The following is a 72,089-nucleotide window of genomic DNA, read 5'->3' on the forward strand; positions in this document are numbered from 1 at the left end:
TGCCAAAGGAGCTTCACCAAAGTATTGAGCAAAGACTGAATACTTATGTACATTTGATTTTATATTTACAAAGATTTAATCATTATGGGGGATTGTTTGTAGAATTTTGAGGAAAATAAAGAATTGAATCCATTCTCTACAGTTTATTATCCTGACAAGAGCGTACCCACAGTGTGGAAACCAAACTTTCTTTTCCAATCAGCCATAACATGAGCACTCAATGAATAGGAAGCAGGTCCGCTCAGCCCTGACCCGTCTCATCATGGACTCCACGAATCCTCTGAAGGTATGCTGTGATATCTGCCACCAAGCTGTCTCCAGCAGATCCTGGAAGTCAGCGCTCCCCAACCTTTTTGGCACCGGCTGCGTGGAGGAAAATTGTGCCAAGGCCCACGGGGGGGGGGGGGGGATTTATCAGGGCAATTAATCAGGGCAATAGCTGGTGTTCTGGTGTTGGTGCTTCAATCATCACAACACCATAGTTGTTGTGGTGTCAGAATGATTGAAGCACAATATTTCTATTATTACATTGTAATAGAAATGAAATAGTTCAATCAATTCACCATAATGGAGATCAGCGGGAGCTCCAAATGTGTCCCTTGTCACCAGATGAGGATTGTCACTGCATTGGTGGCACTGGTCCATTGAGCACAGAGGCCTCAGTGCAGTGCTCATTCTTGTGATGATAGGTGGGCGGAGAGAGATGATGTCATCTCCGCTCGCCTGCCCACTTCTCTCACCTGCCCGTCTGCCTGCCTTGCAATGTTATGCCACCCACCGTGGCCCGGATGAAAACGCTACGGGACGCTACGACCCGGGGATTGGAGACCCCTGCTGTAAGTTCATTTGGATTGAGATCTGGAGAATTTGAAGGCCAAGTCAACTCCACAAACTGGTTGTTGTGTACCTCAAACCATTCTTGCAGTGTGGCAGGGCACATTATCCTGCTGAAAGAAGCCGCTGCCGTCAGGGAATACGACTTCCATAAAGGGGTGGACTTGGTCACTAACAATGTTTAGGTGGGTGGTACCTGACTCTCAGGGGAGGGTCACACAGGAAGTTGGTGATCAGAGGAGAGGGGCGGGGACACACTGCCACCTTCTACAATAACACAACCAGAAGTAATGGGAGGGGGCAGAGACAAGAAGGGAGTGGGAGGGACCCTCTCCGTTCCCAAGACTTCCCTTCCCTCCCCAACCAATCCCAGAGAGACTTGGGAGCAGCCAGACTCCTCCCAGGAGAAGGATTAGAGGCGGTGGAAGTGGGTGGTGGCTGCAGCTTGGAGTGGGCGGGACCTGGGGCAACAGCGTGCGTCCCAACTTCTCACCAACCAATCCCGGAGTGGAAAGACCAAAAGACAGGGGGGTGGGCGGTGACTGGTTTAAGGGATGGGCTGGGACTAGAACGATAAAGAGCATTCCGATTTGTCACCGACAGGGGAGGGTTCACCAGTTTTATACATACATACATCAGGGATGAAATCCCTCCTTTATTAACCGACCAATCCTGGAGGTGAGAAACGCAGCTCTATACCCCAACAGGTCATGTTTTCAGGATTTCCCTGAGATGAAACGGCAGTTTAACTGATTAAATCACCTATGCAAAATAATGGAAATCCTGAAAACATGACCTGTTGGAGTATAGAGCCGTGTTTCTCATCTCCATTCCCTAATGGAAATCCTGAAAACATGGCCTGTTAACATGGCCTAGAGGAGTGGAGATGAAAAACACGGCTCTATACCCTAACAGGTCATGTTTTCAGGATTTCCATTATTGTGCACAGGTAATTTAATCAGTTAAACTGCTGTTTCATCTCAGGGAAATCCAGAAAACATGACCTATTGGGGTATAGAGCCGTGTTTTTCATCTCCACTCATCTAGGCCATGTTAACAAGCCATGTTTTCAGGATTTCCAATAAGGACTGGAGATGAGAAACACAGCTCTATACCCCAACAGGTCATGTTTTCTGGATTTCCCTGAGATAAAATGTAATTTTAACTCATCAAATCAGCTGTGCAAAATAATGGAAATCCTGAAAACATGGCCTGTTGGGGAATAGAGCCGTGTTTCTCATTCTAGTCCTTAATGGAAGTCCTGAAAACATGACCTGTTAACATTGCCTTGAGGAGATGAGAAACACATCTCTTTACCCCAACAGGTCATGTTTTCAGGATTTGCCTGAGATGAAATGGCATTTTAACTCATCAAATCACCTGTGCAAAATAATGGAAATCCTGAAAAAGTTGCCTGTTAACATGGCCTAGAGGACTGAATATGAGAAACACAGCTCTATACCCCAACAGGTCATGTTTTCAGGATTTCCCTGAGATGAAACGGCAGTTTAACTGATTAAATCACCTATACAAAATAATGGAAATCCAGAAAACATGACCTGTTGGGGTATAGAGCCGTGTTTCTCATCTCCCGTCCTCTAGTCCATGTTAATAGGTCATGTCTTCATGATTTCCATTAAGGACAGGAAATGAGAAACGTGGCTCTGTTCCCCGACAGGCCATGTTTTCAGGATTTCCATTATTTTGCACAGCTGATTTGATGAGTTAAAATTACATTTTATCTCAGGGAAATCCAGAAAACATGACCTGTTGGGGTATAGAGCCGTGTTTCTTATCTCCCGTCCTCTAGTCCATGTTAATAGGTCATGTCTTCATGATTTCCATTAAGGACAGGAAATGAGAAACGTGGCTCTGTTCCCCGACAGGCCATGTTTTCAGGATTTCCATTATTTTGCACAGGTGATATAATCAGTTAAACTGCCCTTTCATCTCAGGGAAATCCAGAAAACATGACCTGTCGGGGTATAAAGCCATGTTTCTCATTCTAGTCCTTAATGGAAATCCTGAAAATATGGCCTGTTAACATGGCCTAGAGGACTGGAGATGAGAAACATGGCTCTGTACCCCAACAGGTCATGTTTTCAGGATTTCCATTATTTTGCACAGGTGATTTAATCAGTTAAAATGCCGTTTCATCTCAGGGAAATCTAGAAAACATGACCTGTCGGGTATAGAGACGTGTTTCTCATCTCCAGTCCTTAATGGAAATCCTGAAAACATGGCCTGTTAACATGGCCTAGAGGACTGGAGATGAGAAACACGGCTTTATATCCTAACAGGTCATGTTTTCAGAATTTCCATTATTCTGCACAGGTGATTTAATCAGTTAAACTGCTGTTTCATCTCAGGGAAATACTGAAAACGTGGCCTGTTAACTTGGCCTGGAGATGAGAAACACAGCTCTATACCCCAACAGGTCAAGTTTTGCAGGATTTCCATTAAGGACTGGAAATGAGGAACACGGCTCTATACCCCAACAGGTCAAGTTTTCAGGATTTCCATTAAGGACTGGAAATGAGGAACACAGCTCTATACCCCAACAGGTCATGTTTTCAGGATTTCCATGACATGAAATGGCAGTTTAACTGATTAAATCACCTGTGAAAAATAATGGAAATATTGAAAACAAGACCTGTTGGGGTATAGAGACGTGTTTATCATCTCCAGTCCTCAAGGCAATGTTAACGGGTCATGTTTAGGATTTCCATTAAGGACTGGAGACGAGAAACATGGCTCTATACCCCAACAGGTCATGTTTTCAGGATTTCCATTATTTTGCATAGGTGATTTAATCAGTTAAACTGCCATTTAATCTCAGGCAAATCCTGAAAACATGACCTGTCTGGGTATAGAGCCGTGTTTCTCATATCCAGTCCTCTGGGCCATGTTAACAGCTGTGAGAGCAGAGGCAGCAATGGTTGCTAGGTGACAGTGGCCCAGATATTGATGACAGTCCGGACTTCGCCACCCCTCCGACCCTCCCAGGAGGGTGGAATGATGTGATCTCCACCACCTGTATCCCTGATCATCAGTTATGACCAAGCTGAGCCAAGACTCGTAATCAGCTCTATGATTGGGAAAAGGGGGCTTGGTGCCTTACCAGCAGCTGATAGAGCATTTCCAGTCCTGGCTAACCAAGCTGCCCATAACACAGCCCTTCAGGTCTGGGGGGAAGGTTAGACCAGAGTCCAGCATCGAGGAGGAGATCCCAGCTGAGCCAGGCACCATGGGGTCTGGTGGGGTCCAAATCATTTGGTGGAGGGAGGTTATGGTGTGAGGTTGTCTTTTAGGGTTGGGCTTGGCCCCTTAGTTCCAGTGAAGGAAAGGATGTAGTGTGTGTGTATGTATATATATATATATATATATATATATATATATATATATATATATATATATATATATATATATATATATATATATATATATATATATATATATATATACACATATACATACACACAGTATCTCACAAAAGTGAGTACACCCCTCACATTGCTGCTAGGCAAGAGTGCTACCCACTACACCACTGTGCTGTCTGTCACCCCCCTCATTTAAAGTCCCAAACCCTTTCTCCTATTTGTATAGTGACGTTGAAGGCCACCTTCCCTATTGGCTTGAATGACACGGTTAGCTATCATCCCTTCTTATGCCCTGTACACACGGTCGGATTTTCCGCCGGAAAAAGTGCGATCGGATTGTGTTGTGGGAAATTCCTATCGTGTGTGGGCTCCATCAGACTTTTTCCGTCGGAATTTCCGACACACAAAGTTTGAGAGCAGGATAAAAACTTTTCCGACAACAAAATCCGATCGGTTAAATTCCGATCGTGTGTGCACAAATCCGACGCACAAAGTGCCACGCATGCTCAGAGTAAATTAAGAGACGAAAGCTCTTGGCTATTGCCCCGTTTATAGTCCCGACGTACGTGCTTTACGTCACGCGTTCAGAGTGATCGGATTTTCCGACAACCTTGTGCGACCGCGTGTATGCAAAACAAGTTTGAGCCAACATCCGTCGGAAAAAATCCATGGATTTTGTTGTTGGAATGTCCGATCAATGTCCGACCGTGTGTACGGGGCATTAGAAGGGTTTTCATCAGGGGGCTGTATAAAATAAAAAATTATAACTAGTAAAAAATAAAAAATACAATAATCCTCCTTTGGGGATATGTATGCCATACACAATATTACTCAACCATCACATAGAGCATTTTTTATTTCTCAGAAATATGTTTATTTATTTTATTCCTTACTCTCAGTAGTTTAGTGGCATGAAATTTATCATTTTAAAATTATTATAGAAAAAGGATTAGAACTGCGCTATAACCAAGTGAGCAATAAATAATCAAAGAGCTGCACTCACAACAATAAACATCAATTGTAGAAAGAAATATATAAAAAAAAGGGAGTTGCGCTAGTGCATGTGTAATCATAAATATGTAACCAAAAATAAACAGAGTATAATAATACGTGCAGGCACAGGTGAAAACAAATATCAATTGAATGTGATCCACCAAAATGTCCCATCCAAAAATAAAAGTTCAATGTAAATGGTAATGACTCCAGATAGCCCACAGATAGTGTAGAAAAAGTCCAGGTGCTAATTGGTACTTATTCCGTGACTACAAAGGAGGATCCACCACCGAAAAATGGAAGGGGTTAATGCTTACCAAATGGCCATGACCCCCCACCACAGAGGGTCACAGCTAGCAGAAAAGCTTTAAACAGACCATGGGAGTTCCTATCGACATCCACTAGAGGTCGTCACAGCGCCAGCCACACCAGCAGAACTCTTAGCGGGGATATACCATAAATACAAAAGGGGAGCTCACATAGTGTAAAACTGTAAGGTTTATTTTAAAATAAAGTACATAAATGAACACTTACAAACATGCGGAAATGAATAGCCTAAAGTCCGGTTCCTTGGCCACAGGGGCACGGACAAACCCGTCCTATTAGGAAGCAACACTGTTTGGGGGTGACGTCAGCGCGTCGTCTGGCTCCGCCCTACGCGTTTCGTGACATCATCACGTCTTCCAGGGGCACAGGCGGCGCACTACGTCACCTCCTTAAATAATCACAAAGCAAAACCACGCCTCGCTCTTGAAATTCCTACATGCCGATAGTCACCCAGGATACGTCAGAAACTTTCGGCGAATGGTTACACTTCTCAGCACGGGCAATCCGCAAAGGCTATATGGTTATAAAATCTAAACATCAATATATATGTGCAAAAATGATATACAGATATATATCACATCCAATACAGATGTAAGACCAGAGATAAAACATAAATGAAACGGGATAAAACTATTTGACAAAAAAAAGCGATCAGGAACCTATAATAAGTGACTAAAAGTCTGGAGATACTAGTTACACTTCTCACATCTAGGGAGTTGCAAGGCCTATTTATACGCAACACGCACAATCCAGGGGGGAAATTCTAAGTATAAAAGCCCACAATCCCCCATCAATCTACACCAGAGATTTGAAAAAAACGGAAATTGAACATTTAGTGGGTTGTAGTCTCTGTCACCAAACTCCCACATAGGTTCAGCGGCGCCATCTGGTGGGCATTTTGGTGGATCACATTCAATTGATATTTGTTTTCACCTGTGCCTGCACGTATTATTATACTCTGTTTATTTTTGGTTACATATTTATGATTACACATGCACTAGCGCAACTCCCTTTTTTTTATATATTTTTATATATTTTAAAATTATTGTTTTGGGTTTGGCATGCATGAGAACGGAAACGCTTCCCCTCCCTTTAACCACTTGCTTACCGGGCACTTAAACCCTTAAACCCCCCTCCTATCCAGACCAATTTTCAGCTTTCAGCGCTGACGCACTTTGAATGACAATTGCGCGGTCATACAACACTGTACCCAAAATGAAATTTTTATCATTTTTTCACCACAAATAGAGCTTTCTTTTGGTGGTATTTGATCACCTCTGCAGTTTTTACTTTTTGTTAAAAAAATGTAAAAAACTGAATTTAAAAAAAAAAAAATTGCTATTTTTTTGTATTTTGTTATAAAAAAATTTAAATGGGTAATTTTTCTCCCTTATTGATGTACGCTGATAAGGCGGCAGTGATGGGCACTGATAGGCGGCAGTGATGGGCACTGATGGGTGGCAGTGATGGGCAGCACTGCCGGGTGGCACTGATTGGCACTACAGGTGGGCATTGATAGGTGGAACTTGTGGGCATTGCTAGGTGGCACTTGTTGGCACTGTTAGGTGGCACTGTGGGCACTGTTAGGTGGCACTGTGGGCAGTGTTAGGTGTTACTTTTAGGTGGCACTGATGAGGCAGATGTGCCTCTTCCACTTGAGGACCAATGTCCCTCACATCCTAGCCGGTGATGAAAAAAAAAACCGATTACCGATCTTTTGTTTACATCATGTGATCAGCTGTCATTGGCTGACAGCTGATCACATAGTAAGGGGCCGGGACCGGCCCCTTACTCGGATTGGTGATCAGCCGAGTCTCAGTGACTCGGTGATCACAGCGCGCCCGGCAGGGAGCGTGCACAGGGGAGGCCGTCATATGACAGCCTCCCGGGAATTAAGGTCCGCGCTGTGGCCGTCATTTGGCCATAGCGCGGATGCCAGGTGGTTAAGTTCAATGGTATATTGCACCATAATTCACTGTCAGACAGGAATCCAGAATATGCTGTGTAAGAAACATTGAATATAGAAAGCTTTGTCACAATGGATTTGAGGTGGTCATATCAGCATCATTTTGTATTTCCAGAGTTCCCTGGCAGAACAAGAGATTGTGGGGCTGAGTAGAGGATGGGCTTTCAAAGATGTGAGGGAGGAAGAATGTGAGGGAAGCACCAGGGTAGGCAGCTCAGAAGAAAGCTAGTTGTGGATTGTTCCAGAGGGACCCAATCTTTCAGGTCTCCGTGTTTGTGCCAGTCCAATAGTCATGTAAGGCGTGCTGCAGCTTGGTATTTGTAGATGTCAGGGAACACCAGGCCTCCATACTTTTTGAGGAGGGCCATGACTAGGGTGGGTACAAGCTCACCTGCTACTATACCACCTCTGTAATACCCACTTTCCCCCATTAATTAACATTAATGACCACGCAAGACATAAGTGGAGTTAAAATGGCCGAACACGGCCTATTTAACGAATTAAACATATACTTTCTTATTAACATAACCTAACCATAAGTGACTTATCTAGCTATCAAGATTGGAGGTCCCTGACGGTGCCACCTTGCCAAATTTATTTTGTGTCTGAGGCACCAGATAGCTGGGCTGCGACCCCAGCCGCAAATATCGTCTCGGAACCTAAACCAGCTGACCTCAGACACCCACCGGTCTTAATACTCATATGCGTTGTACCGTACCCACTCGAGGACTCCATACCTCAGATGGATCCCCACCGTTTTTCCAATAACCATAAATAGACCTCCGTCAAGGACCCCAACCACCAAAGTAATAAAACAATACCACATTCAATACTAATACTAAGAAGGGTGGGTGGGATGCTCTTTTGAAGATTATCCCACAACAAGTGTTTCCCGGGACTTTCCCCTCCAGGCAACTGGTTACTGGCCCCACCCCGCCACACCCTACTCTGAGCCAATGAGGTAATTGCCAATCCTAACATGTTACTTAAATATGTTAACCCCTTCATGACCGGTTCCCCTTCTCACCCTGTCATGTATGCACTACGCCTATTCCGTTCCTCCTCTGCTCCATGCATGTCTGAGTGCTTGATTTAGGTCTGGGGAGTTTCTGGGCCCACATAAATTTAAAAAAAAAAAAAAGGGAGTTCACTGATTTAAGGAAGGAGGGAGGGATGTGGATCAGGAGGGTCATAAGTAAGTGACTTATGAATGAGTCTCTGAGGAAATTTGTGAGGATTGTCATTTTAAGAATATTGCAGGGACCAAACCAGGAAAAGAGGCCGGTGTTTCATTTTTGTAGAAGTTGACGGGTCCTGATTTAAGAGAAGGCCAGTAGTTTTTCTAGGCATGTTTTGGAACTATTTTTGCTATAACGGAAGATGATTTCACATATGATTGCAAATATATGCAACCAATACCTCCGTTTTTTTATTAATTTGTTGAACTAGTTTAGCCTCTCAATGAATTTCTTGCTATGTATGTCTCCATTTGGAAACATGTAATGCCCTGTACACACGGTCGGACATTCCGACAACAAAATCCTAGGATTTTTTCCAACGGATGTTGGCTCAAACTTGTCTTGCATACACACGGTCGCACAAAGTTGTCGGAAAATCCGATCATTCTGAACGCGGTGACGTAAAACATGTACGTCGGGACTATAAACAGGGCAGTGGCCAATAGCTTTCATCTCTTTGTTTATTCTGAGCATGCGTGGCACTTTGTGCGTCCGATTTGTGTACACACGATCGGAATTTAAAGGATCAGATTTTGTTGTCGGAAAATTTTATAGCCTGGTCTCAAACTTTGTGTGTCGGAAATTCTGATGGAAAAAGTCAGATGGAGCCCACACATGGTCGGAATTTCCGGCAATAAGCTCCGATCGCACACATTCCGTCGGAAAGTCCGACCGTGTGTACGGGGCATTAGAGTAGAGTTAGGGACCGCACTTTGCAGAGGAGCCTTGACGTGGCAGTGCGGCTTCACATATATTTGCAAATGTATCTAACATAAACACAAACTGTTCAATGTTAACTTTTTTATTTTGCTGACTGGCTGGTAAGTATTTCTGGTGGATTCTGTGTATTGTATTGTTCTGTGAACTGCCATGCTTAAGCACTAAATCACACTTTTGAGCATTGTTGCAATACATGTTATCACATGTTACATGCTTAGTGTGTTGCAGTGCCATTCATTGTCAATGGTACCTCAGCACATTGACCCAGCGCACTTCCAACACATAAAGTGCCTTGAAAAAGTATTCATACCCCTTGAAATGTTCCATATTTTGTCATGTTGCAACCAAAAAATGTAAAATGTATTTTATTGGGATTTTATGTGATAGAACAACACAAAGTGGCACATAATTGTGAAGTGGAAGGAAAATGATAAATGGTTTTCAATTTTTTTTTACAAATAAATATGTGAAAAGTGTGGGGTACATTTGTATTCAGCCCCCCCTGAGCCAATACTTTGTAGAACCCCCTTTCACTGTAATTACAGCTGCAAGTCTTTTTGGGGATGTCTCTACCAGCTTTGCACATCTATAGAGTGACATTTTTGCCCATTTACTTTGCAAAATAGCTCAAGCTCTGTCAGATTGGATGGAGAACGTCTGTGAACAGCAATTTTCAAGTCTTACCACAGATTCTCAATTGGATTTAGGTCTGGACTTTGACTGGGCCATTCTAACACATGAATATGCTTTGATCTAAACCATTCCATTGTAGCTCTGGCTGTATGTTTAGGGTCGTTGTCCTGCTGGAAGGTGAACCTCCACCCCAGTCTCAAGTCTTTTGTAGACTCTAACAGGTTTTCTTTTAAGATTGCCCTGTATTTGGCTCCATCCATCTTCCTCAACTCTGACCAGCTTCCTTGTCCCTGCTGAAGAAAAGCATCCCCACAACAGGATGCTGCCACCACCATGTTTCACGGTGGGGAGGGTGTGTTCAGGGTGATGTGCAGTGTTAGTTTTCCACCACATGTAGAGTTTTGCTTTTAGGCCAAAACAATCAATTTTAGTCTCATCTGACCAGAGCACCTTCTTCCACATGTTTGCTGTGTCCCCCACATGGCTTCTCACAAACTGCAAACGGCACTTCTTATGGCTTTCTTTCAACAATGGCTTCCTTCTTGCCACTCTTCCATAAAGACCAGATTTGTGGAGTACATGACTAATAGTTGTCCTGTGGACAGATTCTCCCACGTGAGCTGTGGATCTCTGCAGTTCCTCCAGAGTTACCATGGGCCTCCTGGCTGCTTCTCTGATTAATGCTCTCCTTGCCCGTCCTGTCAGTTTAGGTGGACGGCCATGTCTTGGTAGGTTTTCAGTTGTGCCATACTCTTTCCATTTTTGGATGATGGATTGAACAGTGCTCCGGGAGATGTTCAAAGCGTGGGATATTTTTTTATAACCTAACCCTGCTTTAAACTTCTCCACAACTTTATCCCTGACCTGTCTGGTGTGTTCCTTGGCCTTCATGATGCTGTTTGTTCAGTAAGTTTCTCTAACAAACATCTGAGGGCTTCACAAAACAGCTGTATTTATACTGAGATTAAATGACACACGGGTGGACGCTATTTACTGTTTACTTTATTTTTGATTGTAACATGACAAAATATGGAAAGTATGAATACTTTTTCAAGGCACTGTACAGTGCATCTGGAAAATATTCACAGTGCTTCACTTTTTCCACATTTTGTTATGTAACAGCCTTACTCCAAAATGGATTAAATTCATTATTTTTCCCAAAATTCTACAAACTCTACATGTTTAAACGGAATTTACCACAGGTGGACTCCAATCACGTTGTAGAAACATCTTGAGGACGATCAGTAGAAACAGGATGCATCTGAGCTCAATTTTGAGTGTCATGACAAAGGCTGTGAATACTTTTTTCTTTTTTTAATAAATTTGCAAAGATTTCAAACAAACTTCTTTTACGTTGTCATTATGGGGTATTGTTTGTTGAATTTTGAGGAAAATCATGAATTTAATCCATTTTGGAATAAGGCTGTAACATAACAAATGTGGAAAAAGTGAAGTGCTGTCAATACTTTCCGGATGCACTGTACTGTATGCATTGCAGTGCACCACAATGCACATCAACTCACAGACCTTGTGCTGGTCAGATTTTTTGTGTCTGTTCTGAACACAACAAAATGGACAGTTGTAGCATTACACACTATTCTTATATGGTTTCTGTTTAACGATCGATCACTACAACACGACTGAGTAAATCTGTTAGCTTCTGACAAATGTAACTGCTCTCTTTAGGCACACCACAGGCTCACTTTAACCCCTGACCGAAAGCCAAACCAAACTTTTATTTTCAATCAGCTCAGTACAAACCAGAGGCATAATCCCTGATCTCTGTAAAGAGTCAATTACACAGGTCTTTAACCATGTGACTGGCTGTGTCCAATCACAGCGGGTCACATGTAAATGAGGAAGTGCCATTAAGCAGCTCTCCTCGCTCCACATTGACAGAGTGTGTGGTGAGGAGTGCCGATCAGCGGTATTCCCTCGCAGAAGAGACCAGGGCAGGTAGTGACCTGTTTACAGGAAAGCCCTAGCAGTGCCCATAAGTGATGCCTTTCAGTGCCTGCTCATCAGTGCTGCCCATCAATGCCAATCAGTGACTCCCATCAGTGCTGCCTATCAGTCCTGCCTATCAGTGTCCACCACTGACACCTATTAGTGCCCACCAGTGCCACATATCAGTGCTCATCAGTGCGGTATATTCGTGCCTCCTCATCAGTGCTGCCTCATCAGTACCCATAAGTGCAGCCTATCAGTGCCCATCAGTGAAGGAGAAAAATTACTTATTTACAAAAGTTACTGAGAGAAACTAAGAAAAACTTTGTTTTTTTCAAAATTTATAGTCTTTTTTATTTTTTTTGTAAAAAAAAAAAAAAAAAAAAAACCCAGCAGTGATTAACCTCTTCAATACTGGGCATGTTCGCCCCTTCCTGCCCAGGACAATTTTCAGCTTGAATGACAATTGCGCGGTCATTTAACACTGTACCCAAACTACATTTTTATCATTATCTTCCCACAAATAGAGCTTTCTTTTGGTGGTATTTGATCACCTCTGGGATTTCTATTTTTTTGCTAAACAAACTAAAAAAGACCGACATTTAAAAGAAAAAGTTTTTCTTTGTTTCGGTTATAAAATTTAGTTTTCTCCTTCACTGATGGGCACTGATGAGGCGGCACAGATGAGGAGGCACTGATATGTAGAGCTGATGAGCACTGGTAAGGCAGCACTGATATGCAGCACTGATGGACACCAATAGACGGCACTAATGTTCAGCACTGATGGGCACTGATAGGTAGCACTGATGGGCACTGACAGGCGGCTGTGATGGGCACTGACATGTGGCACTGATGATGAGGTACTGAAAGGTGTTACTGCTGGGCAGTGATTGGCACTGTGGTGGGTAGTGATTGGCATTGTGGTGGGCACTGATTGGCACTTTCATTGGCATTGACAGCCATTATTGATGAGGCACTGATTGGCAGCTGATGGGCACTGATTGGAAGCTGGGAGTACTGTGCTGATAATCAATGTGCTGATTATCAACACAGACCCCCCCCTCTGACAGGGAGAGCCGCCATTCAGCTCTCCCAGTCAGTGTGAACCGAGGAATGCCGTTTACCGGCACTTCCTGGTTCATGCGATGATCAGCTGAGCTTGGAGGCCCGCAGACTTTTTCTTTTCAGCAGGCATGTATTAGACTGGCTGTGAGTGAGGGGAGGTTGGAGGCTGGTAGACTTTTTCTTTTCGGCAACCATGTATTAGACTGGCTGTGAGGGGAGGTTGGAGGCTGGTAGACTTTTTCTTTTCTGCAGGCGTAGCATGAATGAATCCATGGCTGCCGCGGCTACCCCATATTCAGGCGTTCGGCCCTATTTAGGACGCCGGGCGACTCAATTACAGCGCCGGTGGTGTTTTTTTTAAGCACCTGATTAGAGCCATAGGCACTAATAGGCTTCAAAATAGGGTGGACTTGGAGCACAGAGCATTGCGCTACAAGCCCACCCAGGTGTGTTAGAAAAGCAAATTAATATTCGCTTTTCTAACACTGAACCGCCAATCAGGAAGCGCGGATCTGATACTTGTCACCTGATTGGCTGAAAGGACAGACGCTCCTATTTGACACCTAGCAGTAGGAAAAGCATGGAGAAAGCACGGAGGACACAGGAGCCACCGCCTGACCCACTGGCTGTCCCACAGCTCGCTGGCATCACCTGCTGCCTGACCCGCCACCAAGATGGGGTAAGAACCTGTCAGACAGCGAGCAGGCGGGGGGGGGGGGTTGCTGAGGTCACAGTGGCTGCATTTGATGGGCACAGCGGCTTCAATTGATGGCACAGAAGCTGCATTTAACGGGCACAGTGGCTGCATTTGACGGGCACAGTGGCTGCGATTGATGGCGCAGTGGCTGCAATTGATGGCACAGTGGCTGCATTTGATGGGCACAGTGGCTGCATTTGAGGGGCACGGTGAGGCTGCAATTGGAAGCATGGAGGACACAGGAGCCACCGCCTGACCCGCTGCCTATCCCACAGCTCGCCACCATCATCACACGCTGCCTGACCCGCCACCTAGTTGGGGTAAGTGCTGGTCAAACAGTGAGCAGGGGGGGTTGCTGGGGCCACAGTGGCTGCATTTGATGGGCACAGTGGCTGCATTTGACGGGCGCAGTGGCTGCATTTGACGGGCGCAGTGGCTGCATTTGATGGGTGCAGTGGCTGCATTTGACAGGCGCAGTGGCTCCAATTGATGGCACAGTGGCTCCAATTGATGGCACAGTGGCTGCATTTGAGGGGCACAGTGGCTGCATTTGAGGGGCACAGTGCCTGCATTAGATAGCACAGTGGCTGCATTTTTTTTAGTAGTTTTCAGTTTGTTTGCGCGCCTCCAAAAAATTTGGAGCACTGAAAACAACATTGCCAAAAGAAAGTCTATTTCCCCCAAACAAACAATGTATTTTTTTACAATGTACTTTGTTATCTTGAATAATGACTAATTCCCCACATCCAATTCGCCATAGCAGGAGATTTTGGCCAGCTCTCTATGGAGCCAGTTTACATTTATCTCTGCATCAGGTCCGGTGCGTTTTGCAGAAAAACGCTGTGCGTCTTTTGGTCCGTTTCAGGTGCAAATTCATCCCAAAATTCAGGCTGAAATCGGACCTGAAATGGTGAACCAGCACGCACCGGACCCCTGCTGTGAGCCGCATGTGGCTCATATGTGAACCGAGCCTTATGCCCCGTACACATGGTCGGATTTTCCGATGGAAAATGTCCGATCGGAGCGTGTTGTCGGAAATTCCGACCGTGTGTAGGCTCCATTGGACATTTTCCATCAGATTTTCCGACACACAAAGTTGGAGAGCAGGAGATAAAATTTTCCGACAACAAAATCCGTTGTTGGAAATTCCGATCGTGTGTACACAAATCCGACGGACAAAGTGCCACGCATGCTCAGAATAAATAAAGAGATGAAACCTATTGGCCACTGCCCCGTTTATAGTCCCGATGTACGTGTTTTACGTCACCGCGTTCAGAACGATCGGATTTTCTGACAACTTTGTGCGACCGTGTGTAGACAAAACAAGTTTGAGCCAACATCCGTCGGAAAAAATCCTAGGATTTTGTTGTTGGAATGTCCGAATAAAGTCCGACCGTGTGTACGCCCTATTAGTCTTTGCCAAAAAAAAAAAAAAAACAGGCCCATAATGGATATGTAAAAATTGTTGTGGTCCATAAGGAGTATATTGGTATGAGAGCTAGAGTGGTTCAGTTTGTTCAGAGATGGGAATGAGGGAAAAAAAAAAAGCAAATGTTTGTGCTTACTTAAAACTTAAACTCACTTACGAAATTGTTTTAAAGTGCATTATGTCAAGCCAAAACTTTTTCATGAGAAATTCTGCATTTGGGGCATACGTCCCATCGTGTATTACAGCCTGTCATTGATTGTGATTGCGGGCTGTACCCTCCACCTGTGCCTCGCGGTAGCCCAGTTTCCTACGTTATACAAAATCCCCCCCATAGTTCACGTGCCCTAAAGTCAAAACCTTTTTGTTATTTTGGATAGAAAATTGAATTAGGGTTAGGGTTTGTTTATTTATTATCAGTTATTTTTGTATTGATTTAGATATACTATCTATTATTGATTTACTTATATTTAATTATTATTTATTTTTATTTAATTATTGCATTTGAGCAGAAAAATGCTCAAAAAACGAGAGACAAAATGCGCTAAAATGCTCAAATCAAGCGTTTCTATGGGGAAAAACACTTAAATAAAATTCACCAGAATGCCCAAAAAAAAAAAAAGCATTTGCATTCTGATGCTCTCTGACGCTCTCCTGTATCATGTCTGCAGTCTCTGACGCTCTCCTGTAGTATGTCTGCAGTCTCGGACGTCTCTCCTGTGGAATATCTGCATTCTGATGCTCTCCTGTACTATGTCCGCAGTCTCTGACCATATCCTGTATATATATATCTGCAGTCTCTGACGCTCTGCTATAGGATATCTGCAGTCTCTGAAGCTCTCCTGTAAAATGTTTGCAGTCTCTGACGCTCTCCTGTAGGATATCTGCATTCTGACTCTCTCCTGTACTATGTCTGCCATCTCTAATGCTCTCCTGTACTATGTCTGCAGTCTCTGACGCTCTCCTGTACTATGTCTTCAGTCTCTGACGCTCTCCTGTACTATGTCTGCAGTCTCTGACGCTCTCCTGTACTATGTCTTCAGTCTCTGACGCTCTCCTGTACTATGTCTGCAGTCTCTGACGCTCTCCTGTACTATGTCTGCAGTCTCTGACGCTCTCCTGTACTATGTCTGCAGTCTCTGACGCTCTCCTGTACTATGTCTGCAGTCTCTGACCATCTCCTGTACTATGTCTGCAGTCTCTGACCATCTCCTGTACTATGTCTGCAGTCTCTAACCATCTCCTGTACTATGTCTGCAGTCTCTAACCATCTCCTGTAGTATGTCTGCAGTCTCTGACGCTCTCCTGTACTATGTCTGCAGTCTCTGACCATCTCCTGTACTATGTCTGCAGTCTCTGACCATCTCCTGTATTATGTCTGCAGTCTCTGACCATCTCCTGTATTATGTCTGCAGTCTCTGGTCATCTCTTGTACTATGTCTGCAGTCTCTGACGCTCTCCTGTACTATGTCTGCAGTCTCTGACGCTCTCCTGTACTATGTCTGCAGTCTCTGACGCTCTCCTGTACTATGTCTGCAGTCTCTGACCATCTCCTGTACTATGTCTGCAGTCTCTGACCATCTCCTGTACTATGTCTGCAGTCTCTGACCATCTCCTGTACTATGTCTGCAGTCTCTGACCATCTCCTGTACTATGTCTGCAGTCTCTAACCATCTCCTGTAGTATGTCTGCAGTCTCTGACGCTCTCCTGTACTATGTCTGCAGTCTCTGACCATCTCCTGTACTATGTCTGCAGTCTCTGACCATCTCCTGTATTATGTCTGCAGTCTCTGACCATCTCCTGTATTATGTCTGCAGTCTCTGGTCATCTCTTGTACTATGTCTGCAGTCTCTGACGCTCTCCTGTACTATGTCTGCAGTCTCTGACGCTCTCCTGTACTATGTCTGCAGTCTCTGACGCTCTCCTGTACTATGTCTGCAGTCTCTGACACTCTCCCGTACTATGTCTGCAGTCTCTGACGCTCTCCTGTACTATGTCTGCAGTCTCTGACCATCTCCTGTACTATGTCTGCAGTCTCTGACGCTCTCCTGTACTATGTCTGCAGTCTCTGACGCTCTCCTGTACTATGTCTGCAGTCTCTGACGCTCTCCTGTAATATGTCTTCAGTCTCTGACCATCTCCTGTACTATGTCTGCAGTCTCTGACGCTCTCCTGTACTATGTCTGCAGTCTCTAACCATCTCTTGTACTATGTCTGCAGTCTCTGACGCTCTCCTGTACTATGTCTGCAGTCTCTGACCATCTCCTGTACTATGTCTGCAGTCTCTGACGCTCTCCTGTACTATGTCTGCAGTCTCTGACGCTCTTCTGTAGTATGTCTGCAATCTCTAGTTTCTTTGGAATCCGCACACTGACACCTGTCGCCAACACAGGCAAGGTGGACCTGGTGGGGAACTCGTCTGAAGAGTTCCCCGTTAAGCTCTGGTCACCTATGCCAGTGGGTGGATTCCTATTCAGTCCAATAGTATCTTTGGAATCTGCCCACTGCCACCTGTCATCAATTAGAGGCAAGGTGGACCTGATGGGGAACTAGTCTCAAGTTTCCTTTTAGGCTCCACCCACCTGACATCTCAGATCCATGCTGTACCTGTAGAGTGGAGCCTCGTGGAGAACTGAGAGACTAGTTCCTCATCAGGTCTACTTTATTGTTGATTGACAGTGCACTGCAATGGGCAGATTGATAGCCACTATTCAGCCGAATAGCAAATTTTTAATCTACCCACTGCCATGCGCTGTCAATCAGGCAAACAGGCAAGGTGGACCTAATGGGGAACTAGTCCCAGAGTTCCCCATCAGAAACCACTCATCCAGCAAGCGCAGCCCATCAGGCTCCGCCCAACCAACTGGCGCAGCAGCCATAAATAGCAGCTTTTGAATCCGCCCACTGCCATGCGCTGTCAATCAGAGGCAAGGCATACCTAATTTGGAACTAGTTCCGGAGTTACCCATCCAATAAGCACCCCAGCAGTGAATTTAATTTGTCAGATGGGAAAAGCCTGATGGGGAACTCAGAGACTAGTTCCCCATTAGGTCTGCCTTGAATGTTATTGACGGCGCATGGCAGTGGTTGGATTCCAAAGCCATTATTGGACTGAATAAGAATTATCTGCTGTCAATCATAGGCAAAGCAGGCCGTGTTGGGGAACTAGTCTCTCAGAGTTCCCGTGCAGGCTACATCCACTGTCAGTACAGTGTGACCTGTGTCATTGGTTGCTAGGACGCAGGAGGCCTTCTTCCTAGCAACCAATGAAGTAAATGCAAAACACATTTAAATATATTAATAAAGTAGTGCACACACACAACACCCTCCTCCCCTGTACTCCAACTTTAAGTAGGTCTTAGTTAAAGTGTTACAAAACCCAGTAATATGAAAATTGTTAAATGGCCCCCCGCAGCGCCCACAGCTTATAAATCTTCTTTTTACATTAAAATGCTGCCACTATATATCTTTTTGGCTGATCTGTATACAATGGTCACGTGATAAACTGTGTTCAGGTAGCAGGAGATTTCCACTATAGCCTGTGTCCTCATGCTGTTATGGGAGGCGGATCATCCATCCATCAATCAAGATGTGACATCCCACCAACTGTGTTCTTTTTTAGCTACTGGGCATGGAGGAGGAGGGAGAGACTGTGCAGTTGTTTAGGATCTGTATACATGCCCAAATGTGTGATGTCAATCCCACGTGACCTGGCTAGCTCTGATCAACCAGGAAATGTTCTCTCCAGCAATAGAGACCAAACTGAGCATGTGCAGCCTTACCACTCTGACTGTGTCATATCTGGCCTTGCCAAGAGAGACCCTGCAGGAGGGGAGGATCGGTCCATACAGGATCAAAGAGCATTTTGACACAATACAGATGATTACCCCCTTAAGTTCTATAGTGAGTATAACAAGCATGCTATTCTGCATATACAGACAGATTTTACTGTTGTAGGTTTAGTAACACTTTAAGTAATTCTTTTAGAAGCTGTCAGTATAGAGTCTGTCCCATAGTCACAGATTCTAAAGTAGTGGTAGTAAGAACTACCTGGCGCACATGTTGGTACTTGCACCATAAAGGCTTTCATGAATTAGGTGGAGGCCAGGTTAAAAAGGAGATACCACTAGAAAAGTGATGTTACTTTACATTGTGTGTGTGTGGGCACAGTGCCTATGATTGTGCCGTCATTGGACAGCACAGAGCACAGGCACAATGCACAGAGCCAATCAGAATAGCTCTGTGCCTTGTGATCGCTGCGATAGTCGATTACAGTGACCACAAATGTAAACACTACTGAAAGGTTATGCTAAGCCTCCATCTTTGTTCTGTCAGCCATAAATAATATGTACAATTAGAATACCTCTTTAAACTTCACAAATATCTGTCTAAGCATGAGATTCTTCTAAATGAATTGTTCTCATATACCTCTTATCTTCACTTTCTCACATTCTTTTAGCTACTGTGAGAAATAGAGAACAATGACTGTTTGTCTTAACAAGTTGTAACCATCTTAATATCTACTGCACATGTCTTATTATGAATCTTCTGTGTGACTTGTAATTTTGCTATAAAAGATGCCAAGAGGCACACAAATGCAGCCATTTCCCAAGACATAATACCGTGTGCGTGTGGTTCATTCGTATTTGGGACGTGGCTCCAGATATATCTGAAATGCATAATACATCGATCCAAGGTCTGAGAGGTTAAAAGGGACCACCCCCTAGACACAGGATTAACCTTTCAACTACTACTCTATATGTAATATGTAATGCACAGAGTGCAGGGGTCAGGAGTGAATAACACAGAGAGTTCAGGGGTCAGAAGTGCATAGCACAAAGAATGCAGGGGTCAGAAGTACATAACACACAGAGTGTAGCGTTCAAGAGTGCATAACGCACAGAATGCAGGGGGTCAGGAGTGCATAATGCACAGAATGCAGGGGTTAGGAGTACGTAACACACAGAGTGTAGGAGTAGGGAGTATATAATGCACAGATTGCAGGGGTAAGGATTACATAACACACAGATGGTGCTGGGGTCAAGAGCACATAACACAAATAATGCAGGGATCAGGAGTGCATAACGCAGACAGTGCAGGGGTCACAAATGCATAACACACAGAGTGTAGGGGTCAGGAGTGCATAATGCACAGAATGCAGGGGTTAGGAGTACGTAACACACAGAGTGTAGCGTTCAGGAGTGCATAACGCACAGAATGCTGGGGGTCAGGAAAGCATAACGCACAGAATGCTGGGGGTCAGGAGTGCATAATGCACAGAATGCTGGGGGTCAGGAGTGCATAACGCACAGAATGCTGGGGGTCAGGAAAGCATAACGCACAGAATGCTGGGGGTCAGGAAAGCATAATGCACAGAATGCTGGGGGTCAGGAGTGCATAATGCACAGAATGCAGGGGTTAGGAGTATGTAACACACAGAGTGTAGGAGTAGGGAGTATATAATGCACAGAATGCAGGGGTAAGGATTACAAAACACACAGATGGTGCTGGGGTCAAGAGCGCATAACACAAATAATGCAGGGATCAGGAGTGCATAACGCAGAGAGTGCAGGGGTCACAAATGCATAACGCACAGAGTGTAGGGGTCAGGAATGCATAAACACACAGAGTGCACAATGTACACAGAGTACAAGAGTCAGGAGTAAATAACACACAGAGTGCAGGGGTCAGGAGTCCAAAAGCACACAGTGCAGGAGTCAGGAGTGTATAACACGCACAGAGTGTGATTTTTTTTTTTTTTTGCCTTCCTTTGGATCAACTCTGGGTATATTATTCTATATATGGAGATTTTCTATTTTCTGTATATTTTTTCTATTGGTTGAACTAGTATTTTTTTTTTTTTAACCTGACTAACTATGAAACTATGTAGAACTTCTGTTTTCAATCTGAGTAACTGAAACGGATTAGTATTTTTTTTTTATACTAGATAGCTTGAAAGTGTGATGGGGACCACCTTTGTACTATTTTTATATTTGTTCCGGCGGATTTCCATTTAATAACAAGAAGTTTGGAAATAAACAAGATAAAAATAATCTAAGTTCAGAACCCTATTAATATCTCTGGTGGGGAAATTTCAGGGAGTGGGCTGGGTTTGTTCCTGGACAGGTTGGAGGTATCTGTGCTGGTTCTTCTTCAGTTTGTTTGTACATCTTGTACAGTGTCTAAAGTGAAACCAGCGATGATGAAAGCTGAATAGGTCTGGAGGAAGTTGGGCTGGGTAACTGAAACCAAACAATTCTAACACTTGGAGCACTGCCATCATCTTCCGGTGACTGACAACATGACACACTCACCCGTTCTTATAGTAATTAATTATCTGCTGTCTTCAGAGTCTCTTGAAGGTTTAAACAGAAGCTGATGATTTTGCACTGCCAACTACTCTGCAAATACACTATGAATTTAAATAAATAATCCACCATATTTAGGGTGTAATTTGAAATATATATTTACATAGTTAGTCAGGTTGAAAAAAAGACACAAGTCCATCTAGTTCAACCAAAAAAAAATAAAAATAATACAATCCCATATACCCAATCCTACACCCACAGTTGATCCAAAGGAAGTTGAAATCCCCAGCAAAGCATGCTTCAATTTGCTACAGCAGGGGAGAAAAATTCTTTCCTGATCCCCCGAGAGGCAATCGGATTTTCCCTGGATCAACCTTACCTATAAAATGTTATAAAATGTTAGTACCCAGTTATATTATGTACATTTAGGAAATAATCCAGGCCTTTAACCACTTCAGAAGATTTGGCTGCTCAATGACCAGGCCATTTTTTGCGATTCGGCACTGCGTCGCTTTAACTGACAATTGCGCGGTCGTGTGACGTTGTACCCAAACAAAATTGACGTCTTTTTTTTCCCCCACAAATAGAGCTTTCTTTTGGTGGTAGTTTATCGCCTCTGCGGTTTTTATTTTTTGCGCTATAAACAGAAGAAGAGCGAAAATTTTGAAAAAAACACAATCTCTTTTACTTTTTGTTATAATAAATATCCCACATTTTTTATCAAAAAAACTATTTTTCCTCAGTTTAGGCCGATGTGTATTCTTCTACATATTTTTGGTATATAAAAAAAAAAAATTGCAATAAGCGTATATTGATTGGTTTGCACAAAAGTTATAGCGTCTACAAAATAGGTGATAGATTTATAGCATTTTTATCATTATTTTTTATTTTTTACTAGTAATGGCGGCGATCTGCGATTTTTATCATGACTGCAACATTATGGAGGACACACCGGACAATTTTGACACATTTTTGGAACCATTGGCTAATACAGCAATCAGTGTGATTAAAAATGCATTGATTACTGTAAAAATGTCACTGGCAGTGAAGTGGTTAACACTAGGGGGCGGTGAAGGGGTTAATGTGTTCCCTGGGAGGTGATTCTAACTGACGGGGGAGGGGACTAACTAGAGGAAGTGACGGATCGTGGTTCCTAGCTAATAGGAACACACGATCTGTCACTCCTCTCAGAACAGAACAGGGAAATGTGTGTTTACACACACTCGTCCCTGTTCTGTCTCACCTGGTCACGATCGCTCGTGGCTGGCATTAATCGCGACCGTCGGCCACGAGCATTGGCACCCCCTGCTGTGCGGTGGCGCGCGCCTGCTATCCAGACACCGCGAGCCAACGTATAGTTACGTGGTTTCGCGCAGGGGAGCCAACCTGCCGAAGTTAAACTGCGGCGGCGGGTCCGGAAGCGGTTAAGCATCTGTAAGGCCCGATTCACATCTATGCAGGTTGCAGTTTGCATATTGCAGGTGCATTTTGCGTTTTTCAATACACATCTTTAAACCATTGAAGTCTATGGAACCAAAAACCAGAAAAAAAAAACCCTGGTCCTTTCCATAAAATGCACAGATGTGAACTACATCCATAGGAAACCATGTTAAATGGACTGCAGTGTGTTTCTGCAAAACTGAAAATGCACTAAAAAATGCATAGATGTGAACCAGGCCTTAGAAGCTATGTACCATCTGTGTTCCCCGTCCTCATCAGGCAGGGTGTGGGATATACGGAAATAAACACAAAATCTAATTATAAATATTATATTGCTTTCCCCCATCTGTGTAGGCTTGTAATGTACCTTTTCCAGCGGAGCTCAGCACAGCTGACTCACGGGTAGTTTGTACATTGTGGTAACTCGGCGGAAAGAAGAGGCTGCTGTACGGAATCATCTGTATGGTGACAGAGTGAAACATCATGTGGTTACGGAACGTTTCCTTTGATGCAAATTGCTGGTTGGCATGTCTACTGTACTGTATAACTTATCAGTCCAATTATATTCATGACTAAGGGACCTGCAGAGGCTTCGATTATCTATAAAACATTAAACACTTGACCAATCCCCCCTTCCAAAATGACCAGACAGCACATTTTATTTGGAGTCGAATGGCCATAGCAGCCTTTTTATTACAAACCATTGGCATAACTAGAACATTCAGGGCCCTGATGAAAAAAAACCATGAAGGGCCCCCCTGACCAGGCATGTACTGGCCATTGGGACTACTGGGAGTTTCCCGGTGGGCCGATGGCTCAGTGGGCCGGTCAGGTGCAGTACTGGAGCCGCTCCTCACTGACAGTGAGTGATTGCAATTTCACACCTGTCACCAAGGAGCTGCCAACCCTTGCTGGAGAGAGGATTAGGCTTTCTGCTCCCTCCAGCCTGCAGGGGGAGATAGACAGCTGGCAGAATTTCCTTCCTCTCTCCCCTTATCACTTGTCACATGACTGGAGAGAGGAACAAGAAGCTGCCTTCAGAACTGAGTACATGTGGGAGGCGACACTCTGATTTAAGGGGGCGCCAATGGGGGGACGAGGGCGGACACTCTGATCTAAGGGGGTGCCGATGGGGAGACACTATGATCTAAGGGGGCGCCGATGGGGGGGACACTATGATCTAAGGGGGCGCCGATGGGGGGACACTATGATCTAAGGGGGCGCCGATGGGGGGACACTATGATCTAAGGGGGCGCCGATGGGGGGACACTCTGATCTAAGGGGGGCGCCGATGGGGGGACACTCAAAATTAAAGTGGGCCAGTCTGGATGAAGTCCAGGGCCAAATATTTGTCCCAGTCCAACCCTGCCCCTGACCCCCGGACAGGGCCCTTTTCTCCGAGGGCCCGGTCGCAAGTGGATGGCTGCATATAAAAGGAACCAATTTCTCCATTCCCCCCCCCCCCCCGCTTCTCCGCCTCTCCTTCCTGCAGGCATTCAGCGGCTGCAGGAGGAAAATGGAATGGAGAGATGGGTTCCTGTGTCGGTATTTCTCGATCTTTTTTAAGTCAGGGCACCCTTGAAATATACCCCTAGGTGAATGGGGCCGCACTGCAACCACTCTGCAACTGTGTGCATTGCATGTAGTTGCAGCATAGTGATGATGCATTTAAAGGGGTTGTAAACCCTCGTGTTTTTTTCACCTTAATGCATCCTATGCATTAAGGTGAAAAAATACCTGGCAGTGGCCGGCCCCCCAGTCCCCCCCCCCCCCCCCCCCGTTTTACTTACCTGATCCCTGGAACTTCACCTGGTGGAGATGCGCTCTTCCTTTGCCCGGGGTTCCTGATTGGCTCCTGATTGGATAGATTGATAGCAGCGCAGCCATTGGCTCCCACTGTTGTCAGTCAAATCCAATGACGTGGGCGTCAGGGGGCGGGACCGAGTCCGGCATTTGTGTCTATGGATGCAAATGCTGGACTCGGGAGCACGCCTGCAAGGTAACCCCTCGGGAGAGCGCTTCTTCTAGGGTGTTATCTGATAAGAGGAGTAGGCGCAAGAGCCGCCGAGGGACCCCAGAAGTCTGTGTTCGGGGCCACTCTGTGCAAAACGAACTGCACAGTGGAGGTAAACGCTGCCACTGTGCCCTCAAATGCTGCCAGTAAGCCCATTATATGCTACCAGTGTGCCCTTGAAAGCCCCCAGTGTGACCCCCACCTCCTCCATGCGTCGCCTGCTGTCCTCATCTCCAGTCCTCTCCTCCTGATAGGCGTCTAATAGCGGCGCCTGTCGTTTCAGCTGCTCAGCTGTTCCATGGCCAGGTGTGTGTTATTCCCTCATTACCCCATTTACAAGGGGCAGATAAAAGGTCCAGAGTTAATTTCAAGTGTGCTATTAAGCCTTCACAGTTCGGGAACAACATCCTATGGACAGATGAGACCAAGATCAACTTGTACCAGAGTGATGGGAAGAGAAGAGTATGGAGATGGAAAGGAACTGCTCATGATCCAAAGCATACCACCTCATCAGTGAAGCATGGTGGTGGTAGTGTTATGGCGTGGGCATGTATGGCTGCAAATGGAACTGGTTCTCTTTTATTTATTGATGATGTGACTGCTGACAAAAGCAGCAGGATGAATTCTGAAGTGTTTCGGGCAATATTATCTGCTCATATTCATCAAAATGCTTCAGAACTCATTGGACGGCGCTTCACAGTGCAGATGGACAATGACCCGAAGCACACTGCGAAAGCAACCAAAGAGTTTAAGGGAAAGAAGTGGAATGTTATGCAATGGCCAAGTCAATCACCTGACCTGAATCTGATTGAGCATGCATTTCACTTGCTGAAGACAAAACTGATGGGAAAATGCCCCAAGAACAAGCAGGAACTGAAGACAGTTGCAGTAGAGGCCTGGCAGAGCATCACCAGGGATGAAACCCAGCGTCTGGTGATGTCTATGCGTTCCAGACTTCAGGCTGTAATTGACTGCAAAGGATTTGCAACCAAGTATTAAAAAGTGAAAGTTTGATGGATGATTGTTAATCTGTCCCATTACTTTTTGTCCCTTAAAAAGTGGGAGGCACATATACAAACTGTTGTAATTCCTACACCGTTCACCTGATTTGGATGTAAATACCCTCAAATTAAAGCTGAAAGTCTGCAGTTAAAGCACATCTTGTTCGTTTCATTTCAAATCCATTGTGGTGGTGTATAGAGCCAAAAAGATTAGAATTGTGTTGCTCCCAATATTTATGGACCTGACTGTATAAACACATGCAAACACACACATACATACATACAGAAAGTCTTTTCAAAAACGACAGTGCTTTACTTTACCTCCTCCTGCAGGGTACTGCACTGTAGGGGGAGACCAAGAGCACAGCACACACTGCTTTTACTTTAGATCAGTGTGACGAGCTCCCCGCACAGTGCCCATTACAGTTCTGTTGATGATCAGGGAGCTCAGTCTCAGCTGCCCCGCTCCTACTGAGATATACAGGGGGCCCTCAAGGGTCATGGCGACCTCAGTGACCCCTATACTTCTGCCACTGTTTCAAACCATTAAATACAGTGGAACCTCGTATTACGAGCATAATCCGTTCTAGGAGAATGCTCGTAATCCAAAGTACTCGCATATTCAAAGGGAGTTTCCCCATTGAAGTCAATGGAAACGAAAGTAATTAGTTCTGCATTGACTTTAATGGCATGCAATACCGCATGCGGCCAGGGGCGGGGGTGCCGGAGAGCCTCAGAAACAGCCGGAAAGGCCCGAGGACAGCTCTGCTGACCTCGGCAAACCTCGGAAAGGCTCGGGAACGTAGTATTTCTGAGTCTTTCCAAGCATTTCCGAACTGCTCTGAACGGCTACGATCGGCGCAGTTCGGCTCCAGCGCCCCCCCACCTCAGGCCAAACATGGTACTGCACACTGCTTTGGCCTAAATCCTGCTCGTTTTGCGAAACAACACTCGCAAACCGAGTTAGGATTTTTCAAAATACAGTGCTCGTATTGCGAAACACTCGTTAACTGCGTTACTCGCAATCCGAGGTTACATTGTACAACATTCACAAGAAAACAAGTTTATTGCATATAATACAGTCAATGCATAACAAATAAACCAGCCTCAGCTTATGCCCGGTCTAAGGTCCTTGAAGACTTATATACTCACGATTAACCGGTTGTATCTGCCACCCAATCAAAGGCCCCCAGCCACAACTACACCGGCTCAGGGACAATTAACCACTTATGTACTACCAGATACAACCTAATTAATACCCCAATGTTACCACCGTAATATTAGGAAGGGACACCCATACCTCAGATGGGCCCAACCCACAATTTTCCACAGTTAGGAAGGGACACCCATACCTCAGATGGGCCCAACCCAAAATTTTCCACAATTATTTAACCAGCACCGCCTTCAAAGACCCAATAGACCCCCTAATAGCTGCTATGACAAGAAAATAAAGCCTTTAAAGGCTATATACTCACGAATTACGATTAACCGGTTGTATCTGCCACCCAATTAAAGGCCCCCAGCCACAACTATGCTGGCTCAGGGACAATAAACCACTTATGTACTACCAGATACAACCTAATTAATACCCCGGTGATACCACCGTATTTCTAGGAAGGGACACCCATACCTAAGATGGGCCGAACCCACAATTTTCCACGGTTAGGAAGGGACACCCATACCTCAGATGGACCCAACCCACAATTATTTACCCATCAACACCCTCAAAGACCCAATAGACCACCTGGGTGGGAGAAAACCATCCGATGCTGTGATGAGCTCTGACTAAGCTGTAAAATGATCCCCCTCCTCTCTCACTACAGGACACACCGTCTGCCTTTAACTCTTCAATCTGCTAAGCAGACTGCATCGTTCTAAATCACCCACTAATACTCCGCCTCTGCTGCAGGTCCCAGCCATGCTGGCCCTCCACCTAGCTTCACTCAGCTCTAGGCCATATACTGGAGTGTGGTGTGGCTGCAGGAGGTACAGAGGGGGCAGCTGCACTGGGCCCCGGAGGACAGGAGCCCCAGCAACACAGCCTCTACCTATTATTCATCAGTAGCATGCTCACATTTTGCTATACATGTGATGTGCTATATAAAGCAGTAGTATTATTATTATTATACGGGATTTATATAGCACCAACAGTTTACACATCGCTTTACAATATAAAAAGGAGACAATATGGTTATAATACAATAAAATGCAAGAGGATTAAGAGGGCCCTGCTCAGAAGAGCTTACAATCTAACAGGGTGGGGCAGGTGGTACAAAAGGTTGTAACTGTGGGGAATGAGCTGATGGAAGTGGTAGGAGATTAGTTGGAGACATGATAGGCTTTCCTGAAGAGATGAGTTTTCAGGGATCGCCTGAAGGTAGCAAGAGTAGGGGATAGCTGGACCGGTGTAGGTAGCGAGTTCCAGAGGATGGGAGAGGCTCTGGAGAAATCCTGGAGACGAGCATGGGACGAGGAGATGAGAGAGCTTGAGAGTAGGAGGACAATTTGCATGATATTTGGAGACAAGATTGGTGATGTAGCTCGGGGCAGAGTTGTGAATGGCTTTGTATGTTGTGGTTAGTATTTTGAATTGAATTGGTTGGGTGATTGGAAGCCAGTGTAGGGATTGGAGGAGAGGGTTGGCAGACACTGAGCAGTTGGTAAGGTGGATAAGCCTGGCAGCAGCATTCATGATAGACTGAAGAGGGGAGGAGCCTATGGAGAGGCAGGCCAATGAGAAGGGATTTGCAATAGTCAAGGCGAGAGATAACAAGGGAGTGAATGAGGAGCTTGGTAGTTTCATTTGTTAAAAAGCGGCGAATTTTAGAGATGTTACGGAGGTGAAGTCTACAAACTTTTGACAACGATTGGACTTGGGGCTGAAATGACAAGTCAGAGTCTAGGATTACACCGAGTACCCTGGCGTGAGGGGAGGGACTGATAGTTGCATTGTTGATTTTGGTGGAAAAGTCATGGAGGGGGGCACGGGTGGGGGGGAATATTAAGCGGTTCCCAACCGGCGCACGCCGATGTACGTCTGCAGAATGGCACGGCTGGGCAAATGGGCGTACCTGTACGTCCATTTGAATTCCCCGCCGTGCCATTGCGTGCGTGCCGCCGGCGGCATGCGCCGGCAGCTCCGTGAGTCGGGTCGCAGGTCCCGCGGACTCGATCGCCACGGGGATACCCGCGATCGCCTCACGGAGAGGACAAACGGGGAGATGCTGATGTAAACAGCATCTCCCCGTTCTGCCTAGTGACAAGTGTCACTGATCACAGCTCCCTGTCATCGGAGCAGAGATCAGTGACGTCACACACCAGCCCATCCCCCCCACAGTTAGAATCACTCCCCTAGGACACACTTAACCCCTCCCCGCCCTCTAGTAGTTAGCCCCTTCACTGCCAGTGTCATTTACACAGTAATCAGTGCATTTTTAATCGCACTGATTGCTGTATAAATGACAATGGTCTCAAAAATGTGTCAAAAATGTTCGACATGTCCACCATAACGTCACAGTCACAATAAAAATCACTGATCGCCGCCATTACTAGTAAAAAAAAATTATTAATAAAAATGCCATAAAACTATCCCCTATTTAGTAAACGCTATAACTTTTGCGCAAACCAATCAATAAACGCTTATTGCGATTTTTTTTTACCAAAAATATGTAGAAGAATACGATCGGCCTAAACTGAGGAAAAAAAATGTTTTTTTTATATATTTTTGGGGGATATTTATTATAGCAAAATGTAAAAAATAATGCGTTTTTTTCAAAATTGTCGCTCTTATTTTGTTTATAGCGCAAAAAATAAAAATCGCAGAGGTGATCAAATACCACCAAAAGAAAGCTCTATTTGTGGGAAAAAAAGGACATCAATTTTGTTTGGGAGCCACATTGCACGACCGTGCAATTGTCAGTTAAAGCGACGCAGTGCCGAATCGCAAAAAAACGCTCTGGTCAGGAAGGGGGTAAAATCTTCCGAGGCTGAAGCGGTTAATAGCTCAGTTTTAGAGAGATTTAGTTTGAGGAAGTGGTGCGACGTCTATGCTGATATGTCAGTTAGTAAGATAGTTATGCAAGAGGAGACTGAAGGAGTGAGGTGAGGAGTAGACAGATAGATTTGGGTGTCATCGGTGTATAAGTGGTATTGGAAGCCATGGGCGGTTATCAAGTGACCAAGGGAGGAGGTGTAGATAGAGAAGAGAAGGGGTCCAAGAACAGAGCCTTGGGAGATCCCCACAGAAAGGGACAATGGAGAGGAGGAGACAGAGTTGTAGGTGACACTGAAGGAGCGCTGTGATAGATAGGCAGAGAACCAGGATAGAGCAGAATCTCGGAGGCCAAGAGAATGTAGTTTACTGAGAAGGAGATTCAAAGTCCACAGAGAGGTCAAGTAGTAGGAGTATGGAGTAGTGGCCGTTGGTTTTAGCAGTTAGTAAACGTTAGTGAGTTTTAGTAAGGCAGTTTCCGTGGAGTGCTGCGAGCGAAAGCCAGATTGTAAATACTAAAAGTGCTGTTGGCTGCGCTACCCTGCTATTTTACATGAATTCACCACTAATTTGCTCAAATCTAATATATAAACAAAATTCTATGAGACATTTACATGTGAAAACTTAAAGTGCAATGTGCCAAATACCAAAATACCATAAAATTCACATGATCAAAAATTAAATAACTAATGAAATATATAATTAAATATATATAATTAATATATAAAACTATAGTGACCAAACTATTGCAGTGTGCAAATATACTAAAAAAGTGCTCTGTCCTTTATGGATAAGTGATTCTTGTGCTTTTCAAATTAATCATCCATTTTCCTTGTGACTCTTCCACCATATAAAGTGACTATTCCACCACCATCTGTGCTAGCCACTCACCAGATACTGGTAAATATGCGCCTTTGGTTTTATTAGAAGGGATAACCACTCCACCTGTACTGTTCTCCTTGCTGACCCCAATTTCTATAGGCAAACCATATCCATCCTCATAGAAAATAAATAGCGATCATTGCGCAGTATGAAATAAATATTTATTAAATACAAATTATGTAAAAGACTGTGCACTCACATTTTTAGGGTGCCCATGAGCCGGCACCAAGCTGTTCCAGCTTCCTGATGACGCAATTGACGTTACGAAACGCGTAGAGGCTGCTGGGAAATTTATCACATCGTTATGAAACTTCCGGCCAGGCGAGAGCGAGGCGCGGAACGCAGATCGGGAAAAATGAGGCTTGCAGTGCACGCCGGCCTGGATATCACACACAAGATTTCTTCACCCATTAACAACCGCTGGAACAGCTTGGTGCCGGCTCATGGGCACCCCAAAAATGTGAGTGCACAGTCTTTTACATGACTTGTATTGAATAAATATCCATTTCATACTGATGGTGGTGGAATAGTCACTTTATATGGTGGAAGAGTCACAAGGAAAATGGATGATTAATTTGAAAAGCACAAGAATCACTTATCCATAAAGGACAGTGCACAGAGCACTTTTTTAGTATATTTGCACACTGCAATAGTTTGGTCACTATAGTTTTATATATAATTATATATATTTAATTAGTTATTTAATTTTTGATCATGTGAATTTTATGGTATTTTGGTATTTGGCACATTGCACTTTAAATTTGCATATGTAAATATCTCATTTTTTGACTGCAGCAACCAAAGTAATATTGTTTTGTTTAATTTTAAAAGTCATTTTTGCACCGGTAACCCGCACATACTCATTTGAAAGCCAGACTGTAAGGGGTCAAGAAGGATATTTTTACTGAGGTAGGAGCTAAGACGGTTGTAGACTAAGCGTTCTAGAAGTTTCGAGGTGAATGGGAGCAATGAGATGGGTCTTAAGTTGTTTAGGATGGTGGGATCCAGTGAGGGCTTTATAAGTATGGGAGTGATCTGCGCATGTTTTAGAGGGGTGGGGTAGGGGGGTGGGGTGCCACTAGAGAGGGAGAGATTGAAGATGTGAGTGAGGGAGCATAGGATAGAAGAAGAGGGTGACCGTAGTAGTTGTGAGGGAACAGGATCCAAGGGACGATTGGTTAGGTGGGCATCTGAGAAAAGTTTTGTAACCTCTTCAGTAGTAGCCAATTCAAAAGAGGAGAGTGTTGAATGTGCTGTTAGGCAATGTATGTTGGGTGGGAAAGACGTACGCACAGTGGAGGTGTCCTCACAAATTGCATCAATCTTGTCTTTGAAGTATATGATTGGCAATCTCTTGGGCAGTGAGTGAGTTAGTGGGTAGAGGGGGTGGGGGACGAAGCAGAGAGTTAAAGGTTGAGAAGAGCCGACGGGAACTGGATGACAAAGTATTAATAGGAGAGACAAAGTAAGCTTGTTTGGCAGCATAGAGGCAGGAATTGTATTTTAGAAGGGCAGATTTATATAGGGTGAAGTCTTGCAGGCATTTGGTTTTACGCCACAGTCGTTCAAGAGCATGGCAATGTCTCTTGAGATTTCTAGTTTTGTCAGTTTGCCAGGGTTGTAACGGTCAGGGCCTAATTCTGCGTGTGGTTAAAAGAGCAAGTGCATCTAGTGATGATGAGAGTGAACTGTTGTAGACAGAAGTGGCCAGGTCAGGACAGGACAGGGGAGAGATTATGTCATATAGGTGGTCAGTAGCAGAATAGAGAAGAGAAGGGTTAAAGTGGCGAAGGTTTCTACAAGTAATTGTTTGCTGCTTGGAGGGATGGGTGGTTGAGGCAAGGATATAGTGAAACTAATAAAGTTGTGATCAGAGAGAGGAAAGGGGGTGTTGGTGAGGTTGCCAGGGTTGCAGAGATGGGAGAATACAAGGTCAAGGGTATTACCATTGGAGTGAGTGGAAGTATGTGTCCATTGGGTTAGGTCAAAAGATGAGGTTAAGTCGAGAAGTTTAGATATAGTTGGGCTGTTAACATTGACAGGAATGTTGAAGTCACCAAAAATGATCGTGGGTATTTCAGAGGAGAGAAAATAGGGTAGCCAGGCAGCAAAGTCATCAAGAAAGCGCGATACCAGTCCAGGAGGCCGATAAATTGCTGCAATCCTCAAAGAAATAGGAGAAAACAGATGAATACAATGCATCTCGAAAGAAGAGAGGGATAGGAAGGACTTGGAAGGTGCTTTGTGGGGATAGAAGGAATCCAACTCCACCTCCTTTCTGTCTGTTGGGTCTGGGGGAGTGAGTCCAATGGAGGCCACCATGTGAGAGGGCAGCAGGAGAAGCTGAGTCAAAATTTTGAAGCCAGCCTTCGGTTATGGCGAATATGTTACATCCATGAGAGATGAAGAGGTCATGTACAGATGTTAGCTTGTTACAGATGGAGCGGGCGTTCCAAAGGGCGCATGAGATTGGTTGGCTGCTTTGAGGAAGCAGGGGGATAGAAATTAAACTGAGTGGATTGTGGTGGTTGCCAGAGGGGGAGGGGTATTGGATATGTGGCTTGCAGTTGGAAAATGGCGGACCAGGATTAGGAGAAATGTCACCTGAGACTAGGAGGAGGAGGAGGGTGAGGAAGGCAAGATGGGCGTGGGATGTACATGAGCGCACGTGTCTAGTGGCCCTGGTGTTTATGTCAGCATGTGGGTGCAGCAAATGCAGGAGATGATGGGTGCCATAGTAGGGAGAGGGTAGGAGTGAGGGTGATATGTGCATGCTGCAGGGAAGAGAGGAGGGGTAGAGTAAGGATAATTTGAGTATAGAAGACACCAATGTGAGCAGGAAGAGAATGAGGAGCATGTTAGTGGTTAGAGAGTGGGACTCTAACTTGATATAAAATAAATATCAAATGCTGCTTGTCGTCTTGCAGAGTGGAACAGAGTTCTTGTTGTATCTTCATCCAGCTTTAGTTACCCTGCTTTCATTAAACTTCAGTGGTGAAACTGCACATCACTCGTTACAGAGCCACTCAGGAAAGAGTCATGTTGTCTCCGCCACTCCATAGGCTGCTTTAAATTTATAAGGAGACTGAGCAGGAATGCATTTCTCAGTTGGTCATTACTGGGTCTGATTTGAGACGCCTGAATAAGGGAGAACAGATGGCCAATACCAGACCAGACACAGGCTAGGGTCGTAAAGCTAATTACCTCTCTCGATCACTCAAGCCAAATGGGGTTGAGAACCAATCACCAGTAATATTGCTATTGCAGGGTGGTTGTTATATAGCTGACATTTAATATAGAAGTTTAAAGATATGGCAGCAGAAGACATTTACCAAATATGATACAGCAATGTCAATTCAGTAGAGTGTACAGAGTGTACAGTATTCCCTTTAACTCTGATCCCCTTTTCTGTTCTGTTTTCTGCTGTTTCGTAATTGCTAATTCTGTAAAATTTTAAGCAGAGTAATTCACTGTCAAATCAGTGTAAAGTGGTTGTAAACTTCAGACATGAAACATGAACAAAACATATCCTTCTATAGTGTGTACTTGTCTCAATCCAGAGCACTAAGTGTCATTTTATTGGTTGAATTAGATGGACTTGTGTCCTTTTTTAACCAGACTGATTATGTACTATGTGTCCCAAAGCACCCCCCCATGTTGAGGGCATATGACCTGGTATGCTTCGGGGGGGGGGGGGCACTTGCTCATCCCCTTCCTGACCTGCCGGGCTGCATGCTTGGATAAGGGTCTGGTATGGATTTTGGGGGGACCCCACGGCAATTAAAAAAAAAAAAAAAATTGGCATGGGGTTTCCTTCAAAATCCATACTCGACCCGAAGGGCCTGGTATGAATTGGGGGGGGGGTTCCATGCCGTTTTCCCCCCGATTTTTTTATTGCCTGCAATTCTTTTTCTTGCGCTCAGCTGTCAGCATGGAACCCTGTTGAAAGCTGATAACTCAGTTGTTAATGACACGGAGGACGGCTTCCTGGTCCACCAGCTATTCTCAGTTTGTTAAAGACTTGCCCCCTGGAAGATTTACCCCTCTTCATGACCAGGCCATTTTTTGCAATACAGCACTACGTTACTTTAACTGACAATTGCTCAGTCGTGCGATGCTGTACCCAAATAAAATTCATGTCCTTTTTCCCCCACAAATAGAGCTTTCTTTTGGTGGTATTTGATCACCTCTGCGTTTTTTTATTTTTTGCGCTATAAACAAAAAAACCCCAACAATTTTGTAAAAAAAAAGAAATTTTTTAACTTTCTGCTATAAAACACATCCAATAATAATAAAAAAAAAATAATAATAATAAATATCAAATTTCTTCTTCAATTTAGGCCAATATGTATTCTGCTACATATTTTTGGTAAAAAATCCCAATAAGCGTATATTGATTGGTTTACGCAAAAGTTATAGCGTCTAGAAACCATGGGATATATTTATGGAGTTTTTTTTTTTTTTTTTTTTTTTTTACTAGTAAATCAGCGACTTATAGTGGGACAGTGATATTGCGGTGGACAAATTGGGCACCGGACACTTTTTGGGGGACCAGTGACACTAATACAGTGATCAGTGGTTAAAAATATGCGCTGACACTGTACTAATAGAAAAAAGGGAGTTCCCCTTGTGGTTTCAACTTTAGCGGCATTTAGATAAATGTAACAACTTAATGTAGTAGAAAAAAAGTATAATACTTTTTCTACTACATTAAGTTGTTACATTTATCTAAATGCCGCTAATGTCCAAACCACAAGGGGAACTCCCTTTTTTCTATTCACACCACAGGATGTTGGCACCGTGAAATAATTACTGACATTTTTCTATTTTGTCACTGTACTAATGACATTAGCAGGCAGAAACTATGTGCCTAGCTAGTGTTTGTGTACAGTGTGGGAGGTGCTTTTACTAGGGGAAGGCATGGATCCATGTTCCTTTGCAGGAACTCGGGATCCATGCCTTCCCTACTGACAGAACGGCGATCTGCCATGTTTACATAGGCAGACTGCCGTTCTGCCTCTATGCTGAATGATCGGCGGGTACCAGGCAGTCATCGAGTCCAAGGTACCCGCAGATCAGCTCCCGCTGTGTATAATCACAACGGGAGCAGGCCAGCTGTGGCGTGCATGCGCGCCCCAGACCCGGAAGTGCAGGATCACATACTAGGTATGTAATTTATACAGTCGGCAAGCGGTTAAAGAGAGAAAAAAAAACGCAATGCGCAAAATGCATGAAAACTGCATGCAAAAGCACTTTAAAAATGCAGGTTTAAATATGCAGAACTAAGCAAAAATCACGCTGGAAAAACGCATCAACCGCAGACGCATAGATGTGAACCCAGGGCTTTGGTGACCTAATAGTTGGCAGTGTCCTTTTGTGATAATGGACCGACCATGGAAACTCAGTTCCTATTATCTTCTATCCAGCAAATGTTGTTTTTGACTAATTTTCCATCCATTATTTTTTAATGGGCCGTTATAAAAAAAGAAGAACAAAAAAAAAAGGATGCATCACAAAAACACATTTCTCCCGCAGAGAATTTTTATCAGTTTCTTTCCATTGTCAGACATACACAGAGGACCGCATACACCCTCCCTGCAGGAATGCGGCGTTCAGCAGTTGAACCTAACGAGTGGATTTCCCCATACTACACACCAACAGAAGGGGAATTCAGCAGATGTGGGGGGAGGGCAGAGATCTTTATAGTATGGGAAAACACACATCCACGCTGGTTCAGGTGACTTCATGCCGGTTGTTGGAGAACCAGTGAACAAAAAAAAAGAGAAGTTTTTTTTTTAAACCCTTTCGCTGCCAGAGCTGTTTACGCAAGGGTTTTTTTTTTTTTTTGCACACGTTTAACCACTTAAGGACCGAGCCTCTTTTTGAGATTTGTTGTTTACAAGTCAAAAACTGTTTTTTTTTTTCTAGAAAATCACTTAAAACCCCCAAACATTATACATTTTTTTCCCTAAAACCCTAGAGAATAAAATGGCGGTCATTGCAATACAATCTGGCACATCGTATTTGCGCACCGGTCTTACAAGCGCACTTTTTTTGGAAAAAATACACGTTTTTGAATTAAAAAATTAAAAAAAACAGTAAAGTTAGCCCATTTTTTTTTTTTAATATTGTGAAAGATAATGTCACGCCAAGTAAATTGATACCCAATGTGTCACGCTTCAAAATTGCGCCTGCTCGTGGAATGGCAACAAAATTTTACCCTTAAAAATCTCCATAGGCGACGTTTAAAAAATTCTACAGGTTGCATGTTTTGAGTTACAGAGGAGGTCTAGGGCTAGAATTATTGCTCTCGCTCTACTGATCGCGGCGATACCTCACATGTGTGGTTTGACCACCGTTTTCATACTCACGTATGCATTCTCTTCTGCACGTGAGCTCGGCGGGACGGGGCGCATTTAAAATGTTCTTACTTATTTTACCTTTTATTTTTACACTGTTCTTTAAAAAAAAAAAATTGTGTTACTTTTATTCCTATTACAAGGAATGTAAACATCCCTTGTAATAGAAAAAAAGCATGACAGGACCTCTTAAATATGAGATCTGGGGTCAAAAAGACCTCACATCTCATATATACACTAAAATGCAATAAAAAAAAAAAAAAAAGTCATTTAAAATAAATAAATGGCCCTTTAAGAGCTATGGGCGCCATCTTCCCCTCACTCATCTCCATGCCACAGAGGAGAAAGGATCCGATCTCCTCCGCCGCTGCCGACGGCTCCGGTAAGCGGCGAAGGGCATTGGAGCGCGGCGGGAGGCCCCTCCCGCCACTGATAAAAGTGATCTTGCGGCGAATCCCTGAATACCCGACATATTGTTAAAACTAAAAATTGAGTGCGCCCGTGAAATGGTGACAAACTTTAGTACCCTATAATGTCTATAGGTAACGCTTTAAAAGCCCCATACAGGTCATCAGTTTAGAGTTCACCATGAATACTAGGCCATGAATTATTGATCTCGATATGTAACAAGCAGCACAATTGATGTTTTCCAGTCTACATTTACATTCATACGTTTATGGGGGCTCAAAAGATTTTTTGGGGGTTTTTAAGTGCTTAAGTGTAGCTTTAATTTTTTAGACTTTCTTTTAAGCAAAACTTTTTTTTTCAACACATAGGGGACAAAAGGTCCCCTATGTGATACTTTTTTGGTGACAGGTTCTTTTTAATGAGACCCCTTTAATCAGGGGTCTCATCAGACATTCTCCAATGGGTCTGAGGTAAACCTTCCTTTTACTCCTCAATGGCTTCAACATTTTTTGAGTCATTGACCAAGAATAAGAGAGCTGTGTCCCTGTTTAACCACTTCCTTACCACTCTATAGCCGAAAGATGGCTACAGCGCGGCTCTCTTGTCCTGGGAGGCTGTCAATGGACATCCTCTTGGAATAACACACCTGGCGCGCTTTGTGCACAGCCAATCACAGATCATGGCAAAGGGCCCATCACAGCGGCCCTTTACCACGTGATCAGCTGTGTCCAATCATAGCCAATCACAGCGTAAACAGAGTGCTGGTTATCGGTAATGCTTTCCTCATGCGCTGTCACAGTGTGAGGAGAGGAGAGCTGGTAACCAGCAATCCTGACAGGGGACATGCCCACAGATAATCAGGGAATTGATCAGCAGTGCAGTGCTAGTCAGTGCTGCCCATCAGTGCCACCTATCACTGCCCATCAGAGGCACCTATCAATGCCCATCAGTGCCGCCTATCATTGGCCATCAGTTTTGACCATCAGTGCCACCTCATCAGTGCCAATCAGTGCAGCCTCATCAGTGCCAATCAGTGCAGCCTCATCAGTGCCAATCAGTGCAGCCTCAACAGCATACATCAGTGAAGGAGAAAAATTACTTATTTGCAAAATTTTATAACAGAAACAAGAAGTCAGTGCTGCCCATCAGTGCCACCTATCAGTGCCCATCAATGCCGCCTATCAGTGGCCATCAGTGCTAACTATTAGTGGCCATCAGTGCCGCCTATCACTGGTTATTAGTGTTGCCCATCAGTGCCGCCTCATCAGTGCCAATCTGTGCAGCCTCATCATCCTACATCAGTGAAAGAGAAAAATTACTTATTTGCAAAATTTTATAACAGAAACTAAGAAAGTTTTTTTTTCAAAATGTTCTTTTTTTGTTTGTTTAGCAAAAAATAAAAGCCCCAGCGGTGATTAAATACCACCAAAAGAAAGCTATATCTGTCTCAAAAAATGATAAAAATGTCATATGTGTACAGTATTGCATGACCGCGCAATTGTCATTCAAAGTGCGACAGAGCTGAAAGCTGAAAATTGGTCTGGGCAGGAAGGGGGTATATGTGCCCAGTACGTAAGTGGTTAATAAATGGAGTCTACTTGGCAACTGATTTGCACCTGTACTCTGTGTGTTACTCACTCATGACTCTTGCACCCTGTACAATACATACTTATCACCCCTGCACTTTATAGAAAGGCTCACGTTTTAACCTCCTGTTCCAAAATGTGGGCAGTTTGGCATTTGGCATGGTGCTGCACACATGCTGCCATTAACTATGCCACCTACTCAATCCCTGTCTCAACCCCATTAAAAGTGTGAGTGGTCAGTAGGGTGTGACCGATTTTATTTTGAAGGAAGAGGTATGCAAATATAAAAATGCTATAATGGGTAGATGTCAGTTGAGAGAAGTGGGTGCTCCTAGCAGGCTTCAGTTTGCATGCAGAATGCTCTAGGTGATGAAGAGCCTCCATGTTTGAAAGAGCTGAAACTCAAATGAAAGGGACAGGCCAGAGACATCCTTTCTAGGAAATGAAGTGGGCTCTAGCTGTCAGCTTCTAATGCACACTGTGAAAAGCTCATAGTTTGCAGTGAAATCAGAGAAAGCTATTTCAGTACAGGAGAGTAAACTGTGCAAGACTGATGCTAAGGATGGATTTAGCTTTTAGATTTTGATAGCATAGGTAAGTTTTAAAACCTGTTTATTTTTTACTGTTTGTGTTCCCATGGGGAGATTTTCCTTCACTTTCTGTCCTGAAGCTGCCACAGGAAATAAGTGGAACTCTACAAAATGAGGGGCGTTCCCCTTTAAATAGCCTAAATGATTAGCTGCACATTGATTGGTTAGATTGGGTAGGTAGTCATATTACATGGATTTGGTAAATCTAAAGTTGATCGTACAGAGATTGTATGGACAGATTGTATCATGTATGATGATAGTTGTTATCCAAACAGATGTCCCCATTAATAAATTTAACCTCAACTCTTGTTCTGGTGACATTTGTGAATTTCTGAATTTCCCATTGTCTCTGTGATAATGATCACCAATAGGGATATTCAAAGTTTTAGCTGTATAGGTGGAAACTGGGCATCATATTCTGTACAGAAATGGTATTTCTTTACACAACAATGGTTCCTAAGGAAGCAGCAATTGCTGGCCCTTTGTGTCCCTAGCAACCACCGCTGCCACCGGCACATTGGATTACATGGCCTGGGATTCTTGGCTACATAAGAAAAGGGGCAGGGATAGCAGTGACATCACTTCCGAAATAATATGGTCACTGGCTGTATTTGATCAATGATCTCACTGCTCTTATTATTATTATTATTATTATTATACAGGATTTATATAGGGCCAACAATTTACTCGGCTCTTTACAATATAAAAGGGAGACAATACAGTTACAATACGATGCAAGAGGACTAAGAGGGCTCTGCTCAGAAGAGCTTACAATCTAATAGGGTGTGACAAGTGGTACAAAAGGTTGTAACTGTGGGGAATGAGCTGATGGAAGTGGTAAAAGATTAGCTGGAGACATGATAGGCTTCCCTGAAGAAATTCGTTTTTAGGCATTGCCTGAAGGCAGCTAGAGTAGGAGATAGAGGGACAGGTTGAAGTATAGAGTTCTAGAGGATGGGAGAGGCTCTGGAGAAATCATGGAGATGAGCATGGGAGGAGGAGACAAGAGAGCTTGAGAGTAGGAGGTCTTGAGAAGAGCGGAGAGGTCGATTTGGGTGATATTTGGAGACAAGTTTGTTGTGAATGGCTTTGTACGTTGTGGTTAGTATTTTGAATTTAATTCGCTGGGTGATTGGGAGCCAGTGTAGGGATTGGTGGACAGGGGTGGCAGACACCGAGCGGTTGGTAAGGTGCAGTGGCGGCTTTTTCTTTTGGGAGAGGCAGAAAACAACCACCCACCCAGGCGGCCGGCAGCATGGCACTACCACCCCCCTGGCGGCTGGCGGTCCGCCACTTACCTGATCCATGTGGCGGGCTATGGTAGAGAGTTGAAGGTTGAAAAGAGCTGATGGGAACTGAATAACAAGGTATTGATAAGAGAGACAAAGTAGGCTTGTTTGGCAGCATGGAGGCAGGAATTTTATTTTAGGAGGGCAGATTTATATAGGGTGAAGTCCTCCAGGCATTTGGTTTTATGTCACAGTCATTCAAGAGCACGGCAATATCTCTTGAGATTTCTGGTGTTGTCAGGTTGTAACGACCGGGCTCTGATTCTGTGTGTAGTTAGAGGAGAAAGTGCATCCAGTGATGATGAGAGTGAACTATTGTAGATAGAGGTGGACAGGACAGGGGAGAGATTATGTCACATAGGTGGTAGGGTTGCCACCTCATCCCTTTAAAACCAAATACATATGAATTACACAGGTTCTGTGGCTGATTAAGGTGGTAATTAAACTCACTTGGTGCCTAATTTGCATTAAATTAGCCTCAGAGGTGGCAACTCTAATATGTGGTCAGTAGCAGAATAGAGAAGAGAAGGGTTAAATATACGAAGGTTACTACAAGTAATCATTTGCTGCTTGGAGGGATGGGTGTTTGGAGGCAAGGATACAGTGAAACTGATGAGGTTGTGATACTAACCGCTTCCCTTATATAGTGGATGACAGCCTGGGGAGCTGTGATTCGGTGAGCATTACCATCGGGATGTTTAATGGTGGATTTTTTTTCAGGGGGGATTTTTTTTTTGTAAGGTTGCATGCTAGGATTAAGGATCTGGTATGGGTTTTTAGGGGGACCTCATGCATTTTTTTTTCATGGGGATCCCCCTTAAAATCCAAACCAGACTCAAGGGGTCCAGTGTGTATTTTAGAGGGGGGGGGGGGGACTCTACACAAATATTTTTCCATTCTTGACAAAGGATGCACTACGGCAAAACTGACATTTACAAACAAATTCCTCCCTCCTCTCCTTTAACCTCCCTCTTCCGCATACAGACCGCATGCTGACCCGTAACTAGAACCTTCAGGGCCCCCCCTAACCCCCGACCAGGGCCCTTCCAACTGATCCCAGGGCCCTTTACTCCCATTGTGGGACACTTTATTACAGTCCCACAGCGAGTCACTTTCCTGCTATTTGGGGTCCCCCACGGTGGCAGAACGCCAGAGCCTAGTCGCAAGTGTGACCTTTGCGACCCTGGTAGTTCCGCCACTGGTGTCAGTAGTTTTTTTATTCTTTTGTTTTACCATTTTAGTTTATTTTCCTTACAATTTAATTTTTTATTATTTTTTACATATTCTTAGGACCCACTTTGGTGAAATAGCACGGGTCTAAACAAACCCTGATGTCTCACCTTTGAGACAGAGAAAGAGACTGAGGACAGATTCATCGGTCCCTTTCTCTGCAGCATAAGCTGCACAGAATGAATGAAATGAAATGAAATAGTTTACTATGCCCCAGCTATGAATGAAAAACAAAAACCAAAAGAGTCAGTAATTGATACCGATTCATTAAGACAAGAAAGGGGCCAGTAAATGACACATTTACCGGCTCCTTCCCTGCTCTCCATCCCCTGCAGCAGCTGGCGGGAGAGGAGAGGGGGGAAGGCAGCAGAGCTGCGAGGGACATGGGGGAGCCAGAAGATCATGCAGCGGGGCAGGAGAGCCCACAGCGTGGCAGGAGAGCGCAGGGACAGCGTGGCAGGAGAGCCCACAGCGTGGCAGGAGAGCGCAGAGACAGCAGGGCAGGAGAAAGCACAGACAGCGGGGCAGGAGAGCCCACAGACAGCAGGGAAAAAGAGCGCACACAGTGGGGCAGCTGGACCTGGATAAGAGGGGCGGCATGCAGAGAAACCGATCCTCTATTTTCCTCCTGCAGCCGCTGAATGTCTGAGGGAGGAAGGGAGGAGAAGAAATGGGCTTTCAGCGGCTGCAGGAGGAGATCTATTTCTCAACATGCCGCTCCTCCTATTCAGGTGTACAGGGGGGCTGCAGGGGCCCCCTGGAGAATGGGGCCTGGTCGCAATTGCTACCCCTGTAGTTACACCCCTGTGCAGACCTCTCCAAAAGGTCCCCCTGTGGGCTGCTTTTTATTTTTGTGTTTATTTTTTTTTAAATAAAAGCCAGAAGTAAAATGTCTTTTGTTGGCAATGAAAAAATATTTTGCTTTGTAAGAGACATGCTGGTAGGTTAATTGGCTCCTGCGTAAAGTAACCCAGATGAATGCACGCAAGATAGGAACCTTAGATTGTAAACTGCTCGAGGGCAGGGACTGATATGAACGTACAGTATGTATAACGCTGTGTAAATTGTTAGGGCTATATAAATACCTGTAATAAATTCATATATCTTACAACCCGCGTTCCTCAATTGTTAGCGTGAATAAATAAATTCAGTCTCACTGTATGCCCAAAGTTATCATGGTTAAAGTATATATTAAGTATAAAAAAAAGTCAAAACTTTTTTTATGTGGATAAAATTGGGATAGGTTAGAACCTCTGCTACATTTGGAGAACTAGGCCCTTTCTACTTGTTTGTTCTCTTTATTTTGGCTGCTGTGTGTTGTGTCACTTGGACGGGAAGGAAATCTCCCCAACAAGACACAGCAAAAAAAAAAAAAAAAAAAAGTCTTTAAAAATTCCCTATTCTGCCAAAAAAAAAAAAACAAAACAAAACAAAAAAAAAACTACAGCTTTTTAAGGGGTTAAATTATGTAACACAACAAGCAGTAACAAAGAAAACCGTCAGAAAGGTACGTGACTGCGCTCAACCGTGAAGGTGAATTAGATTTGTTTGAAATGTTGGCGCAGAGCTTATCTTTTATCTGTCTACCTTTAACCTGCCACGAACTTTCCCAATCTTCCATAGAGAATATATCCCTGCATTTCCTCCTGGCTGTACCTGTGAACCTGCCAAAAACTTTTCTGCCTCTTTTCTTTAACTGTATTTATTAAAAAAAATTGTCCCAGAATGAGGCACCCTTATTAAATGAAAATTAAATATAAACTATCCTACCCTCCCCACCCACTGATGACTGGTACTGGAGGGGTTAGTTTGTATCCAACTTCCATGTGATAGGTTTGCTTTAAAACCAATTGACCTCTGGAAAATTGACCCCCCTTCCTGACTAGGCCATTTTTTGCCATACAGCGCTGCGTTATTTTAACTGACATGTCATGCAAAACTGTCCATAAATTAAATTGATGTCCTTTTTTCCCTCCACATATAGAGATTTCTTTTGATGGTATTTGATCACCACTGAGTTTTTTTTTATTATTTGCGCTATAAACAAAAACAAAGCAGACAATTAAAAAAAACCAAAATACATTTTACTTTGTGCTCCTTTGGGCCATGGGACTCGGCTAATCACAGATCAGAGTAAAGGGCCGATCCTGGCCCCTTACCACATGATCAGCTGTCAGCCAATGACAGCTGATCACATGATGTAAATAGAAGCCGGTAATCGACTTTTTTTTCACCTGACAGCCGATTACCAGCTTGTGTAAACAGGACATCGGTCCCGCACACTGACAGACACTGCTGCTAAGCAGTGACCACCAGTGCCACCTATCAGTGCCCACCAATACCACCTACCAGTGTCCATCAGTACTTCTTTGCAGTGCCCACCAGTGCCACCTATCAGTGCCCACCAATGCTGCCAATTGGTGCCAATCAGTGCCTCATCATCAGTGCCACTTATCAGTACTATCAGTGTCACCTACCAGTGCCTGTGCCCATCAGTGCCACCTATCAGTACCACCTATCAGTGCTGCCTATCAGTGCCACCTCTTAGTGCCCTTCAGTGAGGCCTATCAGTGCCCTTCAGTGCGTTCTATCAGTGCCCATCAGTTCCACCTATCAGTGTAGCCTCATCAGTGCCTCCTGATTAGTGCCCACCAGCGCCGCCTCATCAGTGCCACCTATCAGTGCCGCCCTATCAGTGCAGCCTGTGACCTAAGAAACAATGTGTGGGCCGCTCAGGCTCGATAGGGAGGGGGTATGTGGACAGGGCATCCGCAGCTGCTGCTAGAGTGCTGACAGGGGATGGAGCCTGTCCTGGCTCCTGCAAAGGTTCAAGAAAGGAAGGGTAACCTCTGGAAGTCGCACATCTATGTTCCCTACTGAAGTGAATGGAGTGACAACCTCAGCCTGGACTTGGCCAGTCCACGCTCCCAACGCGTTTCACTCCGCCTCCAGAGCTTAGTCATGGGCATAGTGAACTCATGCGTATGGGGAGTATTTAACCACTTAAGGACCGCCTCACGCCGATGTACGTCGGCAAGGCGGCACGGGCAGGCAAAATCAGGCGGTCCTGTTTTGTCCCCCGGCGATCGGAGGTGAGGGGGAGGCCATCCGTTCGTGGCCCCCCCCTCGAGATCGCCGCCGGCCAATCAGATCACTTCCTTTGCTGCTGTATGCTAAACAGCAGCAAAGGAAATGATGTCATCTCTCCTCGGCTCGGTATTTTCCGTTGCAGCGCCGAGGAGAGAAGACTTCACTGTGAGTGCACAACACTACACAACACAGTAGAACATGCCAGGCACACAAAACACCCCCGATCCCCCCCCGATCCCCCCTCCCAATCACCCCCCCCTCCCTGTCACAAACTGACACCAGCAGTATTTTTTTTTTTTTTGTTTTTTTCTGATTACAGCATTGGTGTCAGTTTGTGACAGTTACAGTGTTGGGACAGTGAGTGTTACCCCCCTTTAGGTCTAGGGTACCCCCCTAACCCCCCCTAATAAAGTTTTAACCCCTTGATCACCCCCTGTCACCAGTGTCACTAAGCGATCATTTTTCTGATCGCTGTATTAGTGTCGCTGGTGACGCTAGTTAGTTAGGTTCGCCGTCAGCGTTTTATAGCGACAGGGACCCCCATATACTACCTAATAAATGTTTTAACCCCTTGATTGCCCCCTAGTTAACCCTTTCACCACTGATCACCGTATAAGTGTTACGGGTGACGCTGGTTAGTTCGTTTATTTTTTATAGTGTCAGGGAACCCGCCGTTTATTACCGAATAAAGGTTTAGCCCCCCGATCGCCCGGCGGTGATATGCGTCGCCCCAGGCAGCGTCAGATTAGCGCCAGTACCGCTAACACCCACGCACACAGCATACGCCTCCCTTAGTGGTATAGTATCTGAACGGATCAATATCCGATCAGATCTATACTAGCGTCCCCAGCAGTTTAGGGTTCCCAAAAATGCAGTGTTAGCGGGATCAGCCCAGATACCTGCTAGCACCTGCGTTTTGTCCCTCCGCCCGGCCCAGCCCAAGTGCAGTATCGATCGATCACTGTCACTTACAAAACACTAAACGCATAACTGCAGCGTTCGCAGAGTCAGGCCTGATCCCTGCGATCGCTAACAGTTTTTTTGGTAGCATTTTGGTGAACTAGCAAGCACCAGCCCCAGGCAGCGTCAGGTTAGCGCCAGTACCGCTAACACCCACGCACGCACCGTACAGCTCCCTTAGTGGTATAGTATCTGAACGGATCAATATCTGATCCGATCAGATCTATACTAGCGTCCCCAGCAGTTTAGGGTTCCCAAAAACGCAGTGTTAGCGGGATCAGCCCAGATACCTGCTAGCACCTGCGTTTTGCCCCTCCGCCCGGCCCAGCCCAGCCCACCCAAGCGCAGTATTGATCGATCACTGACACTTACAAAACACTAAATGCATAACTGCAGCGTTCACAGAGTCAGGCCTGATCCCTGCGATCGCTAACAGTTTTTTTGGAAGCTTTTTATTGAACTGGCAAGCACCAGCGGCCTAGTACACCCCGGTCGTAGTCAAACCAGCACTGCAGTAACACTTGGTGACGTGGCGAGTCCCATAAGTGCAGTTCAAGCTGGTGAGGTGACAAGCACAAGTAGTGTCCCGCTGCCACCAAAAAGACAAACACAGGCCCGTCGTGTCCATAGTGCCCTTCCTGCTGCATTCGCCAATCCTAATTGGGAACCCACCACTTCTGCAGCGCCCGTACTTCCCCCATTCACATCCCCAACCAAATGCAGTCGGCTGCATGAGAGGCATTTTTATGTCCTCCCGAGTACCCCTACCCAACGAACCCCCCCAAAAAAGATGTCGTGTCTGCAGCAAGCGCGGATATAGGCGTGACACCCGCTATTATTGTCTTTCCTGTCCTGACAATCCTGGTCTTTGCATTGGTGAATGTTTTGAACGCTACCATTCACTAGTTGAGTATTAGCGTAGGGTACAGCATTGCACAGACTAGGCACACTTTCACAGGGTCTCCCAAGATGCCATCGCATTTTGAGAGACCCGAACCTGGAACCGGTTACAGTTATAAAAGTTAGTTATAAAAAAAGTGTAAAAAAAAAAAAAAAATATATAAAATAAAAAAAAAATTGTTGTCGTTTTATTGTTCTCTCTCTCTCTCTCTATTCTCTCTCTCTATTGTTCTGCTCTTTTTTACTGTATTCTATTCTGCAATGTTTTATTGTTATTATGTTTTACCATGTTTGTTTTTCAGGTATGCAATTTTTTATACTTTACCGTTTACTGTGCTTTATTGTTAACCATTTTTTTGTCTTCAGGTACACCATTCACGACTTTGAGTGGTTATACCAGAATGATGCCTGCAGGTTTAGGTATCATCTTGGTATCATTCTTTTCAGCCAGCGGTCGGCTTTCATGTAAAAGCAATACTAGCGGCTAATTAGCCTCTAGACTGCCTTTACAAGTCGTGGGAGGGAATGCCCCCACCGTCTTCCGTGTTTTTCTCTGGCTCTCCTGTCTCAACAGGGAACCTGAGAATGCAGCCGGTGATTCAGCCAGCTGACCATAGAGCTGATCAGAGACCAGAGTGGCTCCAAACATCTCTATGGCCTAAGAAACCGGAAGCTACGAGCATTTTATGACTTAGATTTCGCCGGATGTAAATAGCGCCATTGGGAAATTGGGGAAGCATTTTATCACACCGATCTTGGTGTGGTCAGATGCTTTGAGGGCAGAGGAGAGATCTAAGGTCTAATAGACCCCAATTTTTTCAAAAAAGAGTACCTGTCACTACCTATTGTTATCATAGGGGATATTTACATTCCCCGAGATAACAATAAAAATGATTAAAAAAAAAAAAAAAAAAAATGAAAGGAACAGTTTAAAAATAAGATAAAAAAGCAAAAAAATAATAAAGAAAAAAAAAAAAAAAAAAAGCACCCCTGTCGCCCCCTGCTCTTGCGCTAAGGCAAACGCAAGCGGCGGTCTGTCGTCAAATGTAAACAGCAATTGCACCATGCATGTGAGGTATCACCGCGAAGGTCAGATCGAGGGCAGTAATTTTAGCAGTAGACCTCCTCTGTAAATCTAAAGTGGTAACCTGTAAAGGCTTTTAAAGACTTTTAAAAATATATTTATTTTGTTGCCACTGCACGTTTGTGCGCAATTGTAAAGCATGTCATGTTTGGTATCCATGTACTTGGCCTAAGATCATCTTTTTTATTTCATCAAACATTTGGGCAATATAGTGTGTTTTAGTGCATTAAAATTTAAAAAAGTGTGTTTTTTCCCCAAAAATGCGTTTGAAAAATCGCTGCGCAAATACTGTGTGAAAAAAAAAAAATGAAACACCCACCATTTTAATCTGTAGGGCATTTGCTTTAAAAAAATATATAATGTTTGGGGGTTCAAAGTAATTTTCTTGCAAAAAAAAATAACTTTTTCATGTAATCAAAAAGTGTCAGAAAGGGCTTTGTCTTCAAGTGGTTAGAAGAGTGGGTGATGTGTGACATAAGCTTCTAAATGTTGTGCATAAAATGCCAGGACAGTTCAAAGCCCCCCCAAATGACCCCATTTTGGAGTAGACACCCCAAGCTATTTGCTGAGAGGCATGTCGAGTCCATGGAATATTTTATATTGCGACACAAGTTGCGGGAAAGAGACAAATTTTTTTTAATTTTTTTTTTTGCACAAAGTTGTCACTAAAAATGATATATTGCTCAAACATGCCATGGGAATATGTGAAATTACACCCCAAAATACATTCTGCTGCTTCTCCTGAGTACGGGGATACCACATGTGTGAGACTTTTTGGAGCCTAGCCGCGTACGGGACCCCAAAAACCAAGCACCACCTTCAGGCTTTCTAAGGGCGTGAATTTTTGATTTCACTCTTCACTGCCTATCACAGTTTCGGAGGCCATGGAATGCCCAGGTGGCACAAAACCCCCCCAAATGACCCCATTTTGGAAAGTAGACACCCCAAGCTATTTGCTGAGAGGTATAGTGAGTATTTTGCAGACCTCACTTTTTGTCACAAAGTTTTGAAAATTGAAAAAAGAAAAAAAAAATGTTTTTTCTTGTCTTTCTTCATTTTCAAAAACAAATGAGCTGCAAAATACTCACCATGCCTCTCAGCAAATAGCTTGAGGTGTCTACTTTCCAAAATGGGGTCATTTGGGGGGGTTTTGTGCCACCTGGGCATTCCATGGCCTCCGAAACTGTGATAGGCAGTGAAGAGTAAAATCAAAAATTCACGCCCTTAAAAACGCTGAAGGCGGTGATTGGTTTTCGGGGCCCCATACGCGGCTAGGCTCCCAAAAAGTCCCACACATGTGGTATCACCATACTCAGGAGAAGCAGTTAAATGTATTTTGGGGTGCAATTCCACATATGCCCATGGCCTGTGTGAGCAATATATCATTTAGTGACAACTTTGTGCAAAAAAAAAAAAAAAAAAAAAGTGTCACTTTCCCGCAACTTGTGTCAAAATATAAAATATTTCATGGACTCAATATGCCTCTCAGCAAATAGCTTGGGGTGTCTACTTTCCAAAATGGGGTCATTTGGGGGGGTTTGTGCCACCTGGGCATTCCATGGCCTCCGAAACTGTGATAGGCAGTGAAGAGTGAAATCAAAAATTTACACCCTTAGAAATCCTGAAGGTGGTGATTGGTTTTCGGGGCCCCGTACGCGGCTAGGCTCCCAAAAAGTCCCACACATGTGGTATCCCCGTACTCAGGAGAAGCAGCTGAATGTATTTTGGGGTGCAATTCCACATAGGCCCATGGCCTGTGTGAGCAATATATCATTTAGTGACAACTTTTTGTAAATATTTTTTTTTTTTTTTTGTCATTATTCAATCACTTGGGACAAAAAAAATAAATATTCAATGGGTTCAACATGCCTCTCAGCAATTTCCTTGGGGTGTCTACTTTCCAAAATGGGGTCATTTGGGGGGGTTTTGTACTGCCCTGCCATTTTAGCACCTCAAGAAATGACATAGGCAGTCATAAACTAAAAGCTGTGTAAATTCCAGAAAATGTACCCTAGTTTGTAGACGCTATAACTTTTGCGCAAACCAATTAATATACGCTTATTGACATTTTTTTTACCAAAGACATGTGGCCGAATACATTTTGGCCTAAATGTATGACTAAAATTGAGTTTATTGGATTTTTTTATAACAAAAAGTAGAAAATATCATTTTTTTTCAAAATGTTCGGTCTTTTTCCATTTATAGCGCAAAAAATAAAAACCGCAGAGGTGATCAAATACCATCAAAAGAAAGCTCTATTTGTGGGAAGAAAAGGACGCAAATTTCGTTTGGGTACAGCATTGCATGACCGCGCAATTAGCAGTTAAAGCGACGCAGTGCCAAATTGGAAAAAGACCTCTGGTCCTTAGGCAGCATAATGGTCCGGGGCTCAAGTGGTTAAGCATCATCGGTGCAGCCTATCAGGGCCCATCAGTGCAGCCTATCAGCGACCATCAATGAAGGAGGAAAATTACCTGTTTGTTTTTATAACAAACTGTGAAAACTGTTTTTTTTTTCCGAAATTTTCTGTCTTTTTTGTCAGTTTAGGCGATATGTATTCTTCGACATATTTTTGGTAAAAAAAAAAAAAAAAAATCGCAATAAGCGTATATTGATTGGTTTGCACAAAAGTTAAAGCATCTACAAAATAGAGGATAGATTTATAACATTTTTATTTATTTTATTTATTAGTAATGGCGGCAATCTGCGATTTTTATCGTGACTGCAATATTATGGCGGACACATCGGACACTTTTGACACCATTTTGGGACCATTGTCATTTTTACAGCTATCAGTGATATAAAAATGCACTGATTACCGTGTAAATGACAATGGCAGGGAAGGGGTTAAACACTAGGGGGCGATCAAGGGGTTAAGTGTGTCCTAGGGAGGTGTTCTAACTGTGGGCGGGGGGGTGGGCTTCCACTGACATGACAGCGATCACTGCTCCCGATCACAGGGAGCAGTAGATCCCTGTCGTGTCACTAAGCAGAACAGGGAAATGCCTTGTTTACATCCGCGGGACCCGCATTCACAGTCACGGAGCACGCGGCAGGCGAGCGCTGCCGGCTGCACGCATGATGCCGCGATTTAAAGGGGATGTACCTGTACGCCCATTTGCCCAGCCGTGCCATTGTGCCGACGTACATCGTCGTGCACTGGTCAGCTAGTGGTTAAGTGGTTAATAAATTTGAATGCACAAAACACAATATAATACCCAATTGTTTGGTAAAATATAAAAGATGATCTTACGCCGAGTAAATAGATCCCAAACATATCACACTTTAAAAATTGCATCCACCCGTGGAACGGCACCAAACTACGGTCCCGAAAAATCAACATAGGCGATGCCTCCGTTTGAAGGTTGGTTTGAGCAGATGCTTGTTCAAGCTGGTAACGGATCGTTTACATGAAACCAAAACCGGAAGTGACTAAATCCTTGTTGCTTCCGGTTTCTAACATCACACAGTGTGGGGAACAACATCAGTCCCTCTTATGTCGCGTACACACGAGCGGACTTTCCGGCAGAAAAGGTCAGATGGAACAAATCTGTCGGACATTCCAATCGTGTGTGGGCTTCATCGGACCTTTTCTGTTGAAAAATCTGATGGACCTTAGAAATAGAACATGTTTCAAATCTTTCTGACGGACTCGATTCCTATTGAAGAAAAAGTTCGTCTGTATGCTAGTTCGATGGACCGAAAACAACGCAAGGGTAGCTATTGGCTACTAGCTATTGAACTTCCTTTTCTAGTCAGGTCATACGTCATCACGTTCGAAACGATTGGACTCTGATGGGATCGTGTGTAGTCAAGTCCGTTTCGTCGGAACTCCATTGAAAAGTCCTTCGGAGTTCAGTCCGATGAGAAGTCCGGTCGTGTGTACACGGCATTACTGTGTCCTAAGAACTACATGCCACTGGTCGCATCTTTACCAGGCTCCCCTGATCGCACGGGAGAGGCCAGTAAAGGCGGCAGTGGTGGGAGGGGGGTGGGTGTAAAAGTAATCCAGCAGCTTCTTAGCCGCTAGGATTACTTTTACTTTCTACAGAATTGCAGGCAGAAGAAAATGATCTCTCGATCGTTGCTGCAGCAATGACAGATATATCACCCTTGCAACCCAGCGACATTCCGGTACATCGCTGGACAGGAAGCAGTTAAACAACAAATGAGCCTAGTATTGCCCTAAATCTGCCGGTTTCTTTTTTTTGCATTATTGTTAGAATTATGATGACTGTTTCTTTGTTTGGGACAATTTACCTAGATCCCTTTGCAGAACTGTTAGAATATCAGTATAGAGGATGTAAAAAAAAATTACACCTGGTGTATCACTTTTCCATTATTACTTGCAGGCATAAATCTGTCTAGTTATAGAAAGATAGTAATGAATATACAACTTTACATCACTTTCCCAGTAATAAAATTAGAGAAAAGCCGAAAGAGAATTAACTTTGGGTTTTTGTTAGAGATGACGGAATTCACCAGTACTTACCTGACAGATTCAGGTTGCACCTAATCCCTTGGCTTCTATTGGGTCTCACAATATTATTACAATTATAATACATAGTTACCAGATTTTCATTTTATCCATAGCTTTATTTTTATGCATACAACATATGCTATACAGTATGTTTTATATATGATCCTTTTTATCAGGGGTCTCCAAACTTTCTAAACAAAAGGCCAGTTGACTGCTCTTCAAACTTTAGTGAGGCCGGAGTAGCCAGTGAGAATAGTAAATGCCCCTGCATCAGCGGGAGTAAAAAAAATGACATAGTGCCCGTAGTCTGTAGAAGGAGGAATAGTGCCCCATCATTGGTATTAATTGGAGAAATAGTGCCTAATTGTTTATAGCAGTAGGAGGAATTATGCCCCATTGCTGGTGCCAGTGGGAGGGATAGTGCCCCATCATTGGCCCCAAGGGCCCTATAAAGGCAACCAAAGGAAACATTCGGCCCATGGGCCGCAGTTTGGAGACCACTGCTTTTTGTCATTAACTTAAAACACTTGTAGGCAGGTAGTGGTAACGCTGCCCCAGCTGGGAAGTTGGGAGTTAATTGTGCTTCCTAGGTTTCTCTTGGCGGCTTTTGCTGGGTCTGACCCTTCCCTGGTCCTGTGTGCTTTAAAAGGGACAAAGGCCTGAACCCTGGAACTGCCTAGGGGGTTCTTGTTGCTGTTCTGCTGGTTTGGTCCGGGCTGGTTGGGTTGGGTCGGACCCGTTCTTTGCCATCACCCGAGTCTAGATTTCCAGTAATGTGCTGAAGTTGGAGTTCCTACTCCCTAGGAGGATTGCTGAGGCTAGCAGTCTCCCCTGAAGACACCAACAATGGACACTTTCCTGTGCAGGTATGCGGAGGCAACCAGAAGCCTGAGTTAGGGACTATGGATTTTAGGGAATTGTTTGCGCTTTATTCTGGACTGTTGTCTGTTTATGTCATCAGGTTAATTTATTCAAGTAAAGCTTTTGAAATTTTCCCTTTATCTGGTCTGAAGTTACTAAAGGGGTATAATGTAAGTAACCGGCACACATAGTTGCAGCTCGGGTCACTAAACACATCGGGGTTAGGGATGAGTTCGATGTTCGAGTCCAACATCGGGTGTTCGCCGAACAGCGAACAATTTGAGATGTACGCGGCAAATTCGAAAGCCACAGAACACCCTTTAAAAGTCTATGGGAGAAATCAAAAGTGCTAATTTTAAAGGCTTATATGCATGGTATTGTCATAAAAAGTGTTTGGGGACCTGGGTCCTGCCTCAGGGGACATGAATCAATGCAAAAAAAAAAAAAGTTTAAAAAAACTGACGTTTTTTCAGGAGCAGTGATTTTAATAATGCTTAAAGTGAAACAATAAAAGTGTAATATTCTTTTAAATTTTGTACCTGGGGGGTTTCTATAGTATGCCTGTAAAGTGACGCATGTTTCCCGTGTTTAGAACAGTCCGAGAGCAAAATGACATTTCTAAAAAGGAAAAAAGGAATTTAAAAGTACTCGCGGCTATAATGAATTGTCGGTCCCGGCAATACACATAAAATAGTAAAAAGCAAAAGTAGTTATGGCTCTGCCCTTGTGGAGAAATTTTTTTTTTTCTTATAATGAACAATTCCTCTATATGTTACCTGGTATACATATTCCTAGAGTATTACTTCTAGAAGTAGATTATGAGAAAAACTGTGTGTACCAAAAAATGGTGTGAATATTTTAAATCTGAAATCTGTGACTGGTGCTAGATTCTTACTCATTTCATTGTAATAAAGGTGAAATTACAACGTAAGGTGCTTCAATTATTTCAACAAAGAGCATTTGTCCAAAACCAATAAATACCATAAAGTGACCAGTGCCAAATCATACAAATTCATACAAAATTATACAAATTATCCAACATAAATGGTGACTGATGTGTTTTTAACCAGTATTATTGGATAGGAAAAGTTCCATTTGTGAAAAAAGTTCTTTTTGGAGTGTTAAAGGGAAGCCCGTGCCAAAATTTAAAAAAAATGGCGTGGGGGACCCCCTCAATATCTTTAAGGGGAACCCAGTGCCAAAATTAAAAGAAAAAAAAATGGCGTGGGGTCCCCCCAAAAATCCATACCAGACCCTTATCCAAGCACGCAACCTGGCAGGCCACAGGAAAAGAGGGGGGGACAAGAGAGCGCCCCCCCTCCTGAACCGTACCAGGCCACATGCCCTCAACATTGGGAGGGTACTTTGGGGTAGCCTCCCAAAAGCACCTTGTTGATGGGGAGAAGGGCCTCATCCCCACAACCCTTGCCTGGTGGTTGTGGGGGTCTGCGGGCGGGGGAGCATATCAAAATCTGTAAGCCCTCTTTAACAGGGAGACTCCCAGATCCCACCCCCCCGTGTGAAATGGTAACAGGGTACAAATGCACCCCTACCATTTCACAAAAAATGTGTGAAAATGGTAAAAAAAAAAAAAAAAAAAAAAAAGAAGACAATACACGCCTTGGGACAAGTCCTTTATTTAAAACAATTTAAAAACAAAACTGTTCTACGATGTCGTCTTCTTCTTCTCTTGCTCCAACTGACCGAAAAAGAAAAAAAAAAAAAAGCTGCACGCCACCTGCGATCTGCCTCCAAAGGAGGCACCCGTCATAATGAACGGCCTCTCAGGTAACAGCTCTTTTATAACTGAGGGCGGGGCCATACGATGACGTTGCCGGGTGACCCCGCCCCCTCTGACGCATGGGGACATCCCTATGGCTTCCCCGTAGCGTCAGAGGGTGGCGGGGCCACCCGGTTACGTAACAGATCAAGGCGGCTTGCAGCTTTTTTTCTTTTTCGGTCCATCGGAGCGAGAGAAGAAGACTTTGTGGGACAGTTTTTTTTCTTAATTTTTTTAATAAAGGACTTGTCCCAAGGCTTGTATTGTCTTTTTTTTTACAAATTTCACACATTTTTGTGAAATGGTAGGGGTACATTTGTACCCCATTACCATTTCACACAGGGGTGCTGGGATCTGGGGGTCCCCTTGTTTAAGGTGGGTTCCAGATTCCGATAAGCCCCACGGGCAAGGGTTGTGGGGATGAGGCCTTTCTCTGCATCAGCATGGGGACAAGGTGCTTTGGGGGGCTACCCCAAAGCCCCCTCCCAATGTTGAGGACATATGTGACCCCCCACAACATTTTTTTTTTACATTTTGGCGTGGGGTTCCCCTTAATATCTACACCAGACCTGAAGGGACTGGTATGGAATTTGGGGGACCCCCCCACGCTTTTTTTTTTTTCTTTGGTTCGGGATTCCCCTGTGGGGGAATCCCATGCCGTTTTTATCAATGAACTTTTATGTGTATTGCCGGGACCGACAATTTATTAATAGCCGCGAGTACTTTTAAATGACTTTTTTTCCTTTAGAAATGTAATTTTGCGCTCGGACTGTTCTAAACACGGGAAACATGCGCCACTTTACAGGCATACTATAGACACCCTCCAGGTACGAAATTATAGGAATATTATACTTTTATTGTTTCACTTTAAACCTTATTAAAATCACTGCTCCCAAAAAAACGGTCGTTTTAAAAACTTTTTTTTGCATTGATACATGTCCCCTGGGGCAAGACCCGGGTCCCCAAACACTTTTTAAGACATGATTTTTCATGTTCATGCTCCATAGACTTTAATGATGTTCTCGTGTTCGAACAAATTTTTTGCCTGTTGGCATGTTCTGCTGGGAACCGAACTGGGGGGGTGTTCGGTTCATCCCTAATCGGGGTATGAAGCCAATGGTAAAAGTTCATACAGTGTGAAGACACAAGTAGTTACCAAGGGTAACAAAGGTTTTTCTAGCAGCCTGTCATTAAGCGTGTACATGTGGCAGGTGGGGTAGCCTCTTGCAGCGTGAGAGATGTTGTCGGCACTCCTTCAGCAGCGATCCTTCTCAGAAAGCAAAGGGAACAGATCTGCACTGCTGGGGCACTCATTCTGTACACAGGTAGGGAAGAGGAAGAGTTAAGTAAAGTACATGCATGGAGTCCATACTAGGTGCACGACAGGACCCCATACCGTTACTGGGAGTGAGGTAGTGGTGATAGGCTGGACATGTGGAGAGGGCAATTAAACGTGGTGATGTACAGAAACATTTACCCTGTGTATAAAGCAGTGACCCTAACCTAAGTGCCTAATGTAACCCAGAAGAACCCTCCTGGGGGTAAGCCTCTCATGTGACCCTTGCTTGGTGCCCAATGAGGAGGGGAACATGGAGGACATGATGACAACCCTATCACCCTGCCCTTATAAAGCAGCAACACTTCAAAGCACAAAGTTCCTGTGATGTACTTCATGAAACTTACAATTAATTCCATTCTATATTTACTTCATAAGTCTCGGTTGAGACCTTTAAAACTGGTCCAAGTTTCAGTTCCTTTTTTCCCCTCATATGTCAGAAGTGTAATCTCTTCTTTTAGCAGGAACTTCCCTCATTAGGGCCCCAGTTATAAATAAGCCATTTTAAAACTTTTTTTTTTTTAGTTTTAAATAGAGTAATGAGGAGTTACAAAACGTACAGGGGTTTGAGCGTTTCTCTACCCCAGGGATTGGCAAACTTTGTAGACAAAGGGCTGCTTCCATGTCCTAAGACTTTGGTCAACCATCCAAACGTTTTGGTCCTGGGACGAGTTCGGCTGAAGCACATCAATTATATGCTTACTGTTTTTTATCCACTCGTGAGTATCCATTTGCTTTGGTGGATGTATTAAACTTGTCTGTGGTGATGCACGAGGTGTTTGTGCCCTCCTATGTGTTTTTGCAGTTTATTAAAGATTACCCAGTCTGAGGAGGGCTGCACCCCAGAGAAGCATTACGCATTGGAACATTGTGAAAGGGAAAATCCCTGGATCTAGCACTGGAGTGTTTTTGGAGACTACAGTGGGAGTGAACAATACCCCGGGGACAGTGGGAGCAAACAATGCCCCAGGGACAGTGGAAGTAAACAATGCCCGGGGATAGTGGGAATAAGCAATGCCCGGGGATAGTGGGAATAAGCAATGCCCGGGGATAGTGGGAATAAGCAATGCCCGGGGATAGTGGGAATAAACAATGCTTGGGTGTAGTGGGAGTAAATAATGTCCCAGGGACAGTGGATGTAAACAATGCTTGGGTGTAGTGGGAGTAAATAATGTCCCAGGGACAGTGGAAGTAAACAATGCCTGGGGATAGTGGAAGTAAACAATGCCCGGGGGATAGTGAAAGTAAATAATGTCCCAGGGACAGTGGGAAAAAAAACAATGCTCAGGGATAGTGGGAGTAAATAATGTCCCAGTGACAGTGAAAGTAAACAATGCCCGGGGATAGTGGAAGTAAACAATGTCATTAATGACAGTGAAAATAAACAGTGTCGGGTGATAGTGGGAGTAAATGTCCCAGGGACAGTGGAAGTAAACAATGCCCGGGGATATTAGGCGTAAACAATGCCCGGGGATAGTGGAAGTAAACAATGTCATTAATGACAGTGAAAATAAACAAACAGTGTCGGGTGATAGTGGGAGTAAATAATGTCCCAGGGACAGTGGAAGTAAACAATGCCCGGGGACAGTGGAAGTAAACAATGCCCGGGGACAGTGGAAGTAAATAAGGTCCAGGGACAGTGGAAGCAAACAATGTCCCAGGGACAGTGGAAAAAAAAACAAATACTCAGGGATAGTGGGAGTAATAATGTCCCAGGGACAGTGGAAAAAAAAACAAATACTCAGGGATAGTGGGAGTAATAATGTCCCAGGGACAGTGGAAGTAAACAATGCCTGGGGATTGTGGGAGTAAACAATGCCTGGGGGATAGTGGGAGTAAACAATGCCTGGGGGATAGTGGGAGTAATTAATTTCCCAGGGACAGTGGAAGAAAACAATGTCCGGTGGATAGTGGGAGTAAATAATGTCCCAGGGATAGTGGAAGTAAACAATGTCCTGGGGACAGTGGGAGCAAACAATGCCCGGGGATAGTGGAAGTAAACAATGCCCAGGGATAGTGGGAGTAAACAATGCCCGGGGGATAGTGAAAGTAAATAATGTCCCAGGGACAGTGGAAGAAAACAATGCCCGGTGGATAGTGGGAGTAAATAATGTCCGGTGGATAGTGGAAGTAAACAATGCCCGGGGATACTGGGAGTAAATAATGTTCTGGGGACAGTGGGAGCAAACAATGCCCGGGGATAGTGGAAGTAAACAATGCCCAGGGATAGTGGGAGTAAACAATGCCCGGGGGATAGTGGGAGTAAATAATGTCCCGGGGATATTAGGAGCAAACAATGCCTGGCGATAGTGGAAGTAAATAATGTCATGGATGACAGTGAAAATAAACAGTGCCGGGTGATAGTGGGAGTAAATAATGTCCCAGGGACAGTGAAAAAAACAAATACTCAGGGATAGTGGGAATAAACAATGTCCCAGGGACAGTGCAAGTAAACAATGCTCGGGGATAGTGGGAGTAAACAATGCTCGGGGATAGTGGGAGTAAACAATGCTCGGGGATAGTGGGAGTAAATAAATAATGTCCCAGGGACAGTGGAAGAAAACAATGCCCGGTGGATAGAGGGAGTAAATAATGTCCCAGGGACAGTGGAAGTAAACAATGCTTGGGGATAGTGGGAGTAAATAATGTCCCAGGGATAGTGGAAGTAAACAATGCCCGGAGATAGCGGGAGTAAATAATGCCCGGGGGACAGTGAGAGCAAACAATGTCCCAGGGACAGTGGAAGTAAACAATGCCCGGGGATAGTGGGAATAAACAATGTCCCAGGGACAGTGGAAGTAAACAATGCTTGGGTGTAGTGGGAGTAAATAATGTTCCAGGGACAGCGGAAAAAAAAACAATGCTCAGGGATAGTGGGAGTAAATAATGTCCCAGGGACAGTGGAAGTAAACAATTCCCGGGGATAGTGGGAGTAAACAATGCCCGGGGATAGTGGAAGTAAACAATGTCATTAATGACAGTGAAAATAAACAGTGTCGGGTGATAGTGGGAGTAAATATTGTCCCAGGGACAATGGAAGTAAACAATGCCTGGGGACAGTGGAAGTAAACAATGCCCGGGGATAGTGGAAGTAAACAATGCCCAGGGACAGTGGAAGTAAACAATGCCCAGGGACTGTGGAAGTAAACAATGCCCAGGGATAGTGGGAGTAAACAATGCCCGGGGGATAGTGAAAGTAAATAATGTCCCAGGGACAGTGGAAGAAAACAATGCCCGGTGGATAGTGGGAGTAAATAATGTCCCAGGGATAGTGGAAGTAAACAATGCCCGGGGATAGTGGGAGTAAATAATGTCCTGGGGGCAGTGGGAGCAAACAATGCCCGGGGATAGTGGAAGTAAACAATGCCCAGGGATAGTGGGAGTAAACAATGCCCAGGGGATAGTGGGAGTAAACAATGCCCGGGGGATAGTGGGAGTAAACAATGCCCGGGGGATAGTGGGAGTAAACAATGCCCGGGGGATAGTGGGAGTAAATAATGTCCCAGGGACAGTGGAAGTAAACAATCCCCGGGGATAGTGGGAGTAAATAATGTCCCGGGGATATTAGGAGTAAACAATGCCTGGTGATAGTGGAAGTAAATAATGTCATGGATGACAGTGAAAATAAACAGTGGCGGGTGATAGTGGGAGTAAACAATGTCCCAGGGACAGTGGAAGTAAACAATGCCCGGGGATAGTGGGAGTAAACAATGCTCGGGGATAGTGGGAGTAAACAATGCTCGGGGATAGTGGGAGTAAACAATGCTCGGGGATAGTGGGAGTAAACAATGCCCGGGGATAGTGGGAGTAAATAATGTCCCAGGGACAGTGGAAGTAAACAATCCCCGGGGATAGTGGGAGTAAATAATGTCCCGGGGATATTAGGAGTAAACAATGCCTGGTGATAGTGGAAGTAAATAATGTCATGGATGACAGTGAAAATAAACAGTGGCGGGTGATAGTGGGAGTAAACAATGTCCCAGGGACAGTGGAAGTAAACAATGCCCGGGGATAGTGGGAGTAAACAATGCTCGGGGATAGTGGGAGTAAACAATGCTCGGGGATAGTGGGAGTAAACAATGCTCGGGGATAGTGGGAGTAAACAATGCTCGGGGATAGTGGGAGTAAATAAATAATGTCCCAGGGACAGTGGAAGAAAACAATGCCCGGTGGATAGAGGGAGTAAATAATGTCCCAGGGACAGTGGAAGCAAACAATGCTTGGGGATAGTGGGAGTAAATAATGTCCCAGGGATAGTGGAAGTAAACAATGCCCGGAGATAGCGGGAGTAAATAATGCCCTGAGGACAGTGGAAGAAAACAATGCTCGGTGGATTGTGAGTAAATAATGTCCCAGGGACAGTGGAAATAAACAATGCCCGGGGATAGTGGGAGTAATTAATGTCCAGGGATAGTGGGAGTTAACAATGCCCAGGGACAGTGGGAGTAAATAATGTCCCATGGACAGTGAGTGTAAATACTGCCCCAAGGGCAGTGGAAGTAAATAATACCCCAAGGACAGTGGAAGTACATGTTGCCCTGGGGACAGTGGGAGTGCACAGTGCCCCAAAGTTGGTTGTCAGTGGGCGTAAAAATGATCTAACACCTGATCTAATGATCTTCTGACAAACTTCAACTTCTGTCAAACAGGGACAGCCATACATGGATCGAAATTCCCTGCTGAAGGGGCCGAAATTTTTATCCATCTAGGGCTAGGTTAAGTTGGAGGAATAGTGCCCCATAGTTGGTATCAGTGGAAAGAATAATGTTGATCACAGTGGGAGAACTTATGCCCTATTGTTGGTGTCAGGGGAAGGAACTGCACACCATCTTTTGCAGTCAGTGGAAGGAATAGAGGCCCATTGCTTATGTTGCTGGGAGGAATAGAACTCTATTGTTTGTATCGGAGGAAGGAATAGTGACCCGTTATTGGCATCAGTGGGAAAAATAGTGACCCATCAATGGTATCAGTGTGGAAAACTCTGCCCCATAGTTGGTGTCAATGGAAGGAGTAACGCCCCAAGTGTGGTTTAAATTCAAGCAAAAGGCAACATTTGGCCCATGGACTTCAATTTGGGGACCACTGCTCTACTCTATACTAAATAAAAAAAAGTGTTTAGATTTACTTTAGTGTTACTCATTCCTAATGAGACTACAGAAATTTAGCACCATTACTTTGTAATTGAAAGAACGGATACATATACATAACTGTTATGTCTGTATTAAACTGAACTAAACCCATTGATTTAATGGTTACAAAAAATTTTACATTTCCGGCATGCTGGAAGTGCTAACTGTCATATTTGCTTGTGCTCTCAACCAAACTGTCAAACCTTCAAATGGCCTGTGTCAGAAGTGATCACATGTGCAACACCATGGCAGTTGCAGATCAGAGGCTAAAATGGCAGCTTCCTTGGCTGAAAAAGATTTGAGTGTTTACTTCCGCGTTAAAGCTGGTTGGTTTGATGGTTCGACAGTTTGGGTAAGAGTACAAGCATATACACTATATTACCAAAAGTACTGGGATGCTTGCCTTTACACGCACATGATCTGTAATGGCATCCCAGTCTTAGTCCATAGGGTTGAATACTGAGTTGGCCCACCCTTCGCAGCTATAACAGCTTCAACTCTTCTGGAAGGCTGTCCACAAGGTTTAGCAGTGTGTCTATGGGAATGTTTGACCATTCTTCCAGAAACGCATTTGTGAGGTCAGGCATTGATGTTGGACGAGAAGGCCTGACTCGCAGTCTCTGCTCTAATTCATCCCAAAAGTGTTCTATTGGGCCAGTCAAGTTCCTCCACCCCAAACTCGCTCATCGGCTCTCGGGTCCCGGCACCGCCATCCTAGGTAAGGGAAACAGGCAGTGGAGTCTTGCGGCTTCACTGCCAGTTTCCTACTGCGCACGCGCGAGCGACGCAGCGATCTGTGAATGGCCCTGTGGTTTTCTGGGAACACACACAGTTCCCAGAAGGCAACGGGGGCCGCTCAGCTAGGAGCAGAACACGCCGCGGAATAGGAACAGGCAGATTAGGAAGACTGCCTAGCAACATAGGTTCAGGGAAGTTTAAAAAAAAAAAAACATTTGAAAAAAAATTTTTTTTTAATTTTTTTTAGGATTTTTGGTGCATTTTTTTTTTCAGGGTGGCCCTCCACTTTAACATTTCAGAATAGTATAAAGGTATACAATTACATCGTAGACAAGAAGTATGTTCATAGTGGTTATACCAAGTTCATTGAGGCCTTCTGTTCATTTGTACCTTTAACATAACGCAGCAAGAAAATAAGCAAGTCAAACCATATTGTATTGGAGATATTCTCAACATCCTGATTGGGATCAGGATACATATTCGTAGAATAGAAACAAAAATTTTTGTAAGAAACAAATTTTATGCTTATAAAGAATAACTGGTGGGATCACAACTCATTCCATAGGCAATGTGAACACTTCATATGTTAGAAGGCAGAAAGATGATAACTAGGAGAGAGGGGAAAGAGTAGAGGCACTCCATCATGGCTGTAGGGCGGAGATAGGTGGTCCGCCCTCAGCCCATGTCACAAATGCTCATCCATGTCTTTATGGACCTTGTTTGTGCACTTGTGCGCAGTAATGTTGGAACAGGAAGGGGCCATCCCCAAACTGTTCCCACAAAGTTGGGCGCATGGAATTGTCCAAAATGTCTTGGTATGTTGACGCCTTAATGCCGCGTACACACGATCGGACTTTGACGGGAAATGTTCGATGGGAGCTTGTTGTCGGAAATTCCGACCGTGTGTAGGCTCCATCGGAAATTTTTTGTCGGAATTTCCGACAACAAAAATTTGAGAGCTGGATCTCAAATTTTCCGACAACAAAATCCATTGTCGTAAATTCCGAACGTGTGTACACAATTCCGACGCACAAAATTCCACGCATACTCTGAATCAAGTACGAGTCGGAAGCGCTCGGTCTGGTAAAACTAGCGTTCGTAATGGAGATAGCACATTCGTCACACTGTGCAATTTTTAAATCTTTTAATGCAGCACATTCTCTTCTTCTTTATAATGCTAGAATAATGAAGTTGTTTTGCTGCTGATATTCACACAGAGTTCTGACAAACTGATTTCTTTATTATTTCTTGTGATCTCATGAATAATCTTTTTTATTTTTTTTGGAAATCAAGATCTCCTGTTTTTTTTTTTTCTAGTAATCTCCATAATATTTTTTCTCGTTTTATGTGTCAAGTTACCACAACACCATTACTATCTTATATTTTTTAACCTCAAGGAGGTTGGTTGGTGTTGGTGTCCCTTGTTAATTTCACATTGTACTTTTTAAATATACCTGCCTACTCACAAACAAACTGTCCTTTTTGAACTAAAACACAGGCAAGTATTTGTGAAAAAAAAAAATAGACATTTATTATGGGTCATAACAAATTAAAGAGGAAGGCAACGCTGGATAAACTGGTGAAATTGGCAAAGCCTTTGTACCCCAGGGCACACATCAACTATTTGACATGCAAAATTGGGAGCCTGAGGAGTCCATTTAATAGGGAGCACAATCCGGTCCAGGACTCCGAGAGATCAGGAACAGCAGCAGGTGACATACATGTCCTGAGGCTGTGGTCTTACAACAGCCTGCGTCTTTTGTCAGACCAGACTGAACCCAGGCCATCACACTCTTCTTTCCTTCCACGCTTCCTTCCACGCTTGCTTCCGGGATGTGGCTCTGGTGTTCGAGTTGTGGCAGGAGGTGAAGGAGGAGGAGGATGGTTCAACTCACAAAGGTGGGTTTTGCTTGTAAGTTCACCCCTCAACCTCTTATTTAGGGCCATATATATCACTTCCTCACAAAAGAGGCGTTGGCCCACCTCCATTTCCTGCATTTTGTTGGCAGCCATGCAGGCATAGGCCTCAAGAAGATTGGGGGGTTCTGAGGGCCGCAGAAGCCTGCCGAATTAAGCCAAGTGCTGACTCCTCCATGCTCCTCCCCTTCCTGGGCCTTTTTTGTTGAAGGCGGAGGGGAAGGACCTGGGATTCGGTCAGGCTACTGGGCCCAGCCACCTCCTTGCTGCCAATTACCCCAGCCACCTCCTGGGTGCCCCTTACCCCCGCCACCTCCTGGCTGCCACCTTCCCCCGCCACCTCCTGGCTGCCACCTTCCCCCGCCACCTCCTGGCTGAGGCTTTCCTGTGTATGAAAAAGGAACATAGTTTTAAGTTTATTGTTCATCAATCACACACAATTTTGAGAAATATGTTAAACAATGCTATACCTGACTCAAGCTGGGCTCCTCCACATCTTCTTCCTGGGTGGAAGGCCCAGGTTAGACTTCTGAAGCCTCAGCTGGGGTGGAAGGAAGTGAGGAAGGAAGGGTTGAGAGTGATGGCCTGATTTCAGTCTGGTCTGACAGAAAACGCAGTCTGTCGTAGTAACACAGCCTGGGGACATAAATTTCATCTGCTGCTGCTCCTAATCTCATTAAATCCTGGACCTTCTTGCGCTCCCTATTATATGTGCTCCTCAGGCCACCAATTTTGCACTTCAAATAGTTGATGTCTGCCGTGGGGATCTGCGGCTTCACAAATTACAGCAATTTATCCAGTGCTGCCTTCCTCTTTAGTCGATTTGTATAAAAGGGTCGTTTTGTCTGCCACAGACAAGGCAGCTCTCTGTACAAATCAATGAATTGGGGGAGGAAATCATGATTGTTGAATTGATCCATTTTCTCTGCAAGACACAACACAAGACAAACCCCAATGTCAGGCTAAACTCGCATAATCTTGTCCCAATATAGGCCTCAATCTCTAAGCAGTATAGGCCACTGATGCCCCAAGTTAAAATTGTACCTTTGTTAGAACAATCAGCGCTTCCGCTACTCCTTCCTCAGCTCACAGATCGTACGTACAACGCACGCATGTTCTGCTTTATATGCACTGCGCATGCGTGAAACTCAGCTCGCCCCTGACCTTCTTTCTAGTATATTCCCCGCACCTTCTCTTTCGCACAGTGGGAGAGCACATGGAGACAACAGGTGCATTCAGCAGAGAGCAGCAACGATGAAAGCCAGGAGCCACGAACGTCCTGATCCCAGAGGAGATTTAAGGCCTCAAATATGTCCTTTTTAGAAATGGTGGAGATGGTGGACATCTTGAAGAGGGTCGACTGACGGGAAGCATGGACCTTACCCAAATGTGAGAAAGGCCAAGATTATGACTAAAGTTGCGAAAAGCCTGCACAAGAATTTTGGGGTACAGCGATCCAAGGATCAACTGAGGAAATGATGGTCAGACTTCAAATTGAGGGAGCAGGATCAGTACAGAAGAATCAAGAGAGTGCTGCAAAAAAAAGTAAGTAGTTGTCGTGTGTTCCTATTATTATTACTAGCATGCTGCTCCATGTGCTTTTCTTTACTGTTGGACAGTTTAAGATGGCGGTTAAAATGTAGTAAACATCGTTCGTTCGCCCACTAATATTTTTAATACATGGTGTGTTTTTTTTTTTTTTTTTTTTTTTTAGGTGATGTGGATGTTGTGGAAGAAGAAACACTTTTCACAAGTGCAAGTGCACATGTCCTCATCGGGGAGATCATGGTGTGCAATCGTAATTTACAGAAGATCAAGGAAGACATCAATGATGTGAAATGATGTGAAAAAAAGACTCAAAAACATCATTAATGTTTTAGGCAGAATCTAAAACACACCAAAATGTTTGTAATTGTTTTTATTTTTCTAACGTTAATAAGAAAATTTGAAAGCCAAATTTTGAAGATGCACACAGTGGGGTTAATTTACTAAAGGCAAATCCACTTTGAACTACAAGTGCACTGCAAGAGCATTTGTAAAAGCAGTCACTGTAGATCTGAGGGGAAGCTCTGAAATGAGGGGAAGCTCTGCTGATTTTATCATCCAATCATGTACAAGCAAAAATGCAGTTTTTTTATTTTCCTTGCATCTCCCCCTCGGATCAACAGCGACTGCACTTCCAAGTGCACTTAAAAAATGCACTTGTAGTGCAAAGTGAATTTGCCTTTAGTAAATAAACCCCAGTGTGTCAACATGTGCTATCTGCCATCACAGGATTTCAATGTACGGGTTTTGTGGGTGCAACCCCTTCCTCACAACTAAAGTAGATGAGAGGAAGGGGTTGCACCCCCGAAACACGTCCATTGATCCTCCATGATGGGAGATAGCACATGTTGACCTTAGGCATGGGATCAGGAGGGAAATCCCCATTTTTACTCCCAATTTGTGTGCATCTTCAAAATTTGGCTTTTACAGGGGTGACATCACCCCATCTGATGAAGGAAATATCAACACAGTTTGGGCTTACGCATGTCTGATATTGCCTTCACTATATCAAAAAAGAGGATTATCCCCCATGTGGGTTTTTTTAGCAGCCAACGGGTTTAAGAAAAAATGTATACTAAAATAGTAACGTAATAAGTCATTTTTATTTTCACAAAGTATCAAAAAATATATTACTCTGGACATAGACAAGCAAAACATGAACTGTAGTACAAAAGTAATAAGCAATAAAAACAGCGCCAATGACATAACAATATGCAATAAAAATACACAATGGCAATTGCACCATAAAGAGGATAGTACATGAGTCTTGTATCTAAGATACTGACGCGTTTCGACCCCAACGGGTCTTCTTCAGAGGATGTAAATAGACTGTAAACATGTTAACATATATTAAAATTAAAAAATGAAAAAAGGAGAAGAAACATTAAACAGTATTTATTATGTCTATATTTACCAGTCGCATTATATTAAGCCATGGTAGCCTCCGTAGGAAAAAACTCCCCTTTACTTGATCCTAACATCTCCCCAGGGTTGGCCCAGTCAGCAATGGGGTCGCTTGTGCGTGCCTTGTGAGGGGTCACAGACCAATAGGTCCCCAATATTCAGGGGGGGGGGCAATGGAGGAAGAGGGTATGGACAGCATCTATGGTAAAGTATCATATGTAGTAAGTGGATATATCGGGGAAAATGAATGAAGGGATTCTGTACATATTTATTTATCTACATAGTTGTAGTTATGCATATACACTATGTAAGTTAATATGAGGATATAAAATTGTTATGGGAAAAGGGAGCGTTTTACATCAAAACATATAAACAAGTACAAGTACCATCATCCCAAATATCTTATACAAGGGCAAAGGGCATGAGGTAGAGAGAGGTCGCAGGTGGCTGCCACTGTCGATCAATATCTCAATACCGCATGCACTAAGGCAGAAACCCCTAAAGAGGGGGGGGGGGAGAAAACGAGGGGACTATTCCGGTACCAGGTATGTTTACTAATAGTAATAAACAGTGATAGTGACAAAAACTGTAAAAAAATATAAAAATTCCATTTTAATAGAAACCATGGTTAAAAGATTGTAACAATGACACATACAGTTGCAATTAAAAAACGGGAGCAATGCATACAACCAATTAAATTACAACTTGTAGTGGTGTAGACACAAATAAAGCTTGAGTTCTCGACCGGTTTCGCGGTTTCACCGCTTCCTCAGGAGAGCAATATCTGTGGTGCAACATACAATAAATGTAGTAAATACAATCATACACAAATTATACAGGGATATAGGAAAGCAGCAAGAACAGTAAACAATACGTTATATAATATACAAGATAAATAGAATAAGGATGGGCTCACCCGTTCTATGGTTGCCTGTGGGTACGCATAGCCCCAAGTGGTTCCCCCCGCGGCGAACACAGGGGATGACTAAACAGACCCTGGGTAGATAATTGTATAATAAGATAGAGTGAATAAGGAGAAATGAATTGAGGGGAGGGATAGAGTGGGGGGTGCCAGTGGTATATTATTTAAAAAATAAAACAGTGTGCAAGTAAGCAAGGAACCACGGGAAGTGTGTGAATGGGGGAAGTTGGGAGGGAAGAAAAAGGGGGGGGGGGGGGGGGGGGAAAGGGGGGAGGGGAAGGGGGAGGGGAAGGAAAAGGGGAACAAGGGGGAGAGAAGGAGAGGAGAGAAAAGGAAACGAGAGGGGGGGGAGGGGGGGGGGGGGGAAAGGAGGGGGAGGGAAAGATGATAGGAAGCCCCACGGGAAAAATATATGGGGAGAAACTAAAGAAAAGTTGCACACATAGGTATAAACCGGCACTCACCCCTAAATTGCATGAACATGCGCATGGACTTGAAAGAGGACCAACGGCAAATGATGGTATAATGGATGGAATGAGGCCACTGGTTGTTATTGGGCAGTGAATAGAATCCCCCCAAATAAAGCTGGAGTGCTTGGTATGCACTCAGAGGAGTTGCGCTGCCAGCTGTAACAAACATGATAATAGAGTCATATAAAAATTGACTCACCGGTCAGTGAAACCAGTTGGCTAGGATTCATGTCACAGGACAACAAGTCAGAATAACAGGGTATATAGTTAATACTGGGATAACAACATGGGAGATATAAGGGAGCATATTACAGACATGGTATAAAAGGATAACTAGTCAGCACAGCATAAGGCTGAGAGGGAGGCTGTCTGTCGGCAGGCAGGGAGAGAAAAGGAGGGGGAGAGAAGGGGGGGGGGAAAGAAAGGGAACAAACGGCAGGGAATGGGGGGGGCCACAACACTCACCCAAAGCAGTGGTCCTCAGTTGAATAACGTCCAGGGGCTGTAGGCTCAGATAGCGGCCATGGAAGGCCGCTATAAGAGCACCCCAACCCGGAAGTCAGGGACGGCGCCGAGGGCGTCCACTGACGTCACCGGGTCTGCTCGCCCGCACTGCGCAGGTGCAGTGTTGGCTGCTACTGCGCAAGCGCGCGCTCCTGTCAAAGGGAATCGAGTTCCCAGGCATGGAGACGCAAGCAGCTGTGAGGCTGCCAGGGCGGGCATGTGTCCGCCGCAGAAAGAAGGCTCGGGGCAGGGCGGAACCACAGGAACCTGACGGGTTAGAGAAAGAGGAGCGCATCCTTGTACAGCAAACAACTCAAAACAGTACAATAAGCATAAACATACATATGAGTAATTAAACAAAAAGTGATATTAGATCTAGACAATGAGTAGTCAGTAGCAACAGACCGTAGGTGTTCACCAATGGTGAAAAGGCATCATAAGGTATATTGAGACCCAGGTGCAGAGGACGGGGGGTTAGGGGAAGAGGGGGGGAAGGAAGGGAGGGAAAAGGGGGGGGGGGGAAAGAAGAAAAAGGGGGGAAGGGAAAGGAAGGGAAGGGGGGGGGGGGGGGGGAAGGAAAAGGGGAGGGGGGGGAAGGAGGAGGGGGGGGGGGGGGGGAAAGGGGGGGGGGGGAGGGAAAGAAGCCATGGGAAGGAAGAAGAGGGAGAGGGGAAAGTGGAGGGAAGGGGGGGGGTTTTTGGGCCACAAGGAACTCATAGGAAGGCCCTATAGGACACCGATTCATTGAGGCCAGGGGAAATGGTGGCGTTGAGCCGCTCAATCCACAGAGATTCTCTCTGTAGTATTGAGCGGGTCCAATCGCCACCCCTGGGATTGGGTTTAACCACCTCCAATACTAGGAAACTAACCACGGAGTTATCGAATCTATGGTGAAGGGCCGATATGTCGGCCAATGGTGGTTAATTTGCCCATTTTCTGAGTCATACAAGTGATCCCCAATTCTCTGCCTCAATTCCTAATTGTTTTGCCCACGTAGAAGGCTTTACAGACACAGTTCATAAGGTAAACTACCCCTTTAGTACTGCAATCGGCGAAGGTCCGTGGGACCAGAATCTCGCCGTTCGGCAAGACCACAGTTCTACTTTCGGAGATCCAAGGGCACCTAGGACAATCTCCACATTGAAAGGTGCCTTTGGAACCACCCCTAGTGGTCTAGTAGGGTTGTAATGACTGGCAGTTAGTTGGTCACGTAATGACCGTGCTCTACGGAAAACCACCTCCGGTGTGTGTCTAATGTATTTGGTTAATACATGATGGTCGGTCAAAAGGTGCCAGTGTTTCGTTAAGATATTCCGAAGTATACTGTGATGTACAGAATAGGTTGTAATCAGTTTAACAGTTTCTAAGAGGGGGGGAGGTTTGTTGTTTTTGAAAAGTAAAGAGGTCCGTGGACGTAATAGGGACTTATTAAAGGCTTTACGTAGGTTGGTAGCAGAGTAACCCCGTCGTAAAAGGCGTTCACGTAATGCCTGAGCTTGGCGTAAAAAAATCACTATGATGAGTACAATTTCTGCGTAACCGCAGGTATTGGGCATAGGGTATGCTCCGTACCAGGGACTTGGGGTGAGCACTAGTGGCAAACAGTAAGTATTCCCAGCCGTGGGTTTCCTGTAGAGGTCGGTGCCCAATGTTCCATCAGATTGTTTAATGATCAGTAGGTCTAGGAAAGGGATTCGCTCAGTCTCAATTTTAAAGGTAAATTTGAGGTTTAGATCGTTTTTGTCTAAACAGATGTAAGAATTGTAGCAATTTAACTCTAGGGCCCGTCCATACCATGAACAGATCATCGATGAACCGGTACCATAGGAGGATACAATCCAGAAATTCTGTATACTGTTCATGGGCATAGATGTATCGCTCCCAGCCACCTAGGTATAAATTAGCATATGCTGGGGCACATGACGTCCCCATTGCAACACCTTGTATTTGTAAAAAGAGTTGGTCATTGAAAGTGAAAAAGTTTTTGGTCAAAATAAAATGTAGTAATGCCAGTATAAACTGATTCAAGGGCCAGGTGGTAGTATCTTGTTCCGCCAAGAAGGAACCAGCCATCCGTACGCCCTGCTCGTGGGGGATACTCGAGTACAAGGCCTCGATATCAACTGCCACGAGCAGGGCGTCCGGAGGGACCTGAATTCCCTCAAGGTGTTGCAAAAGGTCGGTGGTATCTTTGATGTAAGATGGGAGGCTACGGACATGAGGCATTAGGAAAGCGTCGACAAATTTGCTCGCATTATCTGTTAGGGAAACCTATCCAGACACAATAGGTCTTCCAGGTGGAATCCGTGCCACTTTATGGGTCTTGGGTAGGGAGTAAAAGGTAGGAGTGCAGGGAAATTTGGGGACCAGGAACTCTAGGGGTATCTTTGTCAATGAGGGCCCACACAGTAGGCCTCAGTGCAAAGTGCCCGGAGTTCCTGTGCAAAGGAAGATATGTGGGTGGGGGAAATGGGTCTGTACCATTGTTTGTTATTGAGGATAGCCAGGCACATAGATTCGTATTGGTGGTTGGTCATCAAGACAATATTTCCGCCTTTGTCCGATTGTTTAATAACAACATCAGAACGTTGCTGTAGTGAACGAAGAGCTCGAATCTGGCTGGGGTCTAAGTTTGGGGAAAGTC

This window comes from Aquarana catesbeiana, linkage group LG09 (genome assembly GCF_042186555.1).
Source record: "Aquarana catesbeiana isolate 2022-GZ linkage group LG09, ASM4218655v1, whole genome shotgun sequence".
NCBI classification, from domain to species: Eukaryota; Metazoa; Chordata; class Amphibia; order Anura; family Ranidae; genus Aquarana; species Aquarana catesbeiana.